At 36.5% G+C, this 72,089-nt stretch overlaps 1 protein-coding gene across 1 annotated transcript; it reads left to right on the top strand.

The window, feature by feature from the left end:
* The first annotated feature begins 14,345 nt into the window (after positions 1 to 14,345).
* RFX6 (regulatory factor X6) lies at positions 14,346 to 69,774 on the top strand. The gene is made up of 19 exons (XM_032650862.1): positions 14,346 to 14,814; positions 15,081 to 15,237; positions 18,079 to 18,202; positions 19,905 to 19,966; positions 30,089 to 30,166; positions 31,501 to 31,528; positions 48,913 to 49,020; positions 52,520 to 52,597; positions 52,720 to 52,833; positions 55,306 to 55,355; positions 57,738 to 57,897; positions 58,843 to 58,987; positions 60,270 to 60,379; positions 61,333 to 61,450; positions 62,857 to 62,979; positions 63,649 to 63,855; positions 64,966 to 65,478; positions 66,345 to 66,557; positions 68,935 to 69,774. Exons 1-19 carry the CDS (start codon positions 14,346 to 14,348, stop codon positions 69,108 to 69,110), a joined length of 3,033 nt encoding a protein of 1,010 aa, XP_032506753.1. The 3' UTR covers positions 69,111 to 69,774.
* Positions 69,775 to 72,089: the final 2,315 nt, after the last annotated feature.

The following is a 72,089-nucleotide window of genomic DNA, read 5'->3' as shown; positions in this document are numbered from 1 at the left end:
AGTCTGTATATCTTCTTTGGAGAAATGTCTATTTAGGTCTTCTGCCCATTTTTGGATGGGGTTGTTTGTTTTTTTGTTATTGAGCTGCATGAGCTGCTTGTAAATTTTGGAGATTAATCCTTTGTCAGTTGCTTCATTTGCAAATGTTTTCTCCCATTCTGAGGGTTGTCTTTTGGTCTTGGTTATGGTTTCCTTTGCTGTGCAAAAGCTTTGAAGTTTCATTAGGTCCCATTTGTTTATTTTTGTTTTTATTTCCATTACTCTAGGAGGTGGGTCAAAAAGGATCTTGCTGTGATTTATGTCATAGAGTGTTCTTCCTATGTTTTCTTCTAAGAGTTTGATAGTTTCTGGCCTTACATTTAGGTCTTTAATCCATTTTGAGCTTATTTTTGTGTATGGTGTTAGGGAGTGATCTAATCTCATACTTTTACATGTACCTGTCCAGTTTTCCCAGCACCATTTATTGAAGAGGCTGTCCTTTCTCCACTGTACATTCCTCCAGCACCACTTATTGAAGAGGCTGTCCTTTCTCCATTGTATGTTCTTGCCTCCCTTGTTGTAAATTAGGTGACCATATGTGCGTGGGTTTATCTCTGGGCATTCTATCCTGTACCATTGATCTATATTTCTGTTTTTGTGCCATACTGTCTTGATTACTGTAGCTTTGTGGTATAGTTTGAAGTCGGGGAGCCTGATTCCTCCAACTCTGTTTTTCTTTCTCAAGATTGCTTTGGCTATTCAGGGTCTTTTATGTTTCCATACAAACTGTAAAATTTTTTGTTCTAATTCTGTGAAGAATGCCATTGATAGTTTGATAGGGATTGTATTGAATCTGTAGATTGCTTTGGGTAGTATAGTGATTTTCACAATATTGATTCTTCCAATCCAAGAACATGGTATGTTTCTCCATCTGTTTACATCATCTTTGATTTCTTTCATCATTGTTTTATAGGTTTCTGAGTACAAGTCTTTTGCCTCCTTAGGCAGGTTTATTCCTAGGTATTTTATTCTTTTTGTTGCAGTAACTGAGATTGTTTCTTTACTTTCTCTTTCTGATTTTTCATTGTTGATGTATAGGAATGCCAGAAATTTCTGTGCAGTAATTTGGTATCCTGCAATCTTACCAAATTCATTGATTAGTTCTAGTAGTTTTCTGGTGGCATATCTAAGATTTTCTATGTATAGTATCATGTCATCCACAGTGATAGTTTTACTTCTTCTTCTCCAGTTTGTATTCCTTTATTTCTTTTACTTCTCTGATTTCTGTGACTAGGACTTCAAAACTATGTTGAATAAGAGTGGTGAGAGTGGACATCCTTGTCTTGTTCCTGATCTTAGTGGAAATGCTTTCAGTTTTTCACCATTGAGTATGATTCTTGCTGTGGGTTTGTCATATAGGGCCTTTATTATGTTGAGGTAGCTTCCCTCTATGCCCATATTCTGGAGAGTTTTTTTCATAAATTGATGTTGAATTTTGTTAAAAGCTTTATCTGTATCTATTGAGAAGATCATATGGTTTTTATTCCTTAATTTGTTAATGTGGTGTATCACATTGATTGATTTGCATATATTGAAGAATCCTCACATCCCTGGGATAAATCCCACTTGATCATGGTGTAGGATCCTTTTAATGTGTTTCTGGTTTCTGTTTGCTGGTATTTTGTTCAGGATTTTTGCATCTATGTTCATCAGTGATATTGGTCTATAATTTTCTTTTTTTGTGATTTTTTTTCTGGTTTTGGTATCAGGGTGATGGTGGCTTCATAGAATGAATTTGGGAGTGTTTCTCCCTCTGTAGTTTTTTGGAAGAGTTTGAGAAGGATGGGTGTTAGCTCTTCTCTAAATGTTTGATAGAATTCACCTGTGAAGTCATCTGGTCCTGGACTTTTGTTTGTTGGAAGATTTTTAATTACAGTCTCAATTTCATTACTTGTGATAGGTCTGTTTATATTTTTTCATTCTTCCTGGTTTAGTTTTGGAAAATCATACCTTTCCAAGAATTTGTCCATTTCTTCATGGTTGTCCATTTTATTGGCATACAGTTATTTGTAGTAGTCTCTTATAATCCTTTGTATTTCTGCAGTGTCAGTTGTGATTTCTCCTTTTTCTTTTCTAATTTTATTGATTTGTGTCCTCTCCCTTTTTTTCTTGATGAGTCTGGCTAATGGTTTATCAATTTTGCTTATCTTCTCAAAAAAACAACTGTTAGTTTTATTGATCTTTGCTATTGTTTTCTTCATTTATTTCTGCTCTTTTATGGTTTCTTTCCTTCTACTGACTTTGGGTTTTCTTTGTTCTTCTTTTCTAGTTTTTTTTTTTTTTTTTTCGGTACGCAGGTCTCTCACTGTTGTGGCCTCTCCCGTTGCAGAGCGGATGCGCAGGCTCAGCGGCCATGGCTCACGGGCCCAGCCGCTCCACGGCATGTGGGATCTTCCCAGACCAGGGCACGAACCCGTGTCCCCTGTATCGGCAGGTGGACTCTCAACCACTGTGCCACCAGGGAAGCCCTACTTGTCTTTTTTACAGTTTTTTTCCTGTAATTGATTTCCAATCTCATAGCATTACTGTCAGAAAAGATACTTGATACGATTTCAATTTTCTTAAATTTACCAAAGCTTGATTTTTGACCCAAGATGTGATCTATCCTGGAGCATGATCCATGTGCACTTGAGAAGAAAGTGTATTCTGCCGATTTTGGGTGGAATGTTCTATAAATATCAATTAAATCTATCTGGTCTGTTGTGTCATTTAAAGCTTGTGTTTCCTTATTTATTTTCTGTTTGGATGATCTGTCCATTGGTGTAAGTGGAGTGTTAAAGTCCACTACTATTATTGTGTTACTGTTGATTTCTCCTTTCATGGTTGTTAGCATTTGCCTTATGTATTGAGGTGCTCCTATGTTGGGTGCATAAACATTTATAATTGTTATATTTTCTTCTTGGATTGATCCTTATGTATTGTCCTTCTTTGTCTCTTGTAATAGTCTTTATTTTAAAGTCTATTTTATCTGATACCAGTATTGCTACTCCAGCTTTCTTTTGATTTCCATTTGCATGGAATATCATTTTCCATCCCTCCACCTACAGTCTGTATGTGTCCCTAAGTCTGAATTGGGTTTCTTGTAGATAGCATATATATGGGTCTTGTTTTTGTATCTATTCAGCCAGTCTGTGTCTTTTGGTTGGGGCATTTTATCCATTTACATTCAAGGTTATTATCGATGTGTATGTTCCTATTACCATTTTATTAATTGTTTTGGGGTTTTATTTGTGGGTCTTTTTCTTCTCTTGTGTTTCCCACCTAGAGAAGTTTCTTTAGCATTTGTTTTAAAGCTGGTTTGGTGGTGCTGAATTTTCTTAGCTTTTGCTTGTCTGAAAAGCTTTTGATTTCTCCATTGAATCTGAATGAGATCCTTGCTGGACAGAGTCATCTTGGTTGTAGGTTTTCCTCTTTCATCACTTTAAGTATATCCTGCCTCTCCCTTCTGGCCTGCAGAGTTTCTGCTGAAAAATCAGCTGATAACCTTATGGGGATTCCTTTACATGTTATCTGTTTTTCCTTTGTTGCTTTTAATATTTTTTCTTTGAATTTAATTTTTTTTTGATTAATATGTGTCTTGGTGTGTTTTTCCTAGATTTATCCTGTATGGGACTCTCTGTGCTTCCTGGACTTGGGTGACTATTTCCTTTTCCATGTTAGGGAAATGTTTGACTATAATCTCTTCAAATATTTTCTCAGACCCTTTCTTTTTCTCTTCTTCTTCTGGGACCCCTATAATTCAAATGTTGGTGTGTTTAGTGCTGTCCCAGAGGTCTCTGAGATTGTCTTCAATTCTTTTCATTCTTTTATCTTTATTCTGATCCTCGGCACTTATTTCCACCATTTTGTCTTCCACCTCACTTATTCGTTCTTCTGCCTCAGTTATTCTATTATTGATTCCTTCTAGTGTATTTTTCATTTCAGTTATTGTGTAGTTCATCTCTGTTTGTTTGCTCGTTAGTTCTTCTAGATGTTTGTTAAACATTTCTTGTATTTTCTCAACCCGTGCCTCCTTTCTATTTCTGAGATTCTGGGTCATCTTTACTGTAATTACTCTGAATTCTTTTTCAGGTAGATTGCCTATTTCCCCTTCATTTATTTGGTTTTGTAGGTTTTTACGTTGCTCCTTCATTGGTGACATATTTTTTTGCCATCTCATTTTTTTTTTTTGGAGTGGGATTGTGTTCCTGTCTTACTGGTTGTTTGTCCTGAGGCTTCCAATGCTGGAGTTTGTAGGCTGTTTGGTAGAGCTGGGTCTTGGTGCTGAGATGAGGACCTCTGTGAGACCTCACTCCAATGAATATTCCTTGGGGTCTGAGGTTCTCTGTTAGTCCAGTGGTTCCAACATGGAGCTCCCACCACAGGAGCTTTGGCCCGACCGCCAGCTCATGAACCAAGATCCTGCAAGCCATGTGTGGTGGCAAAAAAAAAAAAGAGAGAGAGAACAATAACAAAGTAAAAAATAAAATTAGACTAGGAAACTAACAGATATGTTGTAAAGAATATAAAAATATAGATGAATCAACAACTGGAAGGTACAATAGCACCACAGTAGTAAAAAAAAAAAAAAGGAGGAGGGAAAAGAGGAAAAAAAAGAAAAACAGGGAAAAAGCCTTGGCTGTGGAGTGTAGGGCCTCAGCAAGGGAAAGGTTTGGGCAGTGGGCGGGACCAATGCTCAGGACCCACAGGACTGGAAAAGGCCTTGGGGGCTGTGGGGGGTGGCGCTTAGGCTCAAGGAACAGAAGGGGCCCAGACATGCCCCCCACCCCAGGTCTCAGAGGGCAGGGGACCTCACCTGGGAGTCCAGCAGGCTTCCTGGACTTGAGTGGGCGGGGCAAATGCCCTCCCCTCCTGCTCCTCCTGCTTCTCCTGTCCTAGAGGGCCCCTCCCACCTGCCTCTCCTGTTCTCCCCTTGTCCTTCTTCCTATGCCCGCAGGACCAATGCACCCAGGGGGAGGAGGGGAACTTGGAGGGCAGAGGGCTGGCCTGGGAGCTCTGCAGACTCCCTGAGGTGAGTGGGCCAGGAGATTTCCCTCTGCTCCTTTCCCACTCCTTCTGGAGGGCCCCTCCCACCTACCTCTCCTGATCTCCCTGGCCTCAGGGATGCTGATCCTGTCTGGCCTCCACTTCTCCTCCCCCACTCTGTCCCTGCACATCCTACTGGTTCTCTTGGGGGTTCCTCCCATCTCCTTGGGTGTCAGGGTCCCCCACCAATGGCCATCAGGTGCCTTAGTTGCAGGGAGACACTAACTCAATATCTTCCCACACCGCCATCTTGACTCCACCCTCATTATTTGTAGACGTTTTGATAATGGCTATTCTAACTGGCATGAGGTGATACCTCCTTGTAGTTTTGATTTGCATTTCTCCAATAATTAGCAACGTTGAGCATCTTTTCATGTGCCTGTTGGCCATCTGTGTATCTTCTTTGAAGAAATTAAATGTCTGTTTAGGTTTTCTGCCCATGTTTTTTGATTGGGTTGTTTGTATTTTGTTATTGAGCTGTATGAGATGTTGGTAAATTTTGGAAATTAAGCCCTTGATGGTCACGTCATTTGTAAATATTTTCTCCCATTCTGTAGGTTGTCTTTTCATTTTGTTTATGGTTTCCTTGGCTGTGCAAAAGCTTTTAAGTTTGATTAGGTCCCATTTGTTTATTTTTGCTTTTATTTCTTTTGCCTTGGGACACTATACTGTCTTCATCTTATACACTACACATTATGTTTTGAAATTAAATGTTGATTAAATAGCATATATTTTTACATAAATTATTTATCTGAAATAATAGTTACTTCAGCACCAAGGCCACTGTGTGGTAAGTATAATACTGTAACTAAAAAGTTTGAAAATGAATAGAGTTTGCTTAGCCCTCAAACATGCTTAATTTATTCAGAGGGTTTAGTGTTCACACTTGGAAGATCTTGTTCTGTTTATACCCACAGAGTGTGACTCTGTGTAGACTCTTTATTTTGAAGAAGCAAGTGCATAATTTGCTGGGTTTGGGGATAGAAAAAGAGATGTGCCTACAAAAATTACATTCTACCTCTAGCCAGAAACTTTAGAGAGACCTGTTTTAGAGCGTACTGGGCACTCCATGTTGTTTCTCCCAAAAATGGGATGCAGATGTAGATCTGTGTGTGTGTATACCCACTAGTATAAATTTCTTAAAAAGTCAAGTAAAAAATAAACTACATATAGTCTGCATATATACAGATGTATAAGGTAACAGTTATTTTTCATTTGGTGTTTTTGTGTGTATTGTTGCATTTGATCTTTATTTGAACCCTTTGAAGTAGGTTTTATTATTCAAAAATCTCCCTCACCTTTGAGTTCTATTCTTCCTCATCTAAAAAAAAAAAAACAAACACAAAACAAAAACCCCATGAAAAATAAAAAATTGCTCTACACATACTTGCCAAATTGCTTTTCCCACGAGCTACTGCTACTTCAGTGTCTCAAAAGTTCAACCAACTTTTTGTGACATGCAAGGCTATAACCAATCCATCACTCAATCAGTGAGTTTTTGATGTGTAACAAACCACCCCAAACTTTACTGGCTTAAAGCCACAATCATTTATTTGTGCATAATTTTATGGGTCAGCAATTTGGGTTGAGCTCAGCTGGACTGGGCTTCACTGAGACTCACTCATGAAGCTGCACTCACTGGCAAGTCAGCTGGAGGCTGGTTACTTTACAATGGCTTCATTTAAATCACTCATGTGTCTGGCAGTTGGTTCTTGCTATTAATTAATTCTGGGTGGCAGCTGGAGTGATGGGTCTGACATGTCTCCAGCAAGCTAGCCTGGCCTTGGCCACATGGTGGTATATCAGGGTTTCCAGCATCAGCAACAGAAGTGGAGCCCAGTGTATAAGTCTTTTCAAGCTTCTGCTTGCGTGTTCGCTAATAGACAAGTTCAGAGTCAACATAGTAAGGAATTACCCAAAAGTATGACTGGAGAATGCATGAATCATTAGGAACCAATACTGTAAAAATCTATCACCATCACCATGTATGCGTCCTCAATATGTTCTTGAATCACTCCTTTCTTTTCCATTTTCACTGCCGTTGCTCTAGTCTAAGCCTTTGTTTTATCACTTGGTCTTCCTAACCTTCCTCATCCACAATTCACTCACGCTTTATACTTTTCTCCCTAAAATCTCTCAGCGTGACTTGTTTTTAGTTATACATTTCTTAGCTTGAACAAGACCCTTCAAGATCTGACCTCAATTCATGATCCTCCATGTCCCATGATGCTCCTTATTCTCCAGCTACACCCAACTACTGACTCCACCAACTAGCCCTTTCTTGCCTTTGTGCCTCTGTACATTCTGTTTTGTCTTCCACCTGTGAATGCATACCAATCCTTCAAAATTAGTTCAGATATTCTCTGTGAAGGTTTCTGACTGTCCTCCTTGGACTGAGGCTGCCCTTGCCTGAGATGGTCACTCTTGCCTTTGTGCTCTTAGAGCACTTTGTGCATGTAACCATTATAGTATTTATCTTATTATATTCTAATTTGTCTGCCTCCTCCAATTCACTGAGAATATTGAAAGAGAGAAATCATGTCTTATTTATTTGTGAATGAAGAGAAGTTGGAGAACTGCTACCACTTTCCATTCGTTTTTGTAATAAATATTTGTAGGTATCTACTATGTACCAGCTATAGTTTAACATATACATCTAATATTTGATTTGCATATTATATTTTTCCTTTTTACTATATGTATTTATTACAACACTATGTAAGAAGTAATTCTCAAATACACATAAAGTAGTACATAATTTACTATTATATATGGACTAATCTAATCTATTTTCTTCACTGTTGCAAACATAAAATTGTCTTATATTAAAAAAAGACTGTTAGACTATCTTGTATTTGAAATGGAGAGAGAAGTAAGTGGTTATTTACATGTGAAGGATAAAGGTTACCGGAGACACTGGATATTAAGGTTGAACAAAGTAACTTTCAATAAGAGTAGAGTGATTTTATTTTAACTAAATAAGTGAATATTCAAATATTTGAAATATACTCTCTCTCCATTTTTAACAGTAACTTTGTAATAAATATATATATATTTCTCAAGCTTTAATATATTTTACATGTATATATGCACCCCAAGAATTATATAAATATCTTTTATTTATAAACAACCAGAGGTCAAAATTTTACTAAAGATAAGATTTACCCTGCTTTTTAAATTTTGTTTTGAAGCAGTTTTGATCTGGAGAAAAATAAAGTGAGTAACATAACATGCACATATGTACTCTCTATCCTGGCATTTTTACTTTTCTAAACAACATATCAAATAAGAAATAAACATATTAGCATCAGTCACTCAGCAGAGTTTATAGTATGGAGAGCTACAAGGCAAGAAGAGTATCTTCTCACTGCCCTTAGGAAAATCTGATGAAATGTCTAGACACCTGAATGGGGTTGAGCAGCACTCTCTCAGCAGAGTCACTTCTGCTTCAGGACTGAGTTATTAGCTCTTGACTTCAGTTCAGGCTAAAGTCTCTGTCTATCTTTGGAATGACGGTGGTAAAAGAGGTAACTGTTATTCATGAAATTGTCCGGTAACTGTGTTTGGCAATGGCTACAGTGAGTTCTGGCTCAGTGTCAAGCAAGGAGCTGAGTGATTATTTTACATAGCAATTATTTTATTTTATTTTGTTTTATTTCATAGTTCCTAAAAACTGCAACCTGGGAAATATCTTTTCTTTTTCATGCAAGACTTGTCCATTTGTCACCAGGCCATGTTGATCCTCCCTTTAAATAACATTAATACCTGCCATTTATCCCATTTCCAAGGGCACGTTCCCCTTCCTGGTCCTGATCACTGCCCGGATGGAATCCAGCTATAGCTTCCTTGAAACCCGTTTTCCTGGCTTTTCCCCAAATTAATTGACGTTTTACATTGATTTGCAGTTATGGGGAAAAAAATGGTTCTGCCTGCATCTAAACTGGAGCCATCAACTAAATTCTAACCAACTGGACATATTTCATCTTTATTTTTATTGACTCCCTCAATCCTCTCAACATTTCTTTCTTTATCTCCTCTTTGTTCTTTGTTTTCTAGTACTTCTTTCTCATCCTACATGCAGTAAGAACAAGAAAGAAAGAGGTGGAAGGGGGGGAGGGAGAAAGGAGGGAAGGAAGGAGAAAATAACATGGCACACTCAAGACTGAAGGAGGAAGAAATTAGACTTGAAGAAGGAATGTAGACATAATTAGCTGAAATTTATAGGAAAATTGCAAAACTAATAGCTCAAATTTTAAGAATAAGCCTGGGAAGTTTGTCCAAACTTTGTAAATTTTCTTCATAGCAAGTCTTGGACTAAGTAGTCATTCTTATCTGGTAAGATATCCTTATAACCTGAACTTGCCTATTTAAATATTTTTTCTTTATTGAGATAAAATCCACCATTTTAACCATTTTGAAGTGTACGATTCAGTGGCTTTTAGCATATTCACAATGTTGTGCAACCATCACCACTAATTCCAGAACGTTTTCATTACCCAAAAAAGAAACTCCATATTCATTAAGCAGTCACTTCCCGTTACTCCCACCTCCAGCCTCTCACAATCACTAATTTACTTTCTGTCTTTATGGATTTGCTTATTCTGCACATTTCATATGGATGGACTCATACAATAAGTGGCCTTTATATTTGACTTCATTCACTTACCATTATATTTTCAAGTTTCACCCATATTGTAGCATATATCAGTTCTTGTTTATTTTTTATAGCTGAATAATATTCCTTTTTATGAATATACCACAGTTTATTAATCTACTCAATAGTGATGGACATTGAGTTGTATCTGCTTTGACTATTATGCATAATTATGCTATAAGCAGTTGTATTCAAGTTTTGATGGGAACATATGTTTTCAATTCTCCTGGGTAAATATCTTGGAATGGAATTACTGGGTCATATAGTAGCTCCATGTTTATTTGAGGAACTGCCAAACTGTTTTCTACAGTGGCTGCATTCTACATGCTCATCAGCAATGTCTGAGACTTCCAATTTCTCCACATTTTATTTTCATTTTAAAAAATTACAACCATCCTAGTGGGAGTAAAGTGCTATTTCATTGTGGTTTTGATTTGCATTTCCCTAAGAAAATGATGTTGAGCATCTTTTCATGTGCTTATGGAACATTAGTTTATCTTCTTTGGAGAATGTCTATTCAAATCTTTGGTCCATTTATAGATTGGGCTGCTATCTTTTGATGAATTATAACAACTCTTTATATATTTTGGATTCTAGACCCTTATCAGGCAAATGATTTTTAAGTGTTCTGCCATTCTGGGTGTTTCCTTTTCACTTGCTTGTTAGTGTTCTTTGATGCACACATTTTAGTGGAGTTCAATTTATCTTTTTTGCTTGTTGCTGTGCTTTTGGTGTCATATTTAAGAAATATTTGCTTAGTCTCAGGTCATGAAGGTTTACACTTAGATTTCCTTTTAAGAGTTGTACAGTTTTAGGGACTTCCCTGGTGGTCGAGTGAATACGACTCTGCACTCCCAATGCAGGGGGCCTGGGTTCGATCCCTGGTCGGGGAAGTAGATCCCACATGCCTACTGCAACTAAGAGTTGGCATGCCGCAACAAAAAGATCCCACAACTAAGATCCAGCATAGTCAAAATAAATAAATATTTTTAAAATAAAATAAATAAAATGAAAGAGTTGTACAGTTTTAGCTCTTATATTTAGGTCTCATCCATTTTGAGTTAATTTTTGTACATAGTGTGAAGAAAAGTTTCAGATTCATGTGGAAAGGTTTTCTTTTGCATGTGGATATCCAGTTGTTTCAGCAGCATTTGTTGAAAAGGCAGTTTTTTTTCATTGAATGGTCTTAGCATCTTTGCAAAATCAGTATTTGCTTCATGTATTTGGGGGATCTGTTGTTAGGTTCACAACTGATCTTACTTTTATTTGAATGTAGCAACAACATGATATTTTTTACCTGAAGGCAAAATAAGTAGTTTCTATATTTAAAAAGTAATCTTGGTGAACATAAAAAAAATTAGGTGAGGTATGAACTTTCACAGAAGAAAGTTTCATAATATATGGTCACTCAGAAAGAGTCTAGACAAGGAGGAAGATGTTTCTCAGAATCATTCTGCAATGAAAGAAAAATTTTCTTTTTTTTGCCTATGAGCACCAAAAGCAATCTAAAGTTTCAGAATAAAAATATTAGGTACCTTTTATTGAATGCTTACTGTTCCAGGCACTATATTAGGGATTTTTATAATGCTTTTTTTTTTTTTTTTTTTTTTTGCGGTACGTGGGCCTGTCACTGTTGTGGCCTCTCCCGTTGCGGAGCGCAGGCTCCGGACGCACAGGCTCAGCGGCCATGGCTCATGGGCCCAGCCACTCCGCGGCATGTGGGATCTTCCCGGACCGGGGCACGAACCCGTGTCCCCTGCATTGGCAGGCGGACTCTCAACCACTGCAGCACCAGGGAAGCCCTATAATGTTTTATTTAATTCTTACATCAGCGCTATAATGTGGTGTCTTATGTCAGCAGAACATGAGTCAAGCAGTCATCTACAAATGTGATTTTTAAGAAAGTGTTTCTAGGAGAAACAGGTAAAGGAGTAGGGATAGCAGGACAGAGAAGGGGAAGTAGCCAAACAAGGGTGGGATTCCAGGAATTATCCAGCAGAGAATGCTTCAGCCTGATCCTACAGAGGAGCTCTGGATTGTAAACTGCAACTCAGATTTATCTACCATGAGGTTAATGAGCTGGACTTTTATTCTCCTTAATCATCAGTCATTGGCTAAGGGCTACCCAGGGGGTGTATAAACACTGAGGTGCTTGCTCGCTCTGCTATGGGCAATGGTGGTCCAGGAGCCAAGGGCAGCTCCTCCAAAGAAGAGTCTCAGTTGCTTTCAGGTGGTGTTCGTGGTGGAGCTGGCTACTGGAAACAAAAGGAAGTTGAAGCTGGAGAAAGGGTGGTTTGAAAATGTGAGGGGGATCCAAGAGGATCTGGGCAAGCACCCATGAGTCTGCTACAGATGACGTACTATTTTTTTTCCAATTCAGGGAGAAAGAAACAGAAAGGTTAAGTGCGCAGAGTCACAAAGAGAATGAATGCTAATGTATCGGACTCCAAATTCCTTTCCCCTTTAATGTGGTGCCTCCAGTCAGGAAAATAATGTCATTTGGGAACTTCCAAGAATCTCCTTTTTTGTATATCGTTGTGTTATTTTCTTCAAACAGAATAAACTTTTTTAGATATTCTTTTTTTGGGATCTGTCAAATTGCATGCAGAATTTTGTATGTGAGTGTATGTGTGTGCTTTTCTTCTTCTGGGGAGAGAATCTATGGCTTACACAAATTTCTTAATGGGAATATAAAAAACAAAATGTTTAGAATCACTATTTTAAAAGATCATTCTCTATATTTACCTATTTTCCTGCCTAGGTTTTTATGACTTGCTTATCACTATTATGTCTCTAAAACATTGTTCTCATGAGGTCAAATTATAATTATCACAGATGGCAATTTAGGATGATAGAAGTTGTTTTTCCCCTGCTCACAACACCACTTTTACTGCATCACATAAGTTTGAGAGGGATTGGCATTAACTCTTTTTTAAACATTTGGTATAACTCAGCATTGCCGCCATCTTGTCCTAGGCTTTTATATGTTGGAAGTGTTTTTATTACTAGTTAAATTTCTTTACTTATTGTAAGTCTTTCAGATTTCTATCTCTGACCAGTAGTACAAAGAACTTACATGTTATTTTGTTAGGCAGAGAGTTTACTTAAAATTAAGGAAAAAGTTCATTTAGAGCCTTAAATGGTTTGTGTTTTCACTGATCAATTCTGGATAAGTGCCAGATATTCACTTAGTGTCTGTGTGACTTACACACACACAATCAACCTGGATATCAAGTGCTATTAAAAAAAATTTTTTTTAATCCCAGTAATTTTCCTGAATGTTTTTCTTCTGATTATGTGATATAAGTGGGCAGAGTCTTGTGTACAGTTAACCACTATGACTTCCTTTACAAAATGAGTCTCAGGGTGTCTCTGTAAAGAAGGAAGATTCTAAAGTTCAGTATTGTAGAGCTAAGCCCCATGGACTGAGAAAATTCTGAGGCTTTGGGGGTGGGGGGGACTGGGTAGAGGAGATTGATTTGCAAGGTTGTGGGTAGAGGTGGTGGTATAGCCTCAGAACTTTGGGTGCCTGGATGGGTGGATGGCCCTAGTCTGGACCCAGCTTCTGGAGGTACAGCTAAGAAGAAAACCTTTGACAGAGAGGTGGTGCCTTTCCCATAAGTGGTGCTTAAAAAAATGGGTAAGGGTCAAATACACTCATAATCTTGGCCACCTAGGCAAGTTAATGCTCTTAGATTGTATTACTCCTCCCCAAAATCCACCCTTCAGCCATCTATCACTTTGGGTCCCATTTTGTTTTTTCTATGCTATATTTTGATGTAATATAGTTTAATATTAAATTAAACGTCAAGGGTGATTTATCTTTCTAACGCTCTAAATGAGGGTGACAGGTTGCAGGTTGTGGTGAGGCGATGTGAACCAAAGCAGGATTCTTGCTCTTTCTGTAGAGCACTAAGCATATAGATAGCAAGCACAGGGCATTATCTGTCAAAAGAACAGAAGATGAAAGGAATGAAGGATTATGTGGCAGTCAGGCAACAAAGACCCCAAGTCTATTGACTTCTCCTTCTTAGAGAACAAGATATTTTCAACCACATGACTTTCTTGCCATTTTGGATTGGAAATGAAATATGGCGATTTCTTTCATTTTTCATTTCAACAAACGTCCATGGCACTACTACTAGGTATAAGAGGTGAGGATCGTCAGGGAAGCGTTTAAATTACAAAACGTGTAGGGAGTGAATGCATCTTCTCCTCCAAGCTCAGGGCCAGATCCTGGAGGGCAGAGAGGCCCGGCATTCTGCACCCGGGAGCAGGGCCCTCTGGACACTCGTGGGATGCGATGGCGTCTGTCCCAAGTCACTGAGAAGGGCCTTCACCACCCCCTAGGATTACTCCAGTAATAAATCAACCGAGGACATGTGCAAAGACGGAGCGGTGCTCTGGGGTCCTCCTCTACTGGCCTGGGCCTGCAGAGTCAAGGCTGTCCGCGGAAGCAGCCTTGGTTCTTTCTGGGAGCTTTGGGTGTGGAAAGAGTGCTCGGTCCCAGGGCAAGATGAGAGAAAAGGAGGAAAGAGGGGAAAGGAGATATGGGGAATGGGACTCCATTACTCAGGCTCGACGAGCGCAGGTGAGGAAGTGAGTTCCAAGCTGAGCATCTGCCAGGATGGCAGACAGGTGGAGAGAGTCAGTCCCGCCTCGGCCCACCCAGTTCCCAGGGCTGTCCGAGCCGTACCTGTGCGCGGCCTTCCTTCTCCGCGACGCCCGGGGGATCCCGAGCCGCAGCCTCCGTCCCCGCCCCAGCGGCCCCGGGTCCCCAGCCCCGCCCCGCCCCGCCCCGCCCCGCCTCGGCCTCGGGGCTCCGCTGGGAGCCGGTCGAGCGGCGGGTGCCCGAGTCTCCGTGGCCAGGAGGATGGCCAAGGTCCCGGAGCTGGAAGACGCCTTCCTGCAGGTGCAGGCTTCTCCCCAGGTTTCCCCCGAAGTCCAGGAGGAGTGTTGTGTGCAGCTCCTGAGCAAGGGTTTGCTCGTTTTCCCCGAAGAAAGGGTGTACCTGGCGGCTGAAGCGCAGCCCGGGGTTGCGCTGGGCAGCGGGGAGAAAGGGGACGACCCGGAGCTGCCGGTGGGAGTTAAAGCCGGTGAGTGCTCTGCCGTCTCCCGGGACGTGATTGGGACGCGGATGTATTTTTTACAGGGCATCCGATAATAAAAAGAAACATACCGCAAACGTGCATATATTTCCCCTAGGAAAATGATTGTTAAATAGAAATTAAGTCGAAAGGATTTTACATAGCTCTCCTCTGAACCCCATAGGCCACCCTGTTTGACGCCAAGATACATTTAGAGGCTAATTAATTGATTGTATATTCTGATTTTCTTTATCATCTTTTCAACTTGCAATCAGAAATGCATTTAAGCAATGGTAACTTTTCCTCTGAAGAAGAGGTTGCGGACAATCAAGACAGCAAAACCAAAGCAACCGATCCACACCTCTCTCAGAAGAAAACCATCACGCAGATTATGAAGGATAAAAAGAAGCAGACTCAGCTCACCCTGCAGTGGTAAGACTCGCCCAAGGATACCCTTAAGCACCTGTTGAATTTTTAAAGTCAGTATATTCAGATTCTTTGCTTTTCTCAATTTGCTTCTCCCTCAGACTTTCTTGGAGAAGTTTAAAAGACCGATTAGAAATTCATCCAAAAATTGTTTTCACTGAATATTTGGTATAGAGACATACTCTGGTACTGGTGAAAAATGATCTGCAATACAAATAAAAACCATCACTCTGTTCATTATTGACTAAAACTATAATTTCTTCGAATGTAAGCAATAATGAATTTTTTATTACTTATTTGCTTAACATGCAATCAATTCAGTCCTTATATATTTGTTATTTTTATGTTTATAAAACATGATTCTTAAAAACAACTTAAAAGGAGGAAGGATCTTAACGGTGCCTTTATCCGTAGAGAGCAAATTCAAAATTGTGTATTGGCCATAAGATGAAATGTGTTTGAACTAGAAGACATAGAAAAATCAGTTAAGATGACGCTATTAACTTAAATAAATGTTCAACTACCTTTCACATATGATTTATTACAGTGAAATATCACTAATTGGATTTTGTGGAAAATCTTTAAAAACCAAGAGTTTATCAGTAGGCTCTCTACATATACAGTACATTTTATAATATTCTAAAAGGAAGAGAAATTTAAAGTAAAAACATAATATTAAACTTCTCTATGTAGTGTGAAGAAATAGAACTATAAATTTCCTTCCGAATTCCAAATAAGACGCAAATAAGTAAAAATGTCTACTTGCTGATAAGTTACATGATCTGTTTATATGTAAAGTGTGATCTAAATCTTAGAAAAATACACTAGAAAAAACAGTATCTTAAAAAAACTAGCACATCTTATTTTATTTAAACACTGAATTACAATTTGCATGTAGTAAATTTTTGTAATTATATCCTTAACTCTTTCAAATATTTGAAATATAAACTAAATATCTTTCTAAAATTATGGTTTAACTATTGAAGTTGATATCACATTTACTGGTTAAGAATCTACTAGAGCAGTAAATAGTTGAGCTAATTATCTGAAATATTTAGGACACACTATTTTTCTTAGGATAATTGGAGCTAAAAGGTTTTGACTTCAGATATATTATGAAGGTCTTTTGAATGATCACTTGCATTATTCAGTTCAACTTGAATGAATGGAAACAAACTTGGGTTTTTATTTTATAAATGTAAATGCATTACAATTAAAGAAAAAAGTCATACCCAAAATTAACATTATACTTATGTATAGGATTTTTCAGTATTTTGAAGACAAAAATAATGCCTACACCATCAAAATAGCCAGGTGAAAAAGTGGGCATTATATGCGTGTCATTAAAATATAGTTTTAAATAGTTGAATATTTCTCAGTAATTTTCATATTTTTTGAAACTATAAAATGTTGTCATTTTGTTTGAATTCTCCATACTCTCTCTTAAAAAAGTGTTACATAATTAAAAAAAAAATAGCCTAGGTGAGTTATTTACCTTCTGATAAGGTTATAGATTATAGCGGGGATGTTAAACAGTAGAATTGAAAATTAAAGTGAAAAATCTGCCTAACTTCAATTTTCACCGTCAACTAGGTGTTTGGTTTTATGTATGCAAATTTTATTGGTTTTGATTCATTTTTTCCTTTGTCATAGAAAAATGGATGTCTGATACTTTACCTGCTTAGGAAACACGTCCTGTAGCTTTTATCTCATGCACCTTGGGAACGTGTTAAATCAGAGATCTAAAGAGTTTAGAAGAGTTTCACTCAATTTTAATCTGAATGCATATTCTATATTGCATTGCTCTTGTATAGTAGTAATTATGATTTTACTATACATAAAAAGAGTATAAGTAAATTTTAGCCAATATCATCTACTGAAAGGTTAGAAAAATTGAGAGTAGAGTCTACAAGTTCTGATTGCTGTTCAGATATTTATAACACTTAAATATATGTTATTACATTTATATAAATTGTGTTTAATTGCAATTGCAGGCATCCAAATTAAATGGAATTACTTCTAAATTTTCAAGGTTTATATAATTATGTTTATAATATGGAGCTGAATTTATATGTCATGTTTGGAGGCATCTATAGAGAATAACAGTATGTTTCAAGTGTACAGGATCTTTTAGATAATTGTAAGTACTGATTACAGTAAAAAGTGTAGAGATAGAAATAGATCGGTACCATTTCGAACTTAAGTGAAGTTAATTTACTCTTATGTATTTTGCAAATAAATGTATCACCATGCTTCCCTAACTATTCAGTGTTTGGAACTAGTTTGTGAAAGAAAGTAAGAGATTATAGACATTTGCCAACCTGAAGCCTGGCAGCCCTTTAGTGTTGAGAATGTTATTTTTAAAAACCATCACCTTCAATTTCACTATTCATATTTGAGTATCACAGAGCAAAGTGTGATGAACAGGGAAGACTTACACAGAAGTAAGAGAATGTTTAGTGTTGAGAATGTTATTTTTAAAAACCATCACCTTCAATTTCACTATTCATATTTGATTATCACAGAGCAAAGCGTGTTGAACAGGGAAGACTTACACAGAAGTTAAGACCTATTCTTTGGGATGTGGACCACACAGGAGTGGTTTTGTCTTAGCCATGGTATTTTAACTGCACTAGCAGGTGTTCATTGGGGTTCTTGCTCTTCTAACTTTAATCCTTGTGATCATATTTTTAATATTATCCAGAATAAAAGAAGTCTACTCATGTCTGCTCAAGAACTCATTGGTATAGAGTCTGTATTCAAAAGGAGCATTAAATCAACGTGAGAGGGGAAAGGAAAGAAGAAATAAAGAAAAGGTTTGACCTAATTCTTTGCCCTTTTTCTTAGGCTTGAAGAGAATTACATTGTATGTGAAGGAGTTTGCTTACCACGGTGCATCCTTTATGCACACTATTTAGATTTCTGCCGGAAAGAGAAACTGGAGCCAGCCTGTGCAGCCACCTTTGGAAAGGTAAATAACACATATTGGCTATAATACCTTACAACTGAAGTCATGTCAGGCAGACAGTATGGAAACAAACTTATCTGTTCAAATTCTCTTATAGAATATTAAGAATCTGTTTTGTAAGTGAAATCTCTTGGCTGTATTTGGAACTATTATATGTTTAACCTAGATGTTACCTACTATTTGTTTTACCTTGAATTACTATATGCTTTGAATATGAGAACCCTGGCTATTAGAAGATTTAATGTGACCTTAAAGGAAGCTGTATTTGAGCAATAATATTTCCTTTCAAAGATGGATACATTAAAGAGTATGGTATGGCCTGTATTGAGAAGCAGAATTAAGTGGAGGTGACAAGTATCTTGTTAATGTAATTGGTGACTGTGTTTATTCTATTTCATAAATAGTTCTCCTAATTCTCCATTTGCTCTAAGTATATTTACACTCCAAACTCCAAGATGTCGTGATGGGATTGGTTAAATTTCTCTCATTTAAAAACATCCCTTTTTACCCAACCTGTGTGGTTAGGATGGGAATCTATATAGCTGACATTCCTGTACTTACATATGTTGATCTCATTTTAAGAATCAGGAAACAATGTCAATCTCTTGGGAGAGCCTTGTTCTTTGAGATTCTTGTCTTGCTCTATTATCTAAGAACCAAGGATATCCCAGAAAAATTGTAAGAAGCTTAGATCTCAAACATTGCATCTCTTATAAACTGAAATCCAAATTCTAACCTGTAGAGGGACTCGTTGTCTAGAAAATAATGATTACTATGGTCTGGCTTCCCAGTTTTTTTTTTTAACTAAAATAATTTATTAATTTATTTTGAAAACCTATCATTTACAGGAGACAGTGTGATAAGGGCATGGTAATCCAGTGATTTAGGTGCTAGCCTAGACTCTAATTTGTTGCAAGACCTGAAAAGCACTAAACTTCCTCAAAACTCAGTTCACTCATTCTGTAAAATGAGGAGGCTGCATAAGACAACTTCTAATATCCATTTTAGCTTTAATATTTTATTAGTGCCCCTTATGGCCGTCATTCTTAACTGTTTGGGGAGCCATAAAACACCTTGAGAATCTGATAAAAACTACAGAACCAGTCCTCAAGAAATTAACACATATTAATACACAGAGTTTGCCATGGAGCCTTTAGAAGATCATGTATGGATCTCCTAAGATTCAGGTTAAAAGCCCTGTTTTATGTAGAAGAGACTTTTGTTCTTTAATCAAATGCTAACTTTTAGGCAATTTAGAGAAAGGAACGTAGAAAAGAAAAAGTTTCAAACACGGCTTTGAAGATCTGGCAAGGCAAAGAAAATTTCCATGTCCTTTCAGGGTTGGAGGTAGATACTTAATTGTGGGTAAATCTCTGCAAAGAATTACTATAAAGAAACCCAAATCTTCCCACAAAGCACATACATGAAGTAATAATTGCTTTGGCAGTAACATCAAGCAAGAGCAGATATTGGTATGATCTGCTTTGGACATTGAGCAAAGGGCAGTAGAACAATGTCATCAAAAAAGCACCTCCCTCCCTTTGCTGAGGTGTCATTATGTATCAGTATGTGTATGATATTATTTTTTCCAGACTAAATATTTACTCAAAGTTCAACATTTGCTTTCTATAATTAATTGAATATGAGAGGCTTGCAACAGAAACACACACTTTCTAAAAACTAAAACAATTGACTTTCTTTTTAGACAATTCGTCAAAAATTTCCCCTCTTGACGACTCGGCGGCTTGGAACAAGAGGCCATTCAAAGTAAGGCACATGGATGAGCACATTTCAGATCTGTACATATGATGCATTGTATATGAGGACTAATGCAATGTGAAACAAGTATTGTCTTTATCAGTGAATAGAACTAGGTATTCTCTTCTTAATAAAGCAGACTTTTACCAACTCTAAGACCTAAAAAGAAAAATAAGTGGATTTTAGAATAATGTTTAAAAAGCAAAACTTACACAGAAAAATCATATTATTTTTTCTGATGAAATAATCTAAATGAATCATTTTTATAATCTTAAAGCCACGACTGAAGGTACCAGTGTCATGAAAGGGAAATACATATGGCTACATAAGTGACCAAATGGAATCCACAACACTTCCAAAGAGCAAGGCCAAAGCCAGGGGTTGAACATGGTCCAGGTTCTTCCTCTGGTTTTTTCCCAGATAATAATTTCTTTATATTCCCCTCTTTTCCCTTCAAGACAAATGCCATGCCCATATGACTTAATGGAAATATAAATATAAAATAAGCAGTCATGAATTCTCTCTCTTGATAACTTTAGCTTTACTTATCTCTTGTGGCAACCCCTGTAGAACCCCCAGTTACAGGTTCATGTTCACCCATTATTTCTTCTGTCCACTGTGTTTTTAGTTGTTCCTTTCTTTCTGTCTACAAACATATCCAGATCTCTTCTGTGTTGATAAAATAAAATCGTCTCAAACCTGCTATACTCTTTGTTATTGCTCTGTTATTTTTCTTCTCTCTGCTATTTCTTGAGAGTAGCTATCTGCTCACTTGCCTTAGCACTGATCACATGCCTCTGTCCTGTCCATTTCTTTAGCTGGGCAAAAACTCAATGGCTTATTTTTACTGTTACTGATCTTCCTAGGCACCTGTCTAGCATTTGAACCTGCTGATAATGTCTTCTTAAAACAAATGCATAAAACTTCCCCTACAGCTTCTCTGTTGCAACACTACCAAGTCCTCTTCCCTCTTCTGCCACTTATTTTCTAGTTTGTCCAGTGTCTCCTTCGGCTCTAACATCCAGTTCAGCATTGTCCAAAGAAATATAACATGACCACATATTTAAATCAAAAATTTGTAGTAGCCATATTAAAAAAGTAAGATGGAACAGATGAAACTGATTTTACTAAGTTTTATTTAATCCAACATATCCAAAACATGATCGTTTAACCATATAATAAAAATTAAAATTATTAATGAGATATTTTACATTCTTTCTTTCCTACCAAGTGTTTGAGATCCCGTGTGTATTTTATACCTACAGCACATCACAATTCAGACTAGTCACATTTCAGATGCTTAATACCCACATGTAACTTGTGGCTATTCTATTGGCTAGCTCAGTCTTTTGGCTCAGTCACTTGCCAAAAGAATAGATCCTAATTTATTATGAATTCTCTTGAATCTCTCTCTCCATTCTCACTTTCAAAAACTGGCCTTGACTCTGTCTTTTTAGTCTGTTCAATACCATTCTTCCAAACTGACCTTCCGAAGTTCAATCATTTCTCTGTCATCCTCAGACATTTTCACCTGCTCATGACAAACTTTTCTCACCTTGACATTCAAGGTCCATTATGATTTAGTCCCAAACCATTTTCTTACCTTATTATCTACTTCTCACTTTTCAGCATGCAGCCTATGCTCTCACCAATTGATTGCCCAGTCCCCTTTGCTTCCCTCTCAACCACCACTGTTTTGTTCATGCTATCTTCCTCCATGAAAAATGCCCTTTCCCCTAGAGGTGTGTTGAAATCCTATCCATTTAAAAGAATGTCTCCTGAACTTCCTCTTCTTTTGAATCTTTTCTTGGCCTCTTGATGTTTTGTAGGCTTTTCTTTGCACCCTCATAGCAGTTTTTGATACCTACCCTAATGCGAAATTAACTTATCTCCTCCCCTTAAAAGGTGGTACTTTGAGGACTGAGACTTTGTCTCACCCATTTTCATACTATTTCTGTGGTCTGTTACATAATAGATTATCAATTTATGTCTATTTAATTGATTCCTATTAATGTGAATAGTATTGTGGCCTGAGAAATGAAATGCCAGATTGAAAAAGACAAAATTGGCTCATTCCTTCTAACCAAGTCAGCTTTTTTTCAAAGTCGAATCAGTTTAACTGCCTAATTTCTACTGAATTGATTCCTACTGACTTGTGTAGGTAGAGAAAAGATTAGATAGTGTTTGAGATAGCTAGATAGTGGAAAGAGAGGCAAAGCAATGCAGAGAAATCCTCTTCACAGGATCTACAAGAGGACAGGCAGGCAGGCTGCAGAGAAAGTCAATTAATCCTAGAAGGAGCCTTTAGGATTAGGGATGAATCATTAACCTTGTCCATTGTGACACAATGTGGCTCCAGTGTGTAGGTTTATGTTGTAACAATATGTAGTGACTTCAGGCAATTTGTTTGATATCTGAGAACAGATGCCCAAGAGCATAGCATTAACAATTTGAATTTTTTCCTACTTACCTGATGTGCCATTTGCTTTTTATAACTTGCATATTATATTTTTGGTATTTTCATATCATGGGGAAAAGTTTTTTCTATATGTAAACTAAGTATTTTGAAAGATACGGCAAGATGTAGAGTCTGTGTATTTTGTCATTGTTAATATTCTGATGTAACTATTCTTAGCGAGATACTTTTCCTGATTTTATTTCCAAGAAATACCCTTAGATTTTTTTATCTTGGAAGATAATATATCAAAAGGCAGAGTTGCCTGGTGGTTAGGAGCATGAGGCTTAAAATTGGACAAATCTGAGCTTTAATCCCATATTCCCATATACAACTAGGTGAGCTGTTCAGCTTTTCATCAATAAGTTGGATATGCCATTATCTACAGGTTTGGTGTGAGAATTAAACGGAAAAGTACAGGAATGAATGGAGACATGAATATGCTTTCAACCTCACTATCCCTAATAGTAATGAAATTATTAATAATAATATAAAATTAATAATATGATATTCACAATGCATCCAAAAATCAGCAGTGCAATTAAAAGTTATTATTTACTGAGCAGCACACACACACACACATGCACACAGACACACACAATCTCTAATCCTCACAATGACAATACAAGATTGGAATTGCTGTGTTTTACAAAGGAGGAAACTGCAGTTCAAAGATCACTGACTTGCTCAAGGCCACACAGATACTATAAAATAACAATGTTGGCATTTAGATCAAGGTTTATCTGGCTCTAAAGTTTGTGCTTTGTCACCTGATAAAGCTTCTTCTTTCCTATATCAGTCATATCAACAAAATATTGTTTAATTGAACTTTTGAGTTTTTGAGGTATAAATTTTATTTTTTCTTTTTTTTTAACATCTTTATTAGAGTGTAATTGCCTTACAATGGCGTGTCAGTTTCTGCTTTATAACAAAGTGAATCAGTTATAATATACATATGTTCCCATATCTTTTCCCTCTTGCGTCTCCCTCCCTCCCACCCTCTCTATCCCACCCCTCTAGGTGGTCACAAAGCACGGAGCTGATCTCCCTGTGCTATGTGGCTGCTTCCCACTAGTTATCTGTTTTACGTTTGGTAGCGTATATATGTCCATGCCACTCTCTCACTTTGTCACAGCTTACGCTTCCCCCTCCCCGTATCCTCAAGTCCATTCTCTAGTAGGTCTGCATCTTTATTCCCGTCTTGCCCCTAGGTTTTTCTGACCATTTTCTTTTTCTTTTTTTTTAGATTCCATATATATGTGTTAGCATATGGTATTTGTTTTTCTCTTTCTGACTTACTTAACTCTGTATGACAGACTCTAGGTCCATCCACATCACTACAAATAACTCCATTTCGTTCCATTAATCTGCAAAACATACAAGCAACTCATGCAGCTCAATATCAAAAAACCAAACAACCCAATCCAAAAATGGGCAGAAGACCTAAATAGACATTTCTCCAAAGAAGATATACAGGTTGCCAGCAAACACATGAAAGAATGCTCAACATCACTAATCATTAGAGAAATGCAAATCAAAACTACAATGAGATATCATCTCACACCTGTCAGAATGGCCATCATCAAAAAATCTACAAACAGGGCTTCCCTGGTGGCGCAGTGGTTGAGAGTCCACCTGCCGATGCAGGGGACACGGGTTCGTGCCTCGGTCCAGGAAGATCCCACATGCCGCGGAGCGGCTGGGCCCGTGAGCCATGGCCACTGGGCCTGCGCGTCCGGAGCCTGTGCTCCGCAACGGGAGAGGCCACAACAGTGAGAGGCCCGCGTACCACAAAAAAAAAAATCTACAAACAATAAATGCTGGAGAGAGTGTGGAGAAAAGGGAACCCTCTTGCACTGTTGGTGGGAATGTAAATTGATACAGCCACTATGGAGAACAGTATGGAGGTTCCTTATTTATTTTTTCTGATCTAACAGTTTTAAATGTTAATTAATATATTAGATTCTTCTTCAGAGAGCTAGCAACATTTCTCAAGCATCAGTCATAAGGCATTTTAAATTATTTTATATTTGTTTAGAGATATTTATGTTTTCTATAAAAGCAAATTTGTAGCACAAACACAATTTTGCTTTCTGCTTTTAATTTTTGTCCAAAATGTTCTCTGTGTTGGTATATTATCTTCACAATCATCATTTCTATTGGATGTTTAATATTTTAAAATTTACATTTGAAAAACATTTTTATGTATATGGAAATATGAACAATTGATGATATAGAAATATAAATGAAGAAGTAAGCATATTTTGCAGAAACAGGAATTTATAATTTCTCCCAATTTTCCTAGTAATTTTGTAAAAGTTTGTATTGTCGTAGTGCCCAAAACATACCATCACTAAATATCTATTGAATTATTTCTAATATATGAATAAATTTGGTATTAATTAATTCATAAATAAATAATAAGCTCTGCGCTCCATCCCTTCATTTTCTGTTACCATCCCCTCCCTGCCAAGAAAACCAACAATCCCAATGGCAGATTCTGCATGTTCTGAAAACCAAGATAAAAACTGACTTTGCTTTTGTGTTTTTCTTTTCTTCTCTTTGATTTACCACCAATGCTAATAATTTTTTTTTCTTCCTGTGCAAAATTTTTAAAAATAAATTTATTTATTTATTTTTAAATTTTTGGCTGTGTTGGGTCTTCGTTGCTATGCGCGGGCTTTCTCTCGTTGCATCACGGGGGCCATTGCAGTGCTTGGGCTTCTCATTGCTGTGGCTTTTCTTTGTTGCAGAGCAAGGGCTCTAGGCGCGTGGGCTTCAGTAGTTATGGCACCTGGGCTCAGTAGTTGTGGCTCACAGGCTGTAGAGCACAGGTTCTGTAGTTGTGGCACACGGGCTTAGTTGCTCTGCGGCACATGGGATCTTTCCGGATCAGGGCTCGAACCCGTGTCCCCTGCGTTGGCAGGCAGATTCTTAACCACTGTGCCACCAGGGAAGTCCTAAAATTTTTAAATTTAGATTTTGAATAAATAAAAATGAATCAAAATTCTATAGGTACAAAGAGTATCTAATGAAAAGTAATTCTTGCCTATTTTATGTTATGAATGTATTATAGCAAGGATCATCAATCCATTCATATTTATATTGATGACAAAGCATGGTGCCAAAGAGTTTTTGAGGTGCAAACAATAGTAAGATAGGGTACATGCTGTCAAAACAATTTCATTATCAATATTCATTTATTTAGTAAACATTTTTCGTCTGTCCTGGTGCTGACTAGGTCCTAAAGATACAATGATTAGCAAAAGAGGCCACGTCCCACCCTTGCTCAAAATGGCTCAGCAGGGTAAGGGAGAACACAGTTGAGCCCACCAATTAGATTTCATGAGATTTCATGCACACAGTAAACTGTTTGATTTGAAGTTACATTTTAATTTCTTGTAGACTTTGATCAGTCAAATCTTGGTTTTCAGACATGATGGATAAAAGCGATTATCTTATTTATTAGTAGTGATTTAGTGGGTTAATAAAACTGATATGGCAGCTGCTCTTATCATAGTAAGTTATTGCAACTCCCTGAACAACTTAATCCCATCATTTCCTTATCAGTTATCATTTGTATAATGTAAACTAACATCAGGGCTACTAGCTCAGTGGGAACATATGTTTCAGGAATTCTATATAATGACAAAATGGAAAAGAAGAAATATAGGTGCAGGTATAAATTGATCAGCAAATGAAGAAAAGTATTAGACACAAGGTAAATACTTTAGTACTAAAAAGAGGAGCAATAATTTCATTTGTCCTATTAAAATATAACACATTCACTTTAAAATGTGGGCATAAAAATTAATTAATTATTCTTCTTTATTCCTAAAATGTAAATGATATCTGTCGCTTGACACAAGGTTAAGGACAGTTGATGCTAATGAATGAAGACAATTTTGTTAGATAATCACAAAGACTACTTGTATTATGCAAACATTTTCTTAGAGAAATTAGCTAATCATATCTAGGATTTTTAAGCAGTTATCATATATCTTTTAAAATAAAAATCATATAGGGAGAAAGAACTGTGAAATGTTTGGGAATCTTCATTCAGAGTAACCTACAGGATAGACATTAGCTATTGGTATATAAATTTTAAAAACTAGTTAGCCCACAGTGAGGCAAATCTCACTTTTTATTCAACACTTACCTGTATATATTCTTGTTATGCTAGAATATTTCTGGCAAATATTTCCTAGCAAGATTTATTTTAGGGTAATATATTAACAACAAAGTAGTGATATAATATGTTGCAAGTGAGATGAAAAATCCATGTATACTTTGTATGAAATTACTCTCCCTGGTTTTATGAGGTTTATCTTCAGCTGTTAGGAAGACAGAGAGCTGCTCATTTATTATCTCTTCTCAAAGACACTAAATCATCACTCAGACAGACGATAACATGTTCCTAGTTAGACTAAAAGGAAGATTAAAGGGGAAGATTATTTTATTGGCTCCAGAAGAAACTGGATATGAAATGTGCTAAAGCATTACAATGGTCATTGCAAAATATTGAGATTTGTATTTCCAGCAATTTCTAGTCTTTCCACCTAAATACACTGATTGCATGTCCTTTATATACATTGTTTAGGGATACAACTTTTGTTCAATGCCAATATTTTACCAGTACCTGGAAAGGCTCAGTCCTAGGAAGCAGTTATTGAAAACAACTGGCTTTAAGAGAATTTGTGTTTTATCAGTTTCCAGATTTCTAGCAGAACACATTGACTGGTCCAATAAATAAGGATTTTTCTTTACAGTAATTTCTAAGGGGGAACACAATGAAGGGGAAGATGAAATTCCCTTCCTCCAGGTTAGTAGGGGAGGTAAGCCATGTATACATATACCATTAGTACGAGATGCAAAGCTCCATGGGATAACTGACCAAGAGAGGAGTTCAAAGGACAGAGAAATTAATTTTGCCTAAGAGACCAGGCAAAGCTTCATGTGTTGAAGCTGTGCCTTGAGGCACGGATAAGAAATGGGGACATGCAGGAAGAAGGGCATTCCCAATGAGAGCTCAACAAAGTAAAGGCACAAAGTGAGGAAAGCACGCGTTATTTGTGGAGGGCAAGTAACTCTGACAGAAATAGCTAAGTTTATACAGTACTAGTGGTAGAGTTAAAGGAATTAGTAGATTTCCTTACATCACATTAGACAAGAGGCTTTTTAATCTCTACCAGATTTTAAATTGTGCTGTGTTTAAGTATATGATACTATATGCTAGAATGAAGTTATTTAAACTGTAGCATCCATAGAACCAACAGCAAGCTTTGCAAAAGACCATGAAATTGCAATATATTTCCATTGTAATAGATTCTCTTGTTCCCAAGCATCTCTTGCTTCATTTCTTCTAATACAAAGACATTTTCTTTGGTATATTAGTTCTAAAATCTAATAAAGAAAAATAGTTATACTTATTTCAGACTCATGTTCACTCACTAATCCTAATAGGCTTGGCTGAATATCATCTAAATCTGTTCCTTTGTTATGGTTTTAGGTATTTACCTTATCAATTTCTATTAATATAGCTGCCTTTTGTAATGTCCTTTGCTTAAGTTTCATATTTCCTTCATTTCTCCCTTTGTTCCAATATACTGTAGAGGTTCTTTTTCCTTATCTACCGGAGGAGTATTTTCTTACTGTAAAAATGGAGTTTCTTCTGTTCAGGTTAACAGACTGCTATTGTCCTTCTACCAAAACTGAGGATTTGAAAACTTGTTCCCAATCTGCCACACTCATAAAATACCTTCACTACCGTGATCACCCTCCATTACTGTTTCTCAAACATAACAGCCCTTTCTGAAACATTTCATATTATAATAGGTGTAATTTTTTCATATTTAAAAACTCTTTTTTCTCCATCTCAAATGGCCCAGGGTCATTAGAGGCAACTCCTCTGCCCTTAGAACCTAATGGGAGAGAAGCCATCTCCGGGACTCATACTTATAGAGGGCCCTGTTCCTCCCCTCCTCCAGCTGATCTCCTTCCCAGGAGACAAGGAGTCCATTGCCTGAGTGAATGTGTCCCCCGAGACTGCATCCCCCTTCAAGCTCACATTTCAGGTCCGTGGGGCCCAAGAATTCCAAACAGTCTCAGGCCTGCCTCCTGGGCCGAAGTAGGCCTCTTCCCTCATCCAACCTCAGGAGACATAGACCAGATGGGTGCCTCCCCTAGGGGGCAGCTGTCTGGGGTGTGTGTGAGAGTGGATCTTGGACATGGAGGCTGGAGTGTTCTCAAGAGGCCCCTCACAGTGCACAAAGCAGCAGAGGCTGGGGAGATAAAGGAGCTGGGGGCGGCTCTCCTCCCACCACCATGTTTCCTCATGGAACTCCAGGAGTCTAGGCATTCTAAGCTCAGAATTACCTACTAGATCATTATGGAGGTACATTGTCAAGATAGGAGGAGAGGGACATTTTATTTCACAATATGTTCGCTTGATTTATATATTTTAAGTGATTAGGCGTAAGGTATGTGGGCCTCCATTTGTACTCTCGTCCTGAGCTTTGAAAACATTTAGGGGTAGAGTTGCTCTGATAAGTCCCTTCTTTATTACTGAGGTCAGCAAAGGTGCCTTGAAGCGTAGATCCTTCATTGTCCTGTCCACTTTAAACTCAGATGGTGATGCTAAGAAATGAAGTTTTAAATATTGTTACACTGAAGTCTACTGGAAGCCCCCTTATTCTTTTATTTCATTCCTTCCCTGATCTTAGATGAATGCAGATTGAAATGGTAAATAACCAAATAGGTAATGGTGCTGCGTGGTGCGCAGAGAGGGGAAAGAAGCGTAAAGGCAGAAATTAGCAGACTTTGGTCACCCTCACTAAATACCCAGTCTTTGACTAGCGGTTGTGTCACATGTGTAGCCTTTGTACTTGGGCGTGGAGTAAGTCTGGGGTCTGCAGTTTTGGAGAATGAGGTACAACTTGAGAGATGCTACATTTGCCTGTGGCTCAGGATCCATAGATACATTTATAACAAATTATTCATAACACTGTTACAGTCCATGTTTCATATTTCCATTGATTCATCACAGAGATGTTTTTTTCCCCATTGTTGCACAAAAGTTTGAAGTGAAAATGACAGTGACTTGGGCTTCTCATACCTCATGAGGAAAATAACTTTCAAAGGGTCAGATGCTTCGTACATATTCCTGTGCATGACATCAACGTCTTTCCCACACATAATGTTATACTCTTTTCTCCATTCAATAGATGTACTACAAAGAAAACCCACCATTTTCTTATTCAGTTGACCACATTCAAATTGAACCAAGCAGTCTGCGGATAGATACGCTTGATATACTTAGAGCCAATGTCTACATTTACAAATTTAAGTGCCTGCAGTTAAATGCCTGCAATTATAATTTTTTTTTGTTTTGTTTTTGAAACCTAATGTTTTAGAGGTTTGAGGGGGGTCAGCAGTAGGCAATTCTCCTGTCTTTTTCAAGCTTAGAGCCAGAAATATGACCATAAGTAGAATTACTTAGCATTAAAGAAGGATTAAACACATTAAGATATTACTTAATCAGGAAAAAATCAGGAAAGGAAGATGCAGACCAAGAGGTTGCAGTTCTTACTTGTGGTTTACTTCAATTCTACTTTAGTCTCCTTTTTCCCCTTCAAAAAACTACATTAACGCAGAGCTGGCTCCTGTTCTTGCTCTAGGTATCATTATTATGGGATTGGCATAAAAGAGAGCAGTGCATATTACCACTCCGTTTATTCTGGAAAAGGCCTGACAAGGTAGAGTTCGACTATCGTCAAGATAAGTTCTGTATGTCTTTAAATATGTATAATATTTATTGAATAAAATGACTTACTAATTTTGCTTATTGAGATATTTTCCTTTAAGCATCAAACCTTAATTTTAACTTTGTATGGACATTTACAATGACTGGGCAATTAATATACTTTGCAATCATTAATAAGAAATTAATGGTGAACCGGGGATCCCAGAGAGATGTAAAATAGAAATCAGGGAAGCAGAATTGCTTTCAAATTAGTATTTACTTATAAGGCTGAATCTGTTTTCAAGCTAGATTCAACAAAATGAAGGCAGAAATTTTAATTTTTTTTCTAAGAGATAACCTGTTTTAAGGATCTATGTGCTTGGCCAGTATCTTACAAAGATGAAAAGTTTATTATAATCATCTCTAATCACATATATTTTGATATACCAGCTTACCTTAAGCTACTGACCTAAGCTACTGAGTCTCTGTGAAAGAAAAAACACAAATGAATATAAAGAACCTATAGCTCGGGCTTCCCTGGTGGCGCAGTGGTTGAGAGTCCGCCTGCCGATGCAGGGGACACGGGTTCGTGCCCCGGTCCGGGAAGATCCTACATGCCGCGGAGCGGCTGGGTCCGTGAGCCATGGCCACTGAGCCTGCGCGTCCGGAGCCTGTGCTCCGCAACGGGAGAGGCCACAACAGTGAGAGGCCCGTGTACCGAAAAAAAAAAAAAAAAAAAAAAAAAAGAACATATTGCTCTAATCTGTCATCAACTATCAGGCGGAGGTTATTGACAAGTAAGGGGACATCTAATGAAACCAGTGATAATATGCAATTATTATTTTTTAAAATACTGGAGCTCCAAATGATTAAATCTGCATCTGAGATTGCTTTATGGCACGATTCCCCAAGAACTGCTCTCAAAAGAATGAATTAGTTTTAAAAGTAAGGTATCTTGTGAAAAAAAAAATAATTTTAGTCACCCGAGTCATACAAAGATGAACTCAGATATTACAAACAATATAACGGCAGCTTACTAACCACTACTCACTGTGAAGTGAAAATACAGGCCAGAATGCACAAATATTTAATATCAAGTGTGCTTTGATTGCCTCAGATCTTACCTGACTTCCCTAAATATCCTTTATTTAACTTTCCCGTAATAGCCTTATTTTGTTAGTAAGTTGAGAAAGATGCTTGGGTCCCTTTGAAAATCAAACAAATTTCTCCAGATTTATTTCACTGATCATGATATAAGGTTACTACTTTTGTAGGTCCTCTGCGTTTCCTTGATAGATATAACTGTATATGTATTTTTAACTAATGAAAAATATTCTGATTTTTAAGGTTTTCTGGAAGCAAGCTGAAGAATGAGGTAAGAACTAGTTTCATTTCTATTTTACATCTGTTATGTATTACAAGTTTAACAATAGGAGTTATTCATCCTTATTGGCAAATATAGAAATAAATGTTATTTATTGAGTCCCTTGAATGGCTGAGGACTTTAGACAGAGCTAAGTTAGATTTGGGGCAACTAATCATTCTTTACATGGACCTACTGAACCACCTGCAATTACCCTAGGAGGGGTAATTTTTCAATTACCCTTACCAAATATCAGATACTGAAAAGATTATTTTAAAAAAGACCACTATTGATCCAAGAAATTGTTATTTAAATATAAACAGAAAGCCTACAGCTGAGGATATGGAAAGAATTAATATTTGGCATATACCTATCTAGACAAAACGTTTGATAGTTATCAAGAAACCCAAATGTTATGCTTGATTGTTTCACTGTGTGTGTGTGTGTGTGTGTGTGTGTGTGTGTGTGTGTGTATTAGTCAGTTTACTGATCTCTTCTGCACTGGGGGTGGAGATGGGGATGGCAGGGGTGGGAGCTAAGGAGAAAGGGTCCACCACGTGCACAGCATACACTTTCTGCCTAGACTACCCTCCTCCTTCTTACTCCCAGCCAAAGAACAGATCAGCAAACTGACTTTATCTAAATGAGTTAAACAACCATTAGGGCCTGCATGGCTAATTAGGCACATGATAAGGCCTTCATTATCCTCAAGTTCACTAATCATTAGAGGAGGTGCCACAGACCTGAGGGCACGTGATAATGTGTTGTGTGGTAAATTTGGACCTGACGTAAATTGTAACTCCATTAGTTTGGTGAAATGATGCAGGCATATTAAGAAATAATATAAAGCCCCCAACCCTCTGAAATGACCAATTTCTTTCCACCAGTGCTTTTAATACAGTTAATGGCTAATTACATAATAAAATCCTCCAGATTGCTCTTTTTATCAATGAAATAATAGCTCTTTATTAGATAAACGGTTGTGAAAGTGCAAAAATATTGACTTAGAAATACACTTCAGTTGACTGAAGTTTATGTCAATAGGGAATTTAAGTCATTTTCTCTCAGGTGTTCTTTCTGCCACTTTGAAGAGACTGGTGGTACCAGCGGTCCATTAGCTGGTACAGCATGCAGGTGGCAAGCCTCACTTTATCAAATAAAAGAAAAATCTCTCTCAAGTCTACTGCTTCCTCCTTAGAAGAGCATAGTCAAAACTCAGGTGTAGGTTTTGTTAATAAAGTAAGACTAAAATATTTTGGTTAGGCTATAAAACCTATTTTTCTAAAGCTACCGGAAGCAAAAATAGAGTATCATTATTGTGATGATTATATAAATGAGCATAGTTAAGGGCTTTCTAAAGGCTCAAAAATACTCTAAATACTTTTTAAAAATTGTGATAAAATATTTGTTTAACAAAGTTGAAATTTTAAAAAACTATTTTGTACTTAGAGTGACCAGCCATCAGTTTGCTCAGGGTGTGAGACTGTCAGTGCAAACCTTCAGGTCATTTGAACGTTAGGAACAGTGAGGTAGGGAAAATGGGTGATAATATTGCCAATTTACAGCTAAGGAAACTGAGGCTGAGATATATTTGTTTTCTTAAAAATTCACAATGAAGTTCTATTTTTTTTAACTCATGGATGAAATGTTAATCAATAGATATGTGGTGATACAGGTATGAGGGGGCAAAATAGTGAATGGATAGATTTGATCCTTTACAGTGTAGCAGAAAAACCTATCTTGAGCACATAATCATAACTAATTATAAAGGGTGTCTTGAGAGTTAACCTGGTTTACATGGTTAAGGACATTTCCTGCAGGAAGTGACATTTAAAGAAAGAACTGAGAATAAGAAGGAGTTTGGAGGAGGAGTAGGGGCCGAGGGAAGAAGAGTCTAGACAGATGGAACCGCATAGATTAGGGTTTCTCAGCCTTGGTACCACTGAAATTTTAGGCCAGATAATTCTGTGCAGTGGGAGATGTACTGTGCATTGTAGGATATTTAGCAACATCACAGTGTCTCTGGTTTCTATCCACTAGAATCCAATAGCCTTCCCTCCCCCTCGTTGTGAAAACCAAAAATGTCTCTGACGTTGCCAGATGTCAAACACTGGCATACGGGCAGGCAAACAAGAGGAGCATCATGTTAGAGATGTGTGGACGGTCTGGATAAGAAAATACCTGAATGAGGATAATAGCCCTAGGGATGGAGAGAAGTGACTGCTTTTAGCTAGGAAACACTGGAAGAGAAGCAGGTAGAAAGAATAGAAAGATAAGGGGTTCAGTTTGGAACTTGCCATATTTGATGTGCTTGTAAAACATCCAGTGTAGACTTGAAGTGAGCAGGTGGATATATGCGACTGGACAAGAGGATTTAGGGATTTGGTTTGATGGTGATTGAAGTCAGGGTAATGAATAAAAATGTCTAGGAAAAAATAATAAATAAGAAGAGAAGACATTACGAGAAAAGAGTTCTGAAAGGTGGGAAAGAAAAATAGGGTCAGCAAGATAACTGAAGAGAATCCAGAGAGGTAAGAGGAAGGAGAATACAGTGGTACAGAAGCCAAGAGCAAAGAGTGCTTCCAACAGGAGGGAATGGTTGCTACTATCAAATGGTGCTAAAAGGTCATCAAGATAAGAACTGGAAAAGATCTATTAAATTAGTTAAGTGGAGATAATTAATGACTGCAGCAAGAACATTATCAGGGGAGAGCTGGGGTTTGGTTTGTGAAATGAATGGGCAGTGGCATTGAACATAGAAAATTTAGTCAAGTCAAGGGTAATAGTTGGAGGAGGGCTTGACATTTAGTTTTTGTTTTTATAAATTTATTTATTTTTGGCTGCATTGGGTCTTTGTTGCTGTGTGCGGGCTTTCTCTGATTGCGGCGAGCAGGGTTTACTCTTCGTTGTGGTGCGCGGGCTTCTCATTGCGGTGGCTTCTCTTGTTGCGGCATGCAGCCTTCAGTAGTTGCAGCATGCAGGCTCAGTAGTTGTGGCTCACGGGCTTAGTTGCCCCGCAGCATGTGGGATCTTCCCGTACCCGGGCTCGAGCCCGTGTCTCCTGCATTGGCAGGCGGATTCTTAACCACTGCGCCACCAGGGAAGCCTGACATTTAGTTTTGAAGGAAGATTAGACTATGGTTCTAATGTTGGTAAAACAGATTCAGTAAAGAGTAGAGAACAAAGATATGAAAGAGAGGGGAAAGTTGAGAGTACAGGGTTACTGAAGGCGTGGGCAGGGAAGAGCTTCCGAGTGGAGAAAGTGGCCCTGAAGAGAAGGAACACTTACTCCATTAAAACTGGAAAAAGAAATGGGTTAGTTCAGATGCAAGTGGATTTGTGGATTTTGTGGCAGGAAATTGAGATAGTTTAGTGGTTTGGGATTTCTCTCTGAGGTATCAGCAGTCAGTTAGGTCATTTTCTGTGAGTGAAATCTTGGTAAGGAGTAGTAGGAGATTGAAGAACTTAAAAAAAGTCCCAGCTCTTCTCAGTCAGGATTCCCAGAGAGAATGTAGCCCTAATGCCCCAAGGCATCCATTGTATGTAGAGAATGGGCTCTTGTATGCATCTGGAATGGTACTAGCTAAGTGCCATCCTTGGGAGAACTGAGAAAATGGTCACTCAAATCCTTTTCTAGGGCTTCCCTGGTGGCGCAGTGGTCGAGAGTCCGCCTGCCGGGGCAGGGGACACGGGTTCGTGCTGCGGTCTGGGAGGATCCCGCATGCCGCGGAGCAGCTGGGCTTGCGCGTCCAGAGCCTGTGCTCCGCGACGGGAGGGGCCACAGCAGTGAGAGGCCCGTGTACCGGGAAAAATAAAAAAATCCTTTTCTACAGGACTTACTTTTCTCACAGATTCCCTACTGAGAGAGGTGGGAACAGTCTCTGTGGAAGACAAGAAAGGTAGAACATTATAAAATGTAAATGGCAGGAACCAGCAGAAGTGAAAAATATTTGGGAGTAATCAAAACAGGAGAAGCATACTACCTATCTGAAAAAAAATTACAGGCATAAAAGAAAATTTTAAATGAAAGGACGTACCACATGTCTGGATAGGAATGCTAGATACTATAAATATGTCAATTCTTCCTTAAATTGATTTAGACATTTAATACTCTATTAAAATTTTGAGTGGGCAGGTTTTTTTGGAAATTAATTTGATCTAGAAGGATACATAGGAAGTAATAGTTGAGAGAAGTATAAACAAGAAGAGTCAAAAGGGACTTGTCTGGCAGATATCAAAATATTATGACACTATGATACTGACTCAAATGTAGGTAGAACAAATCTACAGCAGAAATTAGTTACCTGAAAAAGGGCCATAGTGTGTGTAATAATTTAGTGTGTGCAAGGAGACATTACAACCAATGAAGGAAGAAATATTTTTCAGTGAATTGTCATAAGTCCTTTATGAAGGAAGATAGAGTACCAAATAAATAAATAAAATTCTTCAGGGCATAATGTTAGAAAAATATTTTTTGGAAAAATATTTCTATACCTCATACCTTTATCAAGTTCATATAAATTATTAAATACAAAAATAATAATTAGAAGGAAACATGTATCTACCTCATTTCTGGGGGGCGGGGGCCTCAGGGAAAGACTTTCTACCATGAAAACAGTTTAAGAAATTTCAAAGGAAAAAAATCAAAATGGAAATTGAAAACTCCTTTAAATCAAAGCATCATATACAAAATCTGAAGTCAGAAGAAAGACAGTAGGAAGATATTATTCCATTGTCACATGCAAATATGACAATGGGGTAATATCTTTACTATATGAAGAAATCCTATCAATTTAAAAAAATATGAAGACCTCAATAAATAGTAAAAAAAAAGGGATATGAATAGAAAATACACATAAGGAAGAAAAGGCCAATAAATGCATGAAAAATGAACTACCAAATAAATTAAAATTTTAAATAATAAAATTATCAAATATTAAGAAATTACTATAAAGCTGGTGAAAGTATGGTGAGATAAGTTCTTTCATACCCTGCTGGTGAAGACAGAACAAACTTTCTGGAAAATAATTGCAAGATCTGTGTTCCAAGTCTTTTAAAGTGTTCATCCTCTTTCTCCCACTAATTTCACTTTTGTATAAAGAAATAATAGAAAATGCAGAAAAAATATTATGGACAAAATTGTTATTGACTACAGTGAAACACTGTTCAATCTAAATGACTAATAATAAAAATGATTACATAAAAACTGATAGCTAGTGGGAAGCAGCCACATAGCACAGGGAGATCAGCTTGGTGCTTTGTGACCACCTAGTGGGGTGGGATGGGGAGGGTGGGAGGGAGGGAGATGGAAGAGGGAAGAGATATGGGAATATATGTATATGTATAACTGATTCACTTTGTTATAAAGCAGAAACTAACACACCAGTGTAAAGCAATTATACTCCAATAAAGATGTTAAACAAAAAACCCCACCAAAAGCTGGTATATCCATACAAGGAACTATTATTCAGCAATAAAAAGAAATAAAGTCTTTTTACAAAAAAAAAGATTACATAAGTTATAAGACATTTATGGGACTGAATATTATATCATTTATTAAAGGGCTCTTTTAATGACACGGAGAAATGTTAATTAGGAAGAAAAACAGGATGCAAAAACAAATATATGTTTATATGGCTTCAAAAATATGTAAAATGTGTAAAATAAAACTGGATGATAGAGGATTAATATCTATAAATACTATGCTATGCAGTATGGTAGCCACTAGCCACACTTGGCTGTTAATTACGTAAAATAAAATATTGAGTTTCTCTGCACATTATTTACATTTCAAGTGCTGGCTAGTAAATACTGTATTTGAACAGTGCAGATAATAGAACATTTTAAAAAATAGAACATTTTCATCATTACAGAAATTTCTATCAGATGGCACCATTTTAGAATATGTGATCAACTTAGTAATGAAAAGTAACCCAATAGAAATGTAGCAAAGTATATGAACAGGCAATTCACACAAGATGAAAAAGAATGATTGATAAATAGTGTTGGTGCTCGTGGTGCCCATTCTGACTGACCAGGTTCTATAACATATATTCAATAAATATTTTGAATACTATCCCTGCCAATAAACATATCTAATTTTTAATCAGGGAAATGCAAATTAGAACCTAAAAGTAATTATTTTACCATTACTGGAATAACAGCAATTAAAAAGTATCAAAATATGTGTTTTGAATATTGTTAGGAATGTAGAGCAGAGGGGCTCTCATGAATGGTAGGAGGGGCAATATCTAGAAAAGTTGAAAGTTCACGCACATTATGACTGCATTCCTAGAGAAAACTTTACACCGTGCACAAGGAGGCATGTATGAGGATGTTCATTGCAGTACTGTTTATAATTTCAGAATACCAAAAAATGAAAGTCTATTATGATATAGTGGGAAAATAAATTTTTATATATTCAATACAGGAAAATACTATACTGCTTTGGAAATGAGTGAATTGTAGCTATAAGAATCAAATTAGGTTCATCTGAAATACCTAAAGTTGTATGAAAAAAGCTCATTGAATGTAGAAAGATACATACTGCATGGTACCAGTTTTAAAGCAATAGTATATGTTATTTAAGAATATTTACATATAAGGTAAATTTTTAAAGGTTTGAATAATAATGATATAAACCAAATCCTGAACATTAATTATTCCTTATGGGGAGGGAAGGGAATGAGACTAGGGAGGGCTACAGAGGCTGCTTTAATATTTCAAATGTCTAATATATTGGGGTTTCCCTGGTGGCACAGTGGTTGAGAGTCTGCCTGCCGATGCAGGGGACACGGATTCGTGCCCCGGTTTGGGAAGATCCCAAGTGCCGCGTAGCGGCTGGGCCCGTGGGCCATGGCCGCTGAGCCTGTGCGTCCGGAGCCTGGCTCCGCGGCGGGAGAGGCCACAGCAGTGAGAGGCCCGCATATCGCAAAAAAAAAAAGTCTAATATATTAATTGGGATGGTAAGTGCATGAGTATTTACTACTTTTTACCTATACCTTTTTTTTTTTTTTTTTTTTTTGCTGTGCGCGGGCCTCTCACTGTTGTGGCCTCTCCCGTTGTGGAGCACAGGCTCCGGACGCACAAGCCCAGCGGCCATGGCTCACGGGCCCAGCCGCTCCGCGGCATGTGGGATCCTCCCGGACCGGGGCACGAACCCGTGTCCCCTGCATCGGCAGGCGGACTCTCAACCACTGCGCCACCAGGGAAGCCCTACCTATACCTTTTTTAAAGTTTTAAATAGTTCATAATATAAAAGCAAACAAAATCAACAGCAACGAAAGCAAAACAAAACGTGGAGGAAATTAAGAGTAATTATCAGTCAGTGGTATGAATTGGGATTGTTTTAAATTTTTTATTCATAAATGTAGTGGTTCAGATTTCAAAAATGTCTTAGAGAAAGTCTCAGAATACTTTAATTCCCAGGAATAAAAAAAACAAATGAAACCTAGTTTTAATACTTTGTCCTGGTCAAAGGAAGCCTTTCTTTTCCTGTGAATCTTTTAAGTAGCTCTAGTAATGAAGTTGCCATTATTTCCTAGGGAATAAGTCCCTTGATTTCATACATTTCAACCAGGAAGTTTCCCTGATAGCTTGAGTTTCCTTCTCCTTAACATCAACCATTCATGGCCAGTTTAACAACTTTGTACCAAGATAAACAGCAAATCCTCCCTCCTTGGTATATGCTTTTCAAATATTTGTAGACTGTTATCATGCTCTCTTTTAGTCATCACTTAGCCAAACTGTGCAGCTTAAATCCTTTAATCTTTCCTCATAAATCAGACCCTCTTGTCTTCTAATCATATTGTTTCTTTTCTGTAGGTTCCTTCTTGTTTTCTTTTGGAAATAAGATTCTTAATAGTTCAACCAAGAGTAGTGAAGTCATCAGTTGAGAGAAAAAAAAAAAAAAAAAACCAGACCTCCATAGCTGGTCTAAGATCTGGCACCTCTTTTAGTGTAATTAAAATAGAAAATCTACTAGTGGAATTAAAATGATCATATTCTAATTTTTCCCAGCTTATCAATCTCTCCTTTCTTTTTGTGTTACATGTTCTAGACAGAATATTATTATTTGATTTATACCATGTACGCATTTGTTAACATATCCAAACAAATTTAATTTCTGAATTTTTTCTTTAGGCACTCTTGCCCCCATTGATATTCCACACGTGTTGCTAGCTTCTGTTGCACAAAACTATAATTTATCAACATGAGAGTTTTAAATAAGAATTAAAGACATATACTCTGTTCCTTAAGTGTGTTTCCATAGCACTCTAACATTTTTATTGGGTAATGCATTATTTGTAACACGCATACACACACACACACACACACACACAGAGTTTTTAAAATAAGCATAAGATGAAAACTCACGACCTACCTCATAGCTGAAAAGAGATAAGTTCTCTGTGTGCCCTCACCCCATCACTTCCCCCTCCCTACCAGAAATTACTGCGCTCCAGAATTTGGTGTTAATTACTCCTTTGTCTTTCCTTAAAGTTGATCACTTATGAATGTATACCATGAATATTAAACACTGTCGTGATGCTTACACAACAATATGAATGTACTTAGTACCACTGAACTATATATTTAAAAATGATTAAAATAGTAAATATTATGTATCATTTATTATTGCCCAGTTTGTTATCACCAATATATTATTTAGCCTACATAAAAATGGATTCATTTTTCCCTATGACTTTCTAGTTTCATTCAACGTTAGGTTTTGTAATTCATCATTGTTAATAGATGTAGTTCTAGTACCTTTTTTGTACTGCTAATATTCCATGGTATGAAAATATCACAGCACATTTATTCATTCCAGTTTGGGAGAATTTTTTCCTTTTTGCCTGAAAAACATTATTACTCTGAATGTTGTCCAGGTGCACACGTGCAGGAGTAGAATTTCGGGTCTTAGGATATACATACTCATGTTTAACTTTACTAGTTAATATCAAGTTGTTTTCCAAAATGGTTGTATCAGTTTATGTCTCTCCAGCTGTGTGTGAGCATTCCTTTTGCTCCGCATTCTCAGGAACACTTGGCATTGAATGACATTTGAGTTTTTGCCAGTCCAATAGGTGTAAAATGGTATCTGTGGTTTTCACTTGAAAATTGTTTTTGATAACTACATCAACATTATGAGCTTGAATATCTTTTGGGATTTTTATCGGTCAATTCTATTCTATGAAACGTTTGTTCAGATCACATAATTTTTCTATTTAAAACTTTGGTTCAAAGACTATATATTCTGGATACTAATATCCTGTAGGTTATGTGCTGTGAATTACTTCTCTCTGTTGGTGGCATGGCTCAACATTCTATAGTATCTTTTGATGAAGATCATTTTAAACCTTATGATTAGCATTTTTGTATCTTTTTAAAAAATCTGTGTATAATCTAGATCATAAAAATATTTTTCTATTTATTCTTTGAACACAAGTCTTTATTTCACCTGTAATTGATTTTTTGATTGTTTTTATTGTGGCAAAATATAATTAACATAAAATTTACTATCTTGATCATTTTAAGTACACATATAGTTCAGTGGTATTAAGTACATTCATATTATTGTGCAACCATCACCACCACCTATCTCCAGAACTTTTACTCTTGCAAAACTGAAAGGCTATACATATTAAAAAATAACTCCCCATCTCCCTTTCCCCCTGGCCCTTGGAAACTAACATTCTATTTTTTGTCTCTATGATTATGACTACTCTAGGTACATCACATATGTGTAATCATACAGTATTTGTATTTCACTTAGAATAATGTCCTCAAGCTTCATCCATGTTGTAGCATATTTCAGAATTTCCTTCTTTTTTAAGGCTGAATGATATTCCATTGTATGTATATACAACATTTTGATTATCCATTCATTTCTCAGTGGATATTTGGATTGCTTCCATGGTTTAGCTGTTGTGAATAATGCTGTTATGAACATGGGTGTACAAATATTTCTTTGAGACCCTGCTTTCAATTCTTTGGGAGATACGCCCAGAAGAGGAATTACTGCATCATATAGTAATTATATTTTTTGAGGAACCATCATACTGTTTTACACAGCACTATACCATTTTACATTCCCACCAACAGTGTACAAGGGTTCCAGTTTCTCTACCTACTTGCTAATACTTGTTATGTTCTGGTTTTGGGTTTTGTTTTTTTAATACTAGCCATCCTAATGGGGATGAAGTGGTATCTCATTTTGATTTTGATTTGATTTTCCCTAATGATTGGTAATGTTGAACATCTTTCATGTGTTTATTGACTACTGGGATATCTTCTTTGGACAAATGTCTATTCAAGTCCTTTGTTCATTTTTGAATCAGGTTGGTTGGTTTTTTGTTGTTTTACAAGTTCTCTATATATTCTGAATATTAATCCCTTTTGAGATATTCAATTTGTGAATTTTTTCTCATTTCATAAATTGCTTTTTTACTCTGTTGATAGTGTCCTTTGACGCACAAACATTTGTAATTTTTATGAAGTCCAATTTGTCTCATTTTGTTTTTGTTGCCTGTGCCTTTGGTATCATATCCAAGAAATCTTTGCCAAGTCCAATGTTGTGAAGATTTTGCCCTGTTTGTTTCTGAGTTTCACATATTAAGTCTTATATCTGGGTCGTTGATCTATTTTGAGTTAATTTTTGTATGTGGTATCAGGTAAAGGTCTGTCTTTATTCTTTTATACATGGATGTTGAGTTTTACCAGCACCATTTGTTGAAAAGACTGTGCTTTCCCCATTGAATATTCTTGGCATCCTTGTCAAAATCTTTTGAGCATTTTTTGCAAGGGTTTATTTCTGAGCTCTCTATCCTAGTCCATTGATCTATATGCCTGTCTTTGTGTCAACACCACAGTTTTGATTGCTGTAGCTTTGTATCAATAGTGAGTTTTGAAATCAGGAAGTGTGAATCCTCCAACTTTGTCCTTTTTCAAGATTGTTTTTACTCCTTGGTGTATCTTGAGATTCCATATTAATTTTAGGATGGATTTTTCTATTTGTGCGGAAAACATCATTGGGATTTTGTATTGAATCTATATAGATTGCTTTGGGTAGTTTCGGCATCTTAACAATAAGTTTTTCAATTTGTGAACACAGGATGCCTTTTCATTTATGTTTTCTTTAATTTCTTTGAGCAATGTTTTGTAGTTTTCATTGTACAAGTCTTTCACCTCCTTGGTTAAGTTAATTTTTATCTATTTTTGATGCTATTGTAAATGGAATTGTTTTCTTACTTTCTTTTTAAGATTGTTCATTGTTATATTATAGAAATGCAACTGATTTTTGTGTGTTGACTTTGTATCCTGCTACTTTGCTGAATTCATTTATCAGTTCTCACAGTTTGTGTGTGTGTGTGTGTGTGTGTGTGTGTGTGTGTGTGTGTGTGATCTTTAAAGTTTCCTACATACAAGATCGTATCATCTACAAACAGAGATCATTTTACTTCTTCCTTTCCAATTTGGATGTTTTTTTTTTTCCTACCTAATTTTTCTGGCTAGAACTTCTAGTTGAATAGAATTGGTGAAAATGAGCAGCTGTGCCTTATCCTTGTCTTAAAGGAAATGCTTTCGATCTTCCACCATTGAGTAGGATGTTTGCTGTGGGTTTTTAATATGACTTTTAATATGTTGAGGTGGTTTCCTTCTATTCTTAGTTTGTTGAGTGTTTTTATTATGAAAGGGTGTCAAACTCTTTTCTTTTAAGGGTGTCAAACTTTGTCAAATGCATCAATTGAGATAATCATGTGTTTAATTTTTCTTCATTCTGTTGATGTGGTGTATTACATTGATTGATTTTTGTGTTCTGAACCATCTCTACATTACAGGAGTAAATCTTACTTGGTCATGTTGTATAATCCTTTTAATATCCTGCTGAATTCAGTTTGCTAGTATTTTGCTGAGGATTTTTGTGTCAATGTTCATAAGATATTTTGGTCTGTAGTTTCCTTTTCTTGAAGTGTCTTTATCTGACTTTGGTATCATGGTAATGCTGCCCTCATAGAATGAATTAAGAAGTGTTCCTTCCTCTTCAATTTTTTGGAAAACTGTAAGAAATATTGGTGTTATTTCTTCTTTATATGTTCGGTACAATTCACCAGTGAGGCCATCAGGTCCAGATCCATTCTTTTTTCAGGAGATTTTTGATTACTGATTCAATTTCCTTACTAGTTGTAGACTGATTCAGATATTCTCTTTCTTTGTGATTCAGTCTTAGTAGGATTTGTGTATCTATGAATTTATCGACTTCATCTAAGTTATCCAATTTGTTGATGTACAATTCTTCATAATACTCTTTTAAAATCCTTTTATTTCAGTAGACACGGTTATCTTTTATTTTTTGGCTTAGTCATTTGAGTCTTCTCTCTTCTTTTTTAAAGTCAGTCTGCCTATGGGTTTGTCAATTTCAATCTCTTTGAAGAACAAACTTTTGGTTTCATTGATTTTCTTTATTGGTTTTCTACTATTTCATCTATCTCTGCTCAAATTTTATTATTTCCTTCTCTCTACCCATTTGGGTTTAGTGTGTTCTTTTTCAAATTACTTAAGTTGTAAATGTAGGTTGTTGATTTGACATCTTTCTTATTTTTTCCCTTAGTACTACTTTTACTGCATCCTGTAAGTTTTCTTGTGTCATGTTTCCATTTTCATTCATCTCTAAATATTTTTTAATTGCCTTTATGATTTTTCCTTTGATCTATTGGTTGTTTAAGAGTATGTTTAATTTTGTCAAATTTGTTAATTTTTCCAGCTTTCCTTCTGTCATCCCACTGTGATCAGAGAAGATACTTTGTATGATCTCTATCTTTTAAAATTTATTGAAATTTAATATATGGCCAATATACATGGTGTCTCCTGGAAGATGTTATATGTTCACTTGTGAAAAATGTGTATTCTGTTGTTCAGTAGAGTGTTCTGCTTATGTCTATAGATCTAGTTGGTTTATTGTGCTGCTCAAGTCCTCTATTTCCTTACTTATCTTCAGTCTTGTTGTTCTGTGCATAACTGAGGATGGGGTATCAACATCTCCAACTGTTATTGTAGAACTATTTCTCCCTTTAATACTGTCATTTTTTTCCTTCATATATTTTGATGGTCTGTAATAGGTGTGTAAATATTTATAATTATTATATCTTCTTGATTTATTGAAACTTTTGTTAGTATATAATGTCCTTCTTTATCTTCTATAAAATTTTGTGACTTAAAGTCTATTTTATATGATATTAGAGTAGCCCCCCACCACCCTGTTTTCTTTTGGTTTCATTTGCACGGAATAGCTTTTGCCAATGTTTCACTTTCAACCTATTTGTGTCTTTGGATCTAAAGTGAGTCTCTTGTAAACAGCACAAAACTGGATAATTTTTTAAAAAAATCTATCTGCCAATGACTTTTTTTTGATTGGAGAATTTAATCCATTTACATTTAAAGTAGTTACTGATAGGGAGTGGCTTCCTTCTGTCATTTTGCTATTTGTTTTCTATATGCCTTAGAGCAGTTTTACTCCTCATTTCCTGCATTACTGTTCTTTTTTGTTTAGTTGATTTTTTGTAGTGAGCCGTTTTAATTCCCTTCTCATTTGCTTTGCTGTACCTTATATAACTATTTTCTTATTGGTTACCATGGGGATTACATTTAACATCCTAAATTATAACACTGTAATTTGAATTTATACCAGCTTAACTTCAATAATGTACAAGATTCTGCTCCTTTACAGCTCTGTCTCTCTTTCAGTTACTGATGTCACAAAATTAGATCTTTACAAATTGTGTGTCCAAAAATGAACAATAATAGTTTTTTAAAATGATGCATTAGTCTTTAAATTTTGTAGAAAACAAAATGTGGAGTTACAAACCAAAGTTACAATAATATTAGCTTTTATACTATTAATTGTTTTTAAAAAATGTCTCTTAAATTATGTAGAAAACAGAAAGTAGACTTACAACTGTTGTTACAATAATACTAGTTTTATAATTGCCCATGTATTTTCCTTTACTGAGATCTTTATTTTTTTGTACGACTTCAAGCTACTGTCTAGTGTCCTTTCATTTTAACCCATAGGACTCCCTTCAGCATTTCCTGTAGAACAAGTCTAGTAGTAACAAACTCACTCAGCTTTTATTTATCTGCAAATGTCTTGATTCCTCTTTCACTTCTGAAAAACAGTTTTGTCATGTATAGGATTTTTGGTTGACAAGTTATTTCTCGTAGCAGTTGGAATATGTCATTCTGGAATTCAAAGTTTCTGCTGAGAAATCCACTGATAATCTTATTGAGTATCCCTTGTAGGTGATGAGTTACTTCTCTTTTGCTTCTTTCAAGATTCTCTCTTTGTCTTTGTCTTTTGAAAATTTGATTATAATGTGTCTTGCTGTACATCTTTTTGAGTTCATCCTAACTGGACCTTGTTATGCTTCTTGGATGTTTATATTCATGTTTTTCATCAAACTTGGGATGTTTTGAGCCATTATTTTTTCAAATAATCTCTCTGCTCCCCCTCCTTTTCCTCTGGGATTCCCACAATGTGTATGTTGGTCTGCTTGTTAATCTCCCAAGGGTCCCTTAGATTCGGTTTACTTTTCTTACATTTTTTTCTTTCTGTTTCTCAGATTCAATAATTTCCATTATCCTTTTTTTCAAGTTCTCTGATTCTTTCTTCTGCCTACTCAAATATACCTTTGAATCCCTCTGATAAATTTTTAATTTAAGTTATTGTACTTTTCAGCTCTAGAATTTCTTTTTAGATTTTCTATCCCTTTACTGATATTTCAACTTTATTTTAATATTTGTTATTATTTTATACAGTATCTTTTCATTGTATGTTCTTAATATTTGTTTCTTGATTTTAGAAATTCAGTTGACTTTTTCATTGATTTTGTATTCAGCAATGTTGCTGAAAATCTCTCTTGTTAACTGTAACAATTTTTGTGCAGTTTGCTTTAGTTTTCAATGTAATTAACCAACTCAGTTGCAAATAATGCTAGTTTTGTTTCTTCCTTTTCAATATTTCATCTTTCATCACTTTCTCTGGTCTTACTGCTCAGGCTATAACTCATACAATGTTGAATTAAAGATAGGACAGTAGGGAACTTTATCTTATTCGTGTTTTTTAAGAGAATGTTTATAGTATTTTACCATTGAGGATGATATTTGCTGTGGGTTTTTGATAAATATTTATTGAATGATTAAAGAGTTTTCCTCTGTTTCTAGCATGGAGGAGGGGAGAGAGAAAGAGAGAGAGGGGGAGAGGGAGAAAAAGTAGTGAATGGTAGATGGATTTTAAACAAATGATTTTTCTGCATCCATTGAGATGGCTATGTAATATATATAATTATCATTTTTTTTCTGTTAATGTGATCAATTTAAACCTAAGGTGGCTATGATCACTCTTATAGATTGCTGGATTTGGTTTGCTAATATTTTGTCTGGTACTGTTTCAAGTATGATATTAAGCAAGATTGGCCTACAATTTTTCTTTCCTTTTCTGTCCTTGTCCAATTCTGGCATAAAAGTTTTTAAATGAATTGGGAAGTGGTTCTTCTTTTTCACTGTATGGAAAAAATCTTTTCAGTTTGAAATGATTTGTTTCCTGAATGTTTGAGAAAATTCATCTGTTAAATCTCCTGGGCCAGTTTTTTTTTTTTTCTTTGTACAAAGATTTTCGATTACTAATTATATTTGTTTTATGGAAATGAGACTATTCTCATATTCCTAACTTTAATACACCACGTACATTATGTATTGTCATTTTTGGTTTCTATTTCTTTGTCTCTCTTTTCCAATCTCACCAAATTATGCTAAATTAAATATGATATTCCACCCAAGAGAAAAGGTATAAGAAAAAGGTGTAAGCTTTCCTAAAGTTAGAATTTAAGTGCATTTTTAAATGTTTATCAAATGTTATTTTCATATTTTGCCATATCACTTCCTTCCAGATTAAATTCTTTATTTTCTTGCATTTTGTTATTTTTCCCTATTCATTGACAATACCATTCTTTGTCGGCACAATGATAATTGATGCTCATAAATGACAACCCAAAGCAATTAAAAATCTTTGAAGCATATCTTGAATTAAGACTGATTTAATTTGTATCAACCATGCTATTATCTCAGTTTATGATATTTATGTAGTAGTTCTTTATTAATTTCTTAAAAATTATTTAATCAGAATAATCCTTTTCTATCCATACTTGAAAATAAAGATTAACAAGGCTAAAAACTAAAACCTAACCTGAAAGTAATGAAATTCTACTGCACTTTTAGTATAGAATTTGTGTGAAAGTATATATCAAATCAGTCAATAAGAAATTGGTGTTTAAGGACCCAAAAGTCCCCCCAACTTCTTTCTGATTTATCATGATAATTCCGTAAGAGTCTACAAATGTTGGGAATGATAAGACAGGGTAGGGACCCAATCTACCTATGTAAGTAATAAAGCTTTTGTCTAGTAAACATCTTCAGTATGACAAAGACACACAAAGAAACACAAAAACTCGAGAAGCAAATGTAGGAAAACTATGAGAAAGAATGAAATTTGGTCCTTGCCAGGAACACTTTACTTCCTTTGCCATATTCACAATTTTATTCTTTGCAAAACTTTTTACTAGAATCCAATTTGTTAAAGTTTTGTTTGTGGAGAAGGAACCTGGGAGACTGATTCGCTAAGGCTCTGGTTCCGTCATGAATATGCATTCTCTCTTTCTGTGTGTGTTTCTTGTAGGTACATTAGCACTGCAGTATTATATGTTACTTATTTGTCATTTTTTCTAATTTTCTGAAAACTACCACAGGTATGCTTTCCCCAAAGGCTTCAAAAGAAGAACAAATATCTGAATTTGGCAGGGGGAAGAAGATTGAGATGGGAAAATCCAGAGTACTAGTTTGGGACTCCAATTACAATTTTACCATTAATTATCTCTGAGGTTGGATAAGTTAATTAAATTATTATCATCTCATTTATTTAATCCATAAATGATTTGGTAATCCATAAGTAAATTTGGCAATTTCTGATCCTTTCATATCAAAATAATTTCAGTAGTCTAAAAATAGATCTTTCAAAACTTATGTCACTAACAAATGTAAACTTGTGAACTAAAATTAAATTTCTAAAAGTTGTGAAAAATGGCAAGTGTCTAAAACTAAAATTCAAAGTATAAGAAAAATATCCAGACTATGAAACTATTTATGATTTGGTAACAGTAATTCTGCTGAAATGTCTAATTTATTCAGTTATTTGATCTAATAAACAGTTACCCAAATCTCCTAACTTGTCATGGTTTGCAGGATGAAAAAGAATGAAATTTTGTAAGGTTCTATTTTGTTAGAATTGTATTTTGGAGCCAAACAATTGATAATGATTTATTTCTTTTCATTTTTCTAAATTATAGGGTGGCTTCACTCGTAAATATTCGCTTAGCTCAAAAACTGGAACACTTCTTCCAGAATTCCCCAGTGCTCAACACCTTGTGTACCAAGGATGCATTTCTAAGGACAAGGTATCAATTAAAGATACTTCTCTATTGATTTTCTGATATGTTGGTTCCATATCTCAATTTACTGGGAATCTCATGGCACTCGCAGGAAATAGAAATCTACATAATCAAACATAATTGACTGATTTATAGGAGGGACAAACATTTACTAACATCGATTAAAGACTTTCCAATTAATTATTTACCATCTCCATGATAGTACATAATCAGAAGGTGGTAAAATAAACCGTAAAGGCTAAAGATTATTTTTATTTAAAACTCAGTATCAAGGAAGAAAATACTAGAATGTGTCTATCACATGCAATTTCTTTAATTATAAGCGTTATATTTTCTATATTTTCTAGTTCTATTTAATTTCAGTAACTGGTCATCAAGCACTTCTCTAGAACAGAATTTGTTCCTAGCACTGAGGGGGAAATGCCTAGATGAATGCAAGGACCCCACTCGAAGATTCCAAAGATTCCTCTCCATTGTAAAACTGTGCTCTGTTGCAAAATTTGTTGAAAATTAAGGTAGAAACAGTTTCATAAAATTCAGTTTATAAATAAACTTTCAGTGCTTATGTAGTAAAGTCTAAAGCTAAATCCTCCTCTATTTCTTAACTTCTAGAGTCATTTGCTGGCTATCTGCTGACTAATAGTAGGATCCATTATTAAATCAGGGCATAAAATTTCTACATTCTTCTTTCAATTAACGTTCATTTTTTATTAGCATTTGAGGAAAACATCTTTCATAGTAAGTTTAAGTCAGTTCATATTTTGAGGTGCAAAGATAGAGGAATATGATTAATAATGTCCACCTGTATTACTTTAGTAATGGGCTTTTGTAGAAACTAGAAATAAAAATGACACATTGATAAAAAGGTCTATTGATAGATAAGTAGAGATGCACAGCAACTTCCAGTGTTCATTCTAATGACAGACTTACTCTCCCTGTTAAGAACAGGCAAAATATAGAAGATAATTCTCAGATGCTGATTCATGTCTCCTGGAGTATGTCCACTTCCTACTATTCTCCTCTCCCATCACATTCCTCAAGGTTATCACATCATTTTTTTAACCATATAGAAATAATGTGTGATATTATGACTTCAGATTTGAGACACCTCCAGTAGGTGTTAACATGTGGCAACTTGTGGGGGAACTTGTGAAAGTCTGCGGGACCTCGGGGAACACAGTTCTTTGGGGGAGGGTATTGTTGGCTCACCTTTGTGGAGAGGATAGCTTACGTACAAACATATCAAGAAGATGTTTACTGTGTAAATATACCGGGTGAGGAGGGTAGATGGAGACGGTAACAAAGAAAAAAAAGAGAAGTGAAGAATACATTCCAATAGTTTATTTCAGCTTCTCTGCTAGCTTCCAAGGACTTCCTTACCTGCCAACTTGAAAACTGGTCTGTAGGTCATTTCTCCTTCAGTATTCAAGACACTTAACCCCTGGTTTCTAAATTCATTCCCAGTCGTCCCCATCATGAGCTCCAGGGACTAATACTCTTTGTCCCTTGAGGACATCTGGGCCCTGCCTTTTACCTTCTTAGCCAGTAGCTAGGTTCCCCAGGTAAGTTGTCAGTCTAGAAGGATGGGTGGGGCTGAAGCTAAGCACTTTAAGCACCTACTTTCTTGAGGCAGGAAGGATGGAGACTTCCTGGGGAGAAGCTGACCCCAGTGCGGGGTGCTGGCTGAAGCTGAGAGGCCTGCTTTCTGCCCCCATCACAGTGTCACTCAGGGCAGTTGCCACCCTTCCCCCACTTGCTCACTGACCTTACTAGAGCTAAGCCTTGCCTCTGCTCCTACTCTCTGTAATGTGGTGTCTATTCTCAGAAAATTGAGCAAAAGTATGTTTATAAAGACTGCAAAGTATGCTACAGTGAAAATTTATTGTCCTAAGACTATGTAAATATTAAATAAAGTATCAGTTATAAGATTTAAATTTTTTGATGATTTGTGTATAGGAGAAAAAATTTTGACACAAATAAATGGAAATACTTGTGAAGATAAAAGTTTACTTGTACTTTAGTAGGTCTCAGGGATCAAAGGGTTAATTTTGGACAAGAATTATGAATTCCTTTCTATCTTTCATGCTGTCCTTATCCTCATTTTAGAAATATGTCTTGGCAACCTATCTAAAAATATAAAATCGTTGCTTAAAGTAAAGAGCCTGTCTCATTTGCATCAGTGGTGACATGTCCTGCCAGAGGTGTGTAGTCGGCATACCTCCTTGGAAGTATATTGGTAATCTGCATGTCATCGTTATACAGCTTTGCGCTAAACCACAAAGATATGTGCTGTCACTGGGCTGCAGGGACAAAGGTTGGAGAGCAAAGAGTAGGGGTAGGACACCCCCGTCATCATGACTACCCTAGATACTATGAAGGTAAAAATAGCTAACAACTGTAAGTTTCTTAACATGAATTATGGATTACTCCAACCACTTTCATGTGTTAATTTATTTAGTCCTCATAACAACCTGACTAGATATTTACTGTTATTATGATCTCCATTTTATAGATGAAGAAATTAAAACACATAAATGTCAAGTAGTTTGCCCAGTATCACGTAGCAGATTAGAGCTAGCATTCAAATCCAGGTATCCTGCAGGAAAAGCTCACACCTCTAACCTCTAAGCCTGTTCCAGTTCACATAGAACACACAACCTGTAACAGGTAGAAATATTTCTAGCTTATGAAATAAAGATGTTTTGAATATGAATATTGTTAGTTTGCCAGAATATTATCAAGTTCTAATCCATCGCATATTTTAAAATATGTTTAAAACTTTCTATCTCTGCAATACAAACATCAGTGTAACATGGAAATAAAGAATTTTCATAACAGACATTTAATGTTCAAATCTTTTTCTGGTCAGCAAGTCATTTGATATTATTACTAATTTTAGGTAATGTGGTAAAGTCTTATACTTCATACCAGGAAAATTGTTCCATGTGCGTCATATCTCATTTAATCTTCTTTAACACCTTATGAGTGATATGTTATTACTACCTTACTTGAAGATATAAAGCTTGGGGTCAGAGACAAAGCAACCCGTGCAAAACAGTGCAGTGGAGCTGACGCTCAGTGTTAGCTGACTCCACAGGAAACCACTGCACCACACTACCCAAGCACCTACTTAATAAAACTGTGTGAAGATTTGATGTATTTTACCATTTTACATTTATTTCTCCAATCAAAGGTAATTTTTTTATTAAGCAGAAAACTACAATGTTGCTTTGGCCCATAGTTTCCTGAACAATCAGCTTTTTCATCATTCTTATCACACTGTCCTGCAGTTGTCCATTTGCTTGCCTTTCTCCCTTCACAAGGCAGTGTGCTCCTTAAAATAAGAATTGTGCCTTTATTTTTGGTTCCTCGGATTGAGCACAATGCTTGGCACATAGCATGAACTTTAAAAATGTGTTTGAGTATATGAACAAATGAATGCATGAACAAAATGAAGGCAGCACTGAAAGGGTGCTTTTGTTAAGATTTTTCTTCCTTGAAATAGGTTGATACCCTAATAATGATGTACAAAACCCACTGCCAGTGCATCCTGGACAATGCAATAAATGGAAACTTTGAGGAGGTAAGAGTGACAAAGAATGCTTTGCTGACTATATTATGTAAACGTTCTTGTCCTGTTCTTCATATGAGTTCATGTTAAGGAAAATGTTGATATTAATGTACATACGCTTTGCTCTCAACTAGATCCAGCATTTCTTATTACACTTTTGGCAAGGAATGCCTGATCATCTTCTTCCCCTGCTTGAAATCCCTGTTATCATTGACATTTTCTGTGTTTGTGACTCAATTCTTTATAAGGTAAGCTCCTTAGGATGTCAAACATGAACCATATATTTCTTTAGAAAACATTCCATCTAAATTTTTGCCATATATTTTCAATAAATTTGTTATTCCTGGCTGGAGATACACTATCAATTATTTTTCTGATGAGAAAGCAAGCAGGTTAATAGTGTATATTTAATAGTGAATGTATTTTAATATAAAGTTTCATTAAGTAAAACAAAATCAGTTTCTGTTTACAGCTAAGAATGATTCTAAATATGACATACTTCCATAAAAACTTAGTTAATTTTTATTAACTGTTTAAGGTGTTTTCAGAGTAAATAACTTAGTGGCTTTTTCACAGTATCAGTGTTTTGGGGAAAGCAGAATTAAGCACTCTTATGGGACTAATAACTTGAAAAATTTGGAAATCTCTAGCGTTAATGCATTAATGACCAATTCTGTTCTTAAGCCAAATAAGAGTCCCTAAGTGTCTACAGAAGGATCACGAGGATATAGTAAACAGATAGGAGCTTGTTGGCCATCTAGCCCGCCATTCAGCGGGGAAGAGGGTGAAGCTAATTCCCCCAACAGTCTGTTCCCTAGTTAGAGCAGACACAGGTCCAAGCTGAGGAAGAAAACTGTACTGCAATCTGGGTATTTTAAAGTGAGTTTGTCTACATTAACCTCCTAAATTGTCAGAAGGAAAAACAAAAGCTTTCCTTTTAGAACATAATTTGAGTAAGCAAGAAACCCAAGCTGGAGTCCTGTTAAGTATTTAGGAAATAAAATCCTTCTAAGTTAGTTGCTGCTGTTTCGTTCTCAACTTTGCAGAGAAGTGAAGCAGAAGCTAGATAAACTCAGTCCAGAAGCAATTTTGCACATCAAGAACCGTAGGTGGGCTTGAACCAGGAGGAGGGAGCCCATATTTCCATCCTCTGTTCCGTTCTTCCTCATTGCAGTATAAGAAAATAGAGTCTCTACCTTTAGTTCAAGCTAAAGGTGAAGAAGGACAAAGGAGAGCAAGGATTGTCTCATTTTTCTGGGTCAAATAAGAATGTCATCATTTAGAGAGAAAGGGTTTAGTTTGCACTAACAGATTGTCTGAAGTGTTTAAGACATGAGGAAGTAACCAGAAAGGGGAAAGAAGGTGGTTCTAAGAGTAGGTACAAGAAAAGACCTGGACTCGTGCACACACATTTACCAGCATCAAGGTAAAGCAGTTTTGGACTGTCATTCAACACCTCCAAGAAATATTCTTAAAGCATAACTTCCCCCCCACCCCCGCCGACAAATGGTCTATTTCTTTGAGTCCAACACAAAAGTCCAGAGTTTAAGTACCGTCATGTGCACAAAGTTTCTCCTCCTCCTGGTGGACCCAGGGAGGCACAGTGAGCACTGTAAATAGAGCAGTGTAATATGAACTTCTGTAAGATCTTCATCCCATCCCTAGAAAGTGGTCAGCTTTTAGTCCATAAACCTGTACATGATTGCCAAGGCCAGTTCATTGGTAACTAGCATACTGGGCATATACAATACTGTCTCTTGTTTTTCATTGGTAGCTAGCATACTGGGCATATACAATACTGTCTCTTGTTTTAGTGTTTCATATACACGGACTATATGTGCATTTTGCTGGTAAGCTGCACAGGCCTTTGTAGATGAGTATCTACTCACGTTTTGAAATATCTTTGAAATATCCAAGAGGACCTCTTGGTCCTCTTCTCCAGGCTGGCGCACTCAGTTTATGAGCCAGCCTAAGGGATCTGTGCTGTTCATATCCTATCTGGTTCCCCATCTCCTTTATTTATCATAGTTTTGCCTGAGCTGGGATCAGTCAGCACTAATTTTTTCTTTTTTTCTTTTTACTAGTTCTCATCAAGGTCCTACTCACCCTATCACCCACATTTATGGTTCAGTCTAGCCCTTTATTTCCAGTGTTCTTTATGTTCCAATAATTAGCTCTCTGTACCTGGTACATTCGTGTCACCTGCTTAACTAGCACTGCAGTGCTTCTATATACCCCCGCTCCCCTTGCCTTTTACACACACACACACACACACACACACACACAGACACACACACACACACACACACACACAGCTTACATATATATATGCATTTTAGAGATAAAAGTATAACTTTCAGGGCTTCCCTGGTGGCGCAGTGGTTGGGAGTCCGCCTGCCGATGCAGGGGACACGGGTTCGTATCCCGATCCGGGAAGATCCCACATGCCGCGGAGCGGCTGGGCCCGTGAGCCATGGCCGCTGAGCCTGCGCGTCCGGAGCCTGTGCTCCGCAACGGGAGAGGCCACAACAGTGAGAGGCCCGCATAACGCAAAAAAAAAAAAAAAAAAAAAAAAAAAAAAAAAAAAAAGTATAACTTTCAGAAATGAGTTAACATATTATTCTCTAGAAAGCTAGGAATAAAAAGTAATTGACAAAGAGTAAATGTGTTTCTATAGAAATATTAAGGATTTATGTTAACTCTCTTTTGCTGTGATTAAGGTTCTAACAGATGTACTCATTCCTGCAACAATGCAAGAAATGCCTGAAAGGTAGGTTCAGTCAATAAAATATGATAGTTGCTTGTATAGGGTTTAACCTTATACATTATAGTAAAGCAAAACATTAAGTAGAAATTCATTCATTTACCAATATTATTTTCCTATTCCTGCCCCTTTGTATGAGCTGTAAGAGATGTGCCTCAATTTTTATATTCAAACCTCAATGAACAAAATTGATGGAACAATCCTGAAATCCCTTTAATTTGAGAGCTGCTCACGTGAAAAATAAATATTTAAGTGTAGTTGACCTTTAGGTTACTGAGGAAGCTCTTCAATGGAAACTGGCTAGAGGGAGATGAATGGGGATAATTGATGGAAAATAATCACAATAATAAAACTATAAGGAAAATTATTTTATATTCATTATAACTTTGGTCTTAATTGCCAAAATTAGAAAGTAGCATAATGGAATTACCACCTTCTTTTAACAAAGGAATAAGATCTCAAATTGAAATGATGCCTGAAGGTTTTTCACAAAGTCTTTTCCTGTTGTTCTGATGTGAGAACAATAGGAACTTGAAAAAAAAGCCGAGTTTTAAAAAACGAATTCTAGTAGTGAAATTTATTTTAGTATTTTGGGGCACAAATACATATAGGGTGAGCATAGTTGGTTCTCAATAAATACATGATGATTGATAAAACAATCTTTATTTTTGATTTACCTTTTCCTCTAGACTGGTTTATTTATTTAAATAATAATTGATATTGGCCTGGTCAATAGTTTCTTTTAATTATTAATACGTTGTCTTTAAACATCTAGCCTGAGCTCTGAATTAGGTACACTTAACACTTCTGTGTCACAGCAAAATGGCTATGCTTACATAGTGACAGGCATTCAGCCGTGTAACTAATAGTAATAATAGCTGACTTCTATTAAACACAGTGTGGGATTTGAGACTTACATAAATTATTTCACTTAGCCTGAGAAGTACTATTTATGTATTTATCTCTTAAGTATGCAAGTAGTTCATATTCATTTAGAAAATGAAAAACATGCATAAATGCATTTAAAAAAATCACTCATATAAAATAAAACTAAAAAAATCACTCATCGTCTTACCACATTTTTAATGTCTTAGGTTATTATTGTATCTCACAGACTTTTTTCTAGGAATGTTAAAAATGGAATTATAGTACACGTACTATTGCAGTATACTATGAAAATCTTTCCATATCAACAAATATAGATTAGCATTTTTTAAATGATTGATTGCAGAGAAATCCAGCATCTGAAAAATACTATACTTTTTTTAACCAATTCCTTATCATTGAACAATTGGATTATTTTAAAACAACTTGTCAGACTATTCTAAAGTAACTGTTATGATCCAAATTCACAAAGAGGAACCTGGGAGTACAAAGAAATTAATTTGCCCAGAGTCAGCTGATTTTTAAGAAGCAGAACCTAGATTTTAATTGAGGTCTGTTTAACTCCAAACTCTGCCTAATTTTTTCCTGTACTATGTCACTGCTCCCCAACATATGCCCCATCCTAAATATATTTAGATCTGTTTTGTTGAGACATAATATGTAGATTGTTGATGGATTTATAAATTTTTGTAAAATTTTGTATAAAATTTTGTATGTTTTCATAATATATACACAACCAACATTTGCAATTTTCTAAATGGGGTCCTCTAGTTAGTATGTTTGTGGTAATTTGTTCTACAGTTATATTTGGAATATAAGAATATGTTACTAGAAACAAATATTAAATACCTGAAATGGCATTATGATCCCTATGCGTGTCTCTCAGTAGCCAAAATATGCAAAATCAAGTGCACACTTACCTTTTCCCAGAAATATTTTATAGAAAATGATTGAATTATGAATTAATATTAATAATAAAGTATGTCTTATTGATCACTTTCTGCCTGCCAAGTTTTAACCTGAACACTTTCCATGAATTATTTCATGTAATCCTCATAATAATCCTGTGACATGGATACTATTCTTTCTTTTTTTTTATTTTTATTTTTTTGATGTGGACCATTTTTAAAGTCTTTATTGAACTTGTTACAATATTGCTTCTGTTTTATGTTTTGGTTTTTTGGCCGCAAGGCATGTGGGATCTTAGCTCCCCGACCAGGGATTGAACCCGCAGCCCCTGCACTGGAAGGAGAAGTCTTAACCACTGGACTGCCAGGGAATTCCCTGGATACCATTCTTATTCCTATTAACAGATGAGGAAATTGGACCTTCAGGAGACTGAGTATTTTGACCAAGATGATAAATGGCAGACCTAGGCTGACTTCAGTCATGTTCTTGGAATCAAAGAGTAATAATATACCTCCATTAAACTGCATTTATTTAATGCATTTTGAACTACTTAGCATTTAATAGAGTTTTTTTGTTCTTTGGGGGTTTTTGTAGCTTATTAGCAGACATAAGAAATTTTGCTAAAAATTGGGAACAATGGGTTGTTTCATCCTTGGAAAATTTGCCAGAAGCTCTAACTGACAAGAAAATACCTATTGTGCGAAGATTTGTATCATCTCTGAAACGACAAACATCCTTCTTACATCTTGCACAGGTACGTTGGTAAGCTGAGGGTATTTGAATCACCAAATAAAAAATGAATCAACTGATAGCAAAGATTGGGGAACTTTCAGAGATTGGAGACTAAGTAGACAGCAATTAAATGCAACATGAGATCCTAGAGTGAATGCTAGAACAGAAAAAGGACATTAGTGGGAAAACTGATGAAATTCGGTAGTTTAGTTTAGTTAGTTTAGTTACTAATATTGTACCAGCGTTACTAGTATTGTACCTGATTTTGATAATATACAATGGTTATGTAAGATGATGACATTAGGAGAAGCTGGATAGAGAGTATGTGAAAATACTCTGCACTACTTTTGCAACTTTTTTGTAAATTTTAAATTATTTCAAAATAGAAAGTAAAAAAAGAAAAAGAAAACCTTTTGAATGAAACGTAAAATGTAAAACTCTTATTTGCCAGATGAATTCAATTAATAAATGAATCCAATTAATAAAATTAATAGGTTATGGGGAATGAGCCCGTGTGATGTTGTGAAACCCACAACACATTTTAAACTACCTCTAACTTAGTTCTCTTAAATAGGGAGAAAAAAGTAATTCTTAAATTAGAGTTACATGTTTGTATATTGTTAAAATATACTTGCCCTCTCCTCAAACGATCCTTTGCTTTATGAAGGTTTCTAGCCCTCTGAATTTTGAAAGACTAGCTTGGGATAGTTCCAGATAAGAAATTTAACGTTGTGAAATTCTTATTTTATGACCACAGGTAAAAAAAAATTATTTTCTTATTCCGAACATACTTTTCAAACCTTTAACAGAGATGATCATGAATCTCAGCTACTGCTTTTAGTTTTAAAATAAAAAAAGTTATTTATGATACTTTTCTCTCAAGGAACTATTTCTCTAGAAGCTAAAATTTTCTTTTGATGGAGGATCAGTGATATAATTTATTGTCTTTTTTACTTTCTTTATGGAGATTGCCAGACCAGCTCTCTTTGACCAGCATGTCGTGAATTCTATGGTATCTGACATTGAAAAGGTTGACTTGAATAGTATTGGATCTCAGGCCCTTCTCACCATTTCGGGCAGCACAGACACTGAATCTGATATCTACACTGAATGTAAGTCTTCTCTTTTTGTTTAGGGCAGGGTCTCCCAACCTCAGCACTATCGATGTCTTGGGCCGGATACCTACCTCTTTGATAGGGCAGTGGGGCTGTCCTGTGTATTGAAGGATGTTTAGCAGCATCCCTGGCCGCTATCCCCTACATGCCAGTAGCAGTCTCCTCCGAGTTGTGACAACCAAATATGTTTCCAGACATTCCCAAATGTCCCCTTGGACTACAAACTCATATCTGTTTGAGAACCTCTGGTTTAGAGAAATACTTTTAAGTTTCAAAATTGGTCTCTATTTTAAAACAGTTGTACTTACTGATTGTGAAAATATTAAGAGGAAAATAAAAGTCATCTATAATCTCATTGCCTAGAAATAATCCATATAGAAAAAACCTGGGAATAATCAAAACAGTTTTGAGTTTTGTGAGCTTTCTTCCATTTTTATATTACACGCATATGCAGTTCCATGCATTTTGTACCCTTGGCATCATATGGTGTATAATGAACACCAAAATGATATCTCAATGCAATACTGTTTTTCAAAGCTGAAATGCCCTGCTTAGGTTTGGACAATCTGACAGAATTTACCAAGCCAGTACGTGTGACCGGTTCCATTTCCCAGGGATAACAACCCACTATTTCTCCCATCATTTCTCTCTGAAAACACCAAAAAATGCAGCCTCCTATAGGCTACAGCACACTGCTCTCTGGGGATAGTCTAACCTCGGTCCTGCTTTCTGATTCTTAACATAAAATTATATTACCCTTTGGGATTCAGTAAACCTCAAACTCTTTAGTAAAATGATAGTCCTTAACTGCCCCTTTAACTTTTACATGATAAAAGATTATTTATTTAAGTGGCTTAATTCTGCAGGGCAGAATTTAATTTTTGCTAAAGATAAAGGATATTTCAGAAAGCAGGAAATCAACAAGTCTAGCTTAGTTCAGTCATTAGGTTTCAACTAATCTGTTGCATTTAATGAAAGCATTGCATTCAAAATGAATAATCATCTCTACTGACAACAATTCTTCCCTAGTATATAAACCTGCATTTTAATATATACCAAAACATATACACTTCTGATTAAAATTTTGAAGAGTAAAGAACTAAGGAATTTTTGTTAGTTTCCAGGATATGAAAATAACTTCTTTAACACATTTAATTTAATCTACCTGTCTTGCCCTTTTATTCTATAAAATTATTAATGATTTCTACTTTTTGGTTTCCTCTTGGGTTCAAAGTAGTGTGTAATATTCTGCTTTTTTTTTTTCCTTTTTACATGGTAGATGACTCTATCACCGTGTTCCAAGAACTGAAAGATCTCCTTAAGAAGAATGCCACTGTGGAGGCTTTTATTGAATGGTTGGATACTGTGGTAGAGCAGAGAGTTATTAAGGTATTTTTCAATGACATATTCAGAAAATAAAATTTTGTTAATAGTAAATGCTAAACTGGCTGTAATTTCTTGAATCGTGGGGGATGGTGATAGGCTGTGTGTAATAATACTTTGAAAAGCTTTTGAAACCCTAGCAATAAGGGAAGTCAAATATCAAGATTAGAAATATGGCAGATTTGAGAGCACTGGGCACAGTTGCAATTCTATTTGTCGTTTTTTGACAGACTACAAGACGCTATTCCTTCCCTATCAGTCAATAAGGTTACAGCTGTGTAACATCAGTAGTGAAAGATAAACTTAGAAACTGGAAAGAGCTGGCCCTTTTCTTAAAAAGCACGTTTTCACAAAAGCTGACAGAAGATATGGTTTTAAGTATTCGCATTTTTTAATTCCAGGAGCTCAGTATTATGTGTTTTCATGTGGTTTCTTCAACTCTTTCAGTTAACCTTCAAGTCATCCATCATGAAACAAGGCCATAAGAACAAATATATCCATCACCAGTTGGTGTTAGCCATTCCATATCAAGGAAACTAGTTATAGTGTAGGGACTTTTTTCTCCTGGAAGGAAAACAGATTATCATTCAGGACCAGAGAAGTCAGAGTTAATCATTCACAGAAATATATAACCCTTCCTTCACACTTCGCCTTCTGCTTTTTTTAAAGCTCTGTCAAAGGAAAATTAAGAGAGAAAATATTTTGTAAATTATTTCATTTCGTTGTCCAATTTACTAGGTAATAAAACCATATAGAATAAAGACCTATTAACCTGAAAAATGATGGCAAAGCCAGATGAAAATTAAAATCCCTAGACACATCATTTTATTTGATAAAATAAATGGCATGCCCTGTCAATCTGTCCATTTGTCAGTTTTTCTACCTCTTGATCTTACGTAGGAAGCATGTAATAATGAAATGACAGATTCTATAGTTTCATTTTGTTCCTTTACTTTTAGACCAGCAAACAAAATGGAAGATCATTAAAGAAGAGGGCTCAAGACTTTCTGCTAAAGTGGAGCTTTTTTGGTGCTCGAGTAATGCATAATCTCACCTTGAACAATGCATCTAGCTTTGGTATCTTATGTGCTTTATAAAACTCTTCTTAGATGAATTACATCATTCATTCCTCAGTCACATTTCCTATCAATTTTTAAGCATGTGGCACTGTCATTTCTCAAATTGGACTCTTGAGCCAGTAGAGAATGGTTGGTTTTAGCCTGGGTTTTGTAGTCAGACCACTTGCAGAGTTAAATCCTAACACTGCTTCTCTTTGGCTTGGCTTAACCCAAGTTAGGCTGCTCATTGTAGAAATGGGAGAATATTTCTTTCATTGGGTTATGTAGGCACTTGAGTGACGTGATATGTATAAAAATACAGTGCTTAGATAAATTTTCTTTGTTAAACAAGCAAATAAACAATAATTAATACATTATTTTCCAAAACCGCTATTCATTGAAATATGGCAAATGTTTGCATCTTTTCCAGGAACCTACCCTCATAGTTGTATTCCAAGCATCAAAGACCAGCTTAGAAGACATGCTGTCATATGTTTTTGAACCATCTATCCTGACCTATATAACTTATGAAAAAATTGAGTCGTTAACTTTTTCAAAAATTGAATACCTTCTTTTCCCTAAGATTTCTGAGATTCTTAGTTTGTAGTTATAATGCTATCTCCTGGACAGTACCTCCACATTTAGTAGTTGCATTTTGAGAAATCCTCGCATTATAAAATAGGTTACAGTTAACTAAATTGGTTCATTTAATTTTTAACAGAATTAGATAAAATCAGTGAACTTGTATTGAGGGATGAAAAAAATATATTGTCTATTATTTGAAATATGTTGCTTATATTTAAGGTTTCTTGAATTATACAATATTTAAACCTGACCTTATTATGAAAAAAGACTTTTGTTGGAAAATCTGTTGAACAGTTAAAAGAAGTTTAAGGTTTTCCAGGACATCTTCCACATGAAAATTACTTTTCTCCTTTTTTTTCAAATGAAAGAGCATTTTGTTTCAGGCTAGAAAGACATCTTCTTACTTGATACTTTTTTCAGAACATGTTGGCTATTGTCTAATTATTTAGTACAAAGTAAACAGAAATAGAGCAGAGTAGAGCTCATTCTCCCCAGGTTAAAGCTTATCACACTCCAATGTGTGCCCTCTTAAAGCATAAAGCATGTCTCACTTTCATCCGAATTTTCCTTTGATGTAATTAGTGGCCAAAGAGCTGGCAGGACAGTACACACAGTGAGCTGGGCAGGCGGTACACAAAAAGATTAGAGACCCAAGTTAAGCATGTTGGTCTTAGCAGGTCATTTAAAGTCCAACAAGTATTTGTTTATTTCAGTTGCTCCTTGTAAAGTGTTGCGAGATGGTCACAAAGATAACCTGACTTCTCTCTTTCTCTTTCCTTCTCTTTCTCTCCCTCATTTCATCTCACAATGCCCTCTCCCCATTCCCTATCCATAAACAAGGTTCTTTCCATTTGATCCGAATGCTTCTTGATGAATACATTCTGCTGGCCATGGAGACCCAGTTTAATAATGACAAAGAGCAGGAGTTACAGAATTTACTGGACAAGTATATGAAGAATTCAGGTGATTTAAAATGTATATCTTGTTTTGCATATGTCTTTGTTGAAACCTAAGTTCAAGAATTTGTAAGCACACATGTTAAATGGATTTATAACAGCCTCAGATTTTACCCCCAAAATGTCACTACTAACACAGGATACTAACACTAAGAGAGCCCTATTTTTTCTTTCCTCCATTGGTATATAGAGTAGTCAAGGTACTTTACTGGAAACTCTGAAGAATACAAATCAATATTCTTAACTTCTGAGAACTCAGATAAAGTTGGAGAAGTGACAATAATACAAAAATAACTAGAATTTAAGACAGCACATGTGGTATACCACCTTATAAATGGCATAGAGATGAGTTCTATAGGAATTTAAAGAAGGAGGGACACAATATATTTGGGATGTGATGACTTGCATTTTGAAGGCTGTTCACTACAGAGTGGATTATTTAGTGCCCTGAAGAACACACCTACATCCACAAATATACAGTTAACAAAATCCAGCACCACTGCCAACACCAAAGATCTGCCGGTCTTATTTCCCATGGAAAACACTTCTCAGGAATTTCCAGATTTATGACACAACCCTAGAACATTTTCAGTTTTTTTTTTTTTTTAACTTGGGCTTATCCACTAGGAATGTGGCAATGATATTAGCTTTCCTATTTAAAAAAATCTTCCTCCAGATGCAAGTAAAGCTGCCTTCACTGCTTCTCCGAGTTCATGCTTTCTGGCCAACCGTAATAAAGGGAGCACTGTTCCCAGCGATACCGTGAAGAATGAAAGCCATGTGGAAACAACCTATCTTCCTCTATCATCCAGTCAACCTGGAGGCTTAACCTCTGCTCTGCACCCATTCCCTGCTGGGAACACAGACAACATGCCGCTCACTGGTAGGCTATGAAACAACCAAGAAAACCTCATAGGCTTCAATATGTCTCACAGGAAACTATTCCTTTGTTTTCTTAAAGCTGGTAAACTCCAGGCATTTCAAGAATAAAAAGGCTTATCTTCACTGACTTGTAACAAAGCTTTATAATATTTTTGTGATTTTCAACATTTGTCATTCACATTTTTATCAATACCATTTTTAAGATAGGTATCACATTTTAACATACTCTCTTAGTTATCTCAGAGGTCCCAATAATTGGTTATTTTCATTTAGTGGAAGAAAAAAATAGATTAGGTGTTCACAAAATCATTAAAATGCTTGGAAAGTCAAAAAATATGAGCTTCTTATTTATTTTTGGATTTCGAGGAGAATTTATTCCTCCTCCATTAAAAAGTAGATTCAGCTATTTTAGGATAACCATTACAATAATTTTCCTCTTTGGTCTAGGGTCCCATTTCTGTCAATCTGAATGTTTATGGCTTAAACCAGCTACTAGATAATACTTTAAGTCTGCTTATTGCCTTATGTCTTCTTTGAAATCCTTCTATATACCTTACTTCATTGGACACACAGAATTTTAAACCTGGAATGGGTAGTTTAGGGGCGTAATTCCACTAATGGAAAATTGGAGACCCAGGGATTTGGTGGCTTTCATAACTCATTGCTCATCAGTGGGGTTTGTATGAAGTTTTGAATTGACTGCTTTGAAGCCATGGTCATTTTGACATTATTGCCCTTTTCTTCTACCCTAAACTTGAAACCATTTAGCCTTCAGCTTGTTTTTTAATTACAGAGAAATGTGAACAGCAGACCCCTTGCCCTTCCCAAGCTTGATCTCTAATCATCTTTATACCCACGGAAGGATGAAGCCATCCCAAGCTTTCCTCCATAGTCACTAACTCCAAAAGTTGCCACTGTTGTGAAATACACTGTTGTGATGCTGTTTTTTAAACCTAGAGTTTTATAGGTCCCTAGTCCCATTATTTTTGGAGGTTAGAAATGAACTAAGTTGGAAAAAAGGTATAGTAATAAATCATGCATAATTTTGAAAGATGTGAAGCCATCTATTTTTAATTTGCCACTAGTGAATGCTCTGGTAACTTTTTTCCAGGTCCATTGGAGCTTTCCCAGAGCTCTGGTCATCTGATGACACCACCCATTTCTCCAGCCATGGCGAGCCGAGGAAGCGTCATTAATCAGGGGCCAATGGCAGGGAGACCCCCGAGTGTGGGCCCAGTACTGTCAGCCCCATCACACTGCTCCGCGTACTCAGAGCCTGTTTATCCTGCTCTCCCGCAAGCCAACCATGACTTTTATGGGACCAACTCTAACTATCAGACTGTGTTTAGGGCACAGCCTCACACCCCATCAGGACTCTATCCTCATCGCCCCGAGCACAGTCGATGCATGGTCTGGAGTGAACAGCAGCTTTCTAGAGACTTCTTCAGTGGCAGCTGTGCTGGGTCCCCATATAATTCTCGGCCACCTTCCAGCTATGGACCATCCCCACATGGCCAAGACTCACACAGTATGCAGTTTTTAAATACAGGAAGCTTCAATTTCCTGAGCAACGCAGGAGCTACCAGCTGCCAAGGAGCAACGTTGCCTCCTAATTCACCTAATGGTATTGAAATTGTTTAAGAATTTTTCCTGGCTTTTGAGTTGGCAGTAAGGCAAAATCAGACATTGAGTTCTACCTCCGGTGAACAGCATGTCATCCCATGTAGAGCTTTCTCAAAATCATGGAATCTTAGATATTTGGGGTCAATTTCTGCCACTTACAAACATATTCCTAATTCTTGGGACTTTATTAAAGTTGCCCTTCTAAATGTCCTGCATGATGCAAAAATATTATGTCAAACCATATGTTTGAGACCAACCTTAATAGCCTAAAAGAAGAATGTTCTGTCCTTTGAAAATTTAGTGAATAATGTTTCTTCCGGAGAGCTAGCAGCAGATCTTAAGGATTAGGACCCAAACAGTGTCTCCTGTTGAAGTACCTTGAGGTTACTGAGTTGGAAAAATCTGTGGACTTAGTCAGCCACCAAAGTAATCTCTGTGTAGAGGCTGCTCTGATGCTCCTCTCCTCAGTGTAGGCCAGTCCTTCTCCCAGAAACATGAATCTGTAAATAAAATTGGTGTTTGACAAGTAATCTTTGTGAGAGGCTGACGGTGCCTTTTTTTTTTTCTTCATAAGCACTGTAAGATCTTGGTAATTTAAATAAGGGAAATACGAGAGAGGTGTTGTCTTACACCTCAAACTTGACAATACGATAATGCCTGTGTATTTTTTAAAACAAAAAACAACATAATGAACCATATCCATATATAAGCACAAATCCAACCATATTGTAAATGTAGATGTAAATGTAATATTTACAGTGTGATATCTCTAGGGCTCTATCCTATTACCTTGTCCTTTTTTTTTTATCTTCCTGGAACATTACTTGTAATAAGTTAACTCTACATTCTCAACATTTTCTGTTGCAGGGTACTATGGAAGCAATGTAAACTACCCAGAGTCTCACAGACTTGGATCGATGGTGAATCAACATGTTTCTGTCATCAGCAGTGTTCGCTCCCTGCCTCCCTATGGTGACATCCATGATCCACTCAACATCTTAGATGATGGTAGTAGAAAGCAGACCAGCTCGTTTTATGCAGACACACCACCTGCAGTTGCATGTCGAACTCCTGTAGTAGGTAAATTATATTAACATTTCTTGAAAACGTTCTTTAAAAGTTGTTAACCTCAGCTATGCAGTGTTAACTGGGCACTCACGTTCCCACAGTTGGTTTATCACTTTGGATCTGAAGTTATGTTTCTGGATCTGTTAGTAAAAGCCTTGCCATTTCTCTATATACATGTCACCATGCAACCTACTGCTAGATCTGGTATTCTTTCCAAAACAAATCTCTGGAATCTATTATGTATGCAAAAAATTCATGTAACCTGTCAAATGCAGTCCAAAAATCTGTTAAGTTTTACAAGGGCAATAATGATATCTTTTTCTCACTTTCTCTTTTTCACTGTTGGAAGCAGGGCCAGTGCCAAGAGCTGTCTTTGGACCCCATAATCTCCATCAGTATCCTAAAACCACTCCAAGTTTTAAAAAATGGTGACTTGTAATGAAGGTTACTATAACTTTCTCAGTTGTATGTAAAATGTGATTAGATACCTCTGTAGAAAATGTTCCTTTCTTATTCTATAACATACATTTTAAGTAAAAATGAACAAAACTGTATGTTTGCCATGAAGTCCCCTAGCTTCTTATTCCAGCCAGGTTGCTGTCCCTAAGAAAATACGGCAACTTGTACTAGATGCATCACCGACACCCAGCAAAGAGTCTGCCACATAGTAGGAACTCATTACATCACTGAGGTGAAAAAAGGGGCAGAAACAAATGCATAGATTTAGTTTCTAAACCTGCTAATAAGGTATCACAGGGCGAGTATTATATCCACGTAAGTATCAAGGCGGAGTGTTAATGTTTAAATGAGATGATTGAAATCTTCCAATGGAACTGATTTCAGATTAGCATAAGTAGAGGGCATTGACACCCAAACAGAGCATAAGGGAAAATGACATAAATTGCATCTCTCCTCACTCAGTGTGTTTTTCCAATAATTCAATAGGAAGCACTTCTTCCCTTCCTATGACCATCACAGACGCTTGCTGAGCAGAGTCTGCTATCATCTTATGCTATCTGCAGATGGTCATTGCTTCTGGGTTACTCTAATGAAGCAGAAAATTCCACTTCAGGAAGTTTCCTCACTGTGAGACTGAAATGTACAGAGTTGCTATTGTTACTATTAGTTCTGTTTACTTGTAGTGATAGTGGATGCTTTGATGAAACATAGTTTGGGTGTAGGACAGATTCTAAGCTTTAGTTGTCAGAGCTGGCTTACAAGTAAATTGCAAAGAGGGCTTCAGTGTGAAAAGAGGGAATAGAGTAAGTGAATGAGTGGCACAAGGGGAGTTAGGACCTATAATTATATTTCCTTAATTATAAAGCCTGGTTTTTAGTGACAGAGATGACGGTACTTAGAAAAAGAAGGAAAACAGCACTGAGAAGGCAGGAAACAAAAATGCAGGAAAGGTAGTGCTAGCGAGCCAGTTAGTAAAAAGTTTTGAGAACCTACTATTATGTGCCAAACCTCCTTTTAGGTGTGAGGTTATCGTGGTAATCAGGTCAGAGTTCCTGCTTGTAAGAAGTTTACATTCCAGTAGGAAGAGATAAGGCAATGAAAATATAAGTAAATGCATTAAAAAGATAATTTCAGTTACTCTCAGGTCAATTAAATAGGGTAAAATGACAAATAGTAATGAAGGAGCTGCTTTAGGTAAGGTAGCTCAGAAACGATTCCTGAGGCAGAAATATTTGAGTTGCAAGTTGAATGATAAGGAGGCAATGATGTGAAGATTTGATGATGGAGTTCCAGGCAGAAGAAATGGCAAGTTGCATAGTTTTTGAAATGGGAACATTTTGGGAAAATTCAATGGGCAGAAAGAAGGCTCGTGTGTTTTGAGTACAGTGTATGAAGAAAGGGGAGTAAAATAAATCAGAAGGCAGAGACCAATTCATCTAGGGTGTTATGAACCACGGCAAGGAGCTTGGATTTTGTTCTAAGAGTAATGGGGAAGTCATTGTAGCATTTGAGAAGAGGGACAATTTAATACACATATCAGCAAGATTATCCTGGCTGCTCTCTGCAGGGTGAGGGTCATGAGACTAGTTAGGAGGCTGCTGTGTTGGTCCAGGTAAGAGAAGATGGTGGTTTGAACTACAGTTGTGGAGGTGCAGCTGGAAAAAGGACGTAGACTGGGGATATATTTTGGTGATACAGTTGTCTGAATTTATGTTTGAAATTGAATTTTCTTTGTGAAATGTGTTGAAGGAAAATTTGTGGGAGAATAGCGGGGGGAAATGGAAGAAAAGATGAGCATTGCTCTGAGAAACCATACACACTCAAATTTAGTACAGATACATGTGCTCAATGCACAAGTTGTAAAGTGAGTGGCACAGAAAAAAGAAAATGTCAGTCAATTTTCAATTGCTGATGATATTTTCCCTTACAGCATCCAGCTTGCAAACCCCAATTCCTTCCTCCTCATCCCAGTGTATGTATGGAACTTCCAATCAATATCCAGCTCAAGAAACCCTGGACTCCCATGGAGCAAATGGTAGAGAAATGGCATCCTCTCTACCACCAATCAATACTGTGTTCATGGGAACAGCAGCTGGAGGCACTTAAACCAGCACTGTTGGGTAGGGGTTGAAACTTGAAAAGTCTGTAGCGCTCACATGCTATCTACTCAGACAGCTGTCAGAGAAAGAAAATGGAATATCCAGTGGCACGGTATTGTTTTTCAGGTCACCGGTGTAAAACCATGGACAACACCATAGTGAATGGTAATATTCGCAGAGTTTGCCTTGCACACAAGTTGTTTAGAATGTGGTCCCGTTATTAATCATAGTTTCAAACATTATCAAATGGAACCAATGGAGCTTTGAAGATGTAGACATTTCAACTCTGAAGATTTAATATTTCACTTCTTAATTTATTGAAAATCTGTGTGCTGTTTCACTTTTGGTTTTTAAAAAAGAGAAACGTTTATTTAATGCTTTTAAAATACTTTTAATTTATTAGGATCTCAGAATCATTGTTTACTATCCCTTATTTGACAAAAAGTCAAATGTGTATGGCTACCTCCTATGGAAATGTTTACAAGATCAACACCTAATTCAATTCAGCCTCGACCAAAGTTGCTTGACTTTCAGTTTCTGTGCATTAGTATGATGATTTCTGTTACATAGCAGTGTTCCAATTCTATGTAACTGAATGGAGATTAAAAGTGCTTTCCTTCTTTATTTAAAAAAGATAGGAAGAAATAAAGTATGGAAATATTTTTAAAGGCTTGGTTGTTCTCAGGGCTGGTTCTGTTTCTAAAGAATCCTGGGGGGCTTCCCTGGTGGCACAGTGGTTGACAGTCTGCCTGCCGATGCAGGGGACACGGGTTCGTGCTCCAGTCCGGGAGGATCCCACATGCCGCGGAGCGGCTGGGCCCGTGAGCCATGGCCGCTGAGCCTGCGCGTCCGGAGCCTGTGCTCCGCAACGGGAGAGGCTACAGCGGTGAGAGGCCCGCGTACTGCCAAAAAAAAAAAAAAAAGAATCCTGGGGATTTGCAGGCAAAGCGCCTTTGTATATCAAATTAAAGAGTAAAGTTGGTTGGTCAAAACAGTAATTCTAGAACATTTGCATAACAGATCCATGCATATAAATATAAAGAAATTGTGACTTGTAGACTGTTTGAACTTCTGCAGATGTGGAAGCAGTCTTTAATCGAGAACTTTGCTTAGAAACTGAGAGTGAATGAGTGTTCAAGGGTCATCTGGATGCAAAAACAAACTCAGAAGTGAAAGATTCATTACATATAAACTAATACAATTTGATACACCATTTATCTAGCTCTGTTTCTTTTTCATATGTCTTAACTGAAAGGTCTGTTGTTAAGACTCATGGCCTATAATGGGAAACTTCCATTAACTTTACAGGCTTCTCCTTTAGTCTTAAGACAGGTCTTCTATTACTTGTATTAAGGATTGGGTTATACTGTAAGCCCTGGGTACATTATAAAAGGATCTGTAAGCCCCAAACACCCATTTTACATCATGATGTAATTTGGTAGAGACAAACTGTGGAATTGTTATTCAGCAAGCAATAAACAATTATCTGTGGACTTGTTGGAGTGTTGCTGCCATTTGCTCAGTAGTATGTAGTTTATGAGCTAATGAATTAGCAGAAATATTTTGCAGCAATAACAAATCATGAGTAATAGAAAACTAAGTGTTCTATTCTTTGCTATGGTAATATCATAAGAGTGCAAAGGAAATGAAATTAATAAGGGCTTGGACTGAAGAAGAAAACAAAACAGCTTTAAGAAGTGATTGGGGGGCTTCCCTGGTGGCGCAGTGGTTGAGAGTCCGCCTGCTGATTCAGGGGACACGGGTTCGTGCCCCGGTCCGGGAAGATCCCACATGCTGCAGAGCGGCTGGGCCCGTGAGCCATGGCCGCTGAGCCTGCGAGTCCAGAGCCTGTGCTCCGCAACAGGAGAGGCCACAACAGTGAGAGGCCCGCGTAACGCAAAAAAAAAAAAAAAAAAAAAAAAGTGATTGGACATAAATCTTAAAAATTGAGAAACAAATCTCCATTTTATGGTAATTAAGCATCTGTTTCATGTCTGACACAATGGAAAATACAAAGATGAAGAAGATGAAAGAAACACAAAGATGAAAAAGTGCCAATACCTTTAATAAGTTTTGATGTAATGATGAAGGGGTGATAGGATATAGAACCTCAACTGAAGATTTTTGAGTAAAAAACAAGGTGAGGAAAAGATGTTTAGGGAATATCTAGCAGCAGCTGGAGGGAGGAGGTGGACTTGTTAGGAAAGGAATTAGCCTAAGAATGGGCCACTCTGAAGGCTGTTTCTTTCATCCAGATGCTCAGCGGATAAGTACAGAGACTTATGGGGAAGAAGAGTGAATGAGGAAGGGAGAGAGAAAGAAGCACAGGCATCATTTTAAAGAAACATGAGGATCATTTCAAAGACGACATTGAAGGATTGGCGACTGACTAGATAGAAGGGGAAAAAAAGGAATATGTCCCTAGCGGCTCTAAAGTTTTCCTTAACACTATTTGCAAAGTATTTCAGTGGAAATAGTTGACCCTATATTGGTACTCCCTCCTGCCCTTTTAAGGTGAGGGAAAGTGATTGGAGCAGGGAGAAGCTCAGAAGACAAGTGAGCAGTGTCTGGGTTTCATGTGCATTGTAACAAGGTGCTAAATTTTGACGACAAAAAAACTAACTTGCTCTTTTCCCCAGGCAGTGAACTTGAGTTTATTGCTATTAGAGGTAGCACAGTATTTCTCAGTGCAGGCACCATTGGCTTTCAGGCAGGACAGTTCTTTGCTCTGCAGGACTATTCTGCATATTGAACAAGATTTAGTATTCCTGGCCTCAACACTAGATACCAATGTACTCCTGACACAGCATCCAAATGCCCCTGGAGAGGCAGTGCTATTCCAGCACGAATTGACGGTGACAGCATCTTTAATTTTACCAAAAGGAGCTTGAGACATTTAACACCTTTCTGCCCATCAGCTACACTCATTGTTTAAGAATTGTTTCCTTCATGGATCTAAAACTTGACTGCTTAAGGCATTTTCTGT

The sequence above is a fragment of the Phocoena sinus genome, chromosome 12 (assembly GCF_008692025.1).
Source record: "Phocoena sinus isolate mPhoSin1 chromosome 12, mPhoSin1.pri, whole genome shotgun sequence".
NCBI classification, from domain to species: Eukaryota; Metazoa; Chordata; class Mammalia; order Artiodactyla; family Phocoenidae; genus Phocoena; species Phocoena sinus.
The sequence above is the reverse complement of the archived record's forward strand: the minus strand, read 5'-3'. Positions and strand labels throughout refer to the sequence as shown.

Excerpts from the sequence above, each read along its gene's own strand:
- RFX6 (XM_032650862.1), top strand. The coding sequence starts at position 14,346 with ATGGCAGACAGGTGGAGAGAGTCAGTCCCGCCTCGGCCCACCCAGTTC. Across the intron at positions 19,967-30,088 it reads GGAACAAGAGGCCATTCAAA|GTATCATTATTATGGGATTG; the intron begins GTAAGGCACATG and ends TTCTTGCTCTAG. Across the intron at positions 61,451-62,856 it reads GAACAATGCATCTAGCTTTG|GTTCTTTCCATTTGATCCGA; the intron begins GTATCTTATGTG and ends TCCATAAACAAG.